The 72,089-nt window shown below is 41.5% G+C and overlaps 3 protein-coding genes across 7 annotated transcripts; all 3 read left to right on the forward strand.

The window, feature by feature from the left end:
• Window positions 1-8,492: 8,492 nt before the first annotated feature.
• Window positions 8,493-12,486, forward strand: popdc3 (popeye domain containing 3). Its single transcript, XM_053881471.1, has 3 exons — window positions 8,493-9,006; window positions 9,681-9,789; window positions 11,093-12,486. Exons 1-3 carry the CDS (start codon window positions 8,501-8,503, stop codon window positions 11,378-11,380), a joined length of 903 nt encoding a protein of 300 aa, XP_053737446.1. The 5' UTR covers window positions 8,493-8,500; the 3' UTR covers window positions 11,381-12,486.
• A 1,012-nt stretch (window positions 12,487-13,498) lies between these two features.
• On the forward strand, window positions 13,499-21,963 carry bves (blood vessel epicardial substance). The gene is made up of 8 exons (XM_053881413.1): window positions 13,499-13,646; window positions 15,104-15,333; window positions 19,062-19,186; window positions 19,318-19,505; window positions 20,133-20,241; window positions 20,322-20,489; window positions 20,567-20,708; window positions 21,371-21,963. Exons 2-8 carry the CDS (start codon window positions 15,120-15,122, stop codon window positions 21,499-21,501), a joined length of 1,077 nt encoding a protein of 358 aa, XP_053737388.1. The 5' UTR covers window positions 13,499-13,646; window positions 15,104-15,119; the 3' UTR covers window positions 21,502-21,963.
• A 2,074-nt stretch (window positions 21,964-24,037) lies between these two features.
• Window positions 24,038-57,577, forward strand: hace1 (HECT domain and ankyrin repeat containing E3 ubiquitin protein ligase 1). 5 transcript variants are annotated; one of them, XM_053880727.1, is made up of 25 exons: window positions 24,038-24,263; window positions 25,777-25,831; window positions 26,122-26,211; window positions 27,276-27,380; window positions 29,561-29,636; window positions 29,723-29,854; window positions 30,431-30,513; window positions 31,182-31,278; window positions 31,381-31,482; window positions 31,550-31,656; window positions 33,430-33,580; window positions 33,883-33,957; window positions 43,348-43,652; window positions 43,866-43,934; window positions 44,015-44,102; window positions 46,523-46,664; window positions 47,563-47,660; window positions 47,732-47,819; window positions 47,904-48,053; window positions 48,166-48,362; window positions 48,816-48,947; window positions 49,877-49,975; window positions 51,341-51,411; window positions 52,067-52,180; window positions 56,129-57,577. In XM_053880727.1, the coding sequence occupies exons 1-25, from the start codon at window positions 24,185-24,187 to the stop codon at window positions 56,229-56,231; spliced, it is 2,808 nt and encodes a 935-aa protein (XP_053736702.1). In that variant the 5' UTR covers window positions 24,038-24,184; the 3' UTR covers window positions 56,232-57,577. The 5 variants fall into 5 exon arrangements, with proteins under 5 accessions (XP_053736702.1, XP_053736703.1, XP_053736704.1 ...); XM_053880728.1 differs by having other exon boundaries at window positions 46,523-46,634; XM_053880729.1 differs by lacking the exon at window positions 33,883-33,957.
• Window positions 57,578-72,089: the final 14,512 nt, after the last annotated feature.

A 72,089-nucleotide genomic window follows, 5' to 3' on the forward strand; every position in this document is an offset into this window, starting at 1 on the left:
TCTTCGGGGTCTGTCTTCTATACACTTCTCCATCTGCCAACATTCAGCATTCTGACAAACTCCATGCATTGATTATGCAAGAATGGATGGCCATCAGTCAGGATTTGGTTCAGAAGTTGATCGACAGCATGCCAGGGAGAATTGCAGAGGTCTTGAAAAAGAAGGGTCAACACTGCAAATATTGACCTATTGCATATAATTCTCAATAAAAGCTTTTGATACTTCTGATACTTCTAATTGTACGTCATTATACCATAGAAACATCTGGCGAACACCTAAAAAGCCTGAGGGAACAGACTTTGTGAAAATGGGGGGGGGGGACTGCCAAGCGTCATCCTTCTCATGTTTAACAGACTTGGTTTAACCACTGGATGCGCTGCTGACATGAGCCCCAGCGGTGACATGACATCGCCGGCTCTCACCCAAGGGGTGTCCCTGACTCTCAATATCTGGTCGAGCAATTTCACAACGCGCTCATCTGACAAGCGCGCCGACATCAGGTGGAGTTGAGCCAGATTCCCAGATACTGGCTCTGTATGCTGGGCTGCAAAACACTCTTCGGCATGTTCTCCACCAACCCAAATAGTTTGATGTGACGCAAAGTCGTTTCTGTCTGCGTCACTGCTGCACTCACTAACGATGCCAGAAGGAGCCAGTCTTCTAGATACGTCAGCAGCCTGAACCCCCGCCTCCATAAGGGTTCCAGAGCTGCATGCTCTGTCCACCATAGCATATGTATAGTATACCACGAGTGTTAGTCTGGGAGTACCTGGTTCCCCAGGAAGTAGTCGGTGCCAGACACAGCACTCATTAGTTGCCTAATGGAAGAAGGCTCGTATGCGTCTGCACGGGTCTTAATATTCACGGGGGCCTCCATATGAGGTAAGGAAACAGTCAATAAAGACGTGCATGCATAATACAAGTTTGTGTGTGAATGTCAGGATTCGTACCTGAATTGTATTAAATCTGTGCCTATATTTTAAATGTGTGCATGTTTTTCATATTTTTTGTCAAAATTATCTACAAAAAACATTGACTTCAAATTAAAAAGTTACTTTTACCTAGATTACGAGTAGGAATCGAAATGTTATGTCTCTGCATCAAGATTATGAACACAAATCTGAAACATGATAAATAATTGTCAAAAATATGTCCCGGGGTCATACGAGGATTGCAGGTGTGATGTGTTGAGCCCAGATGTGATGATTTTCCACACAGCACAGGCTGAGGAGCAGGACGTGGTCACTCAGTTCAGGAGGCTGAACCTTCGGAAGGCTGCGGGTTCGGACAGAGTTTCTGCCATCCTGAAGCATTGTGCTGCTGAGCTGGCTCTAGTGTTCACGGACCTCTTCAATGCTTCCTTGGTGTCCTGTCATGTTCCTGCCTGCTTTAAGTCCTCCACTATCATTCCTGTTCCCAAGAAAGCCAGGATCACAGGACTGAATGACTACAGACCGGTGGCACTGACGTCTGTGGTCATGAAGTCCTTTGAGCGCCTGGTTCTCTCTCACCTGAAATCTATCATTGCTTCTCACCTGGACTCATTGCAGTTTGCCTACAGAGCCAACAGATCTGTGGACAATGCAGTGAACCAGGCCCTTCATTTCGTTCTGGAGCATCTGAACTGCCCAGGAACCTATGCCAGGATCCTGTTTGTAGACTTCAGCTCTGCCTTTAACATAATTCTTCCAGCTCTGCTTGAAGACAAGCTTCGCCAGCTCGATGTGCCTGACTCCCTCTGCAGATGGATTACAGACTTCCTGACCAGCCGGAGTCAGCGTGTGCGGCTGGGGACGACTGTCTCCGACACTCTGACCCTCAACATTGGGTCTCCTCAGGGCTGTGTTCTCTCTCCATGGCTCTTCTCTCTGTACACTAACTGCTGTACCTCCAGCCACGAGTCCGTGAAGCTGATTTTGAAGTTTGCGGATGACACCACCATCATCGGGCTCATCTCAGATGGAGATGAGTCGGCCTACAGGAGGGAGGTGGAGCGACTGGTGTCCTGGTGCAGCCACAACAACCTGGAGCTCAACGCCCAGAAGACAGTGGAGATGGTCATAGACTTCAAGAGAGTAACAGTTTCTATGTCCCCTCTCATGTTGGCTGGTTTACCCATTCCTATTGTAGACTCCTTCTGCTTCTTAGGAACCTCCATCACTGAGGACCTCAAATGGGAGCTGATCGTTAGGTCCCTCATCAGGAAGGCCCAGCAGAGAATGTTCTTCCTGAGGCAGCTACGAAAACTACGACTGCCGACGAAGTTGCTGGCGGAGTTCTACACGGCCATCATCCAGTCCTTCCTCACCTCCTCTATCACTGTCTGGTACAACAGCGCCACCTCCAGGGACAAGAGCAGACTGCAGTGCATCGTACGTTCTGCTGAGAAGGTGATCGGTTGCAGCCTGCCACCTCTTCAGGACCTGTATGTCTCCAGGACCCAGAGACGTGCAGGTCGGATCAGAGCCGACCCTTCTCACCCTGGACATGGACTGTTTGTTCCTCTTCCCTCTGGCAGGAGGCTACGGTCCATCCAGACCAGAACCTCCCGTCACAGGAACAGGTCCTTCCCCTCGGCCGTCAGACTGTTGAATTTGTGAACAGCTTTGTTGTTATTTAATTTTTTTTTTACTTTATTTTATTTTATTTTGGTATTTATTTACTTTTTGACAGCACAGTATTCCAAAACACTTTCCTAGTTAGTGGGCTCCCCACTGACCATGGCAATAAATTTGATTCTGATTCTGATTCTGATTCACTGACGATGAGTTGGGGGGCTGCGATTGCAAGATGGATGGACAACAAGCGAATGAGCAAACGCAGGTGAGTAAAGGTCATGAATATCCCGAAGTATTTTGTTTCAAACATGACATAACATCGGAGTATTAGTATTTGGTCCTGCAGACTGAAATAACATTAAACACCTCACAACATGGCTGAAGAACTGAGCAAAGGTATAGATATAGAAGGAAATCATGTGTTACGTAAAAAAGTAGTTTACTGTTTTATTTTGGGACTGAACTGGATTTCATATATCCCAACAAACTACTAGAATGTCACTGTGGTTTAAGAAAGTTGGCTTCATCAAGTTTGTTCTTGTGTTCGGTTTTTGTGTGCTTTTATTATTATTTCCTGTTTTCTTGTGTGTTGTTTCTGTTTCCTGTTTTCTGTCCACCTTTACAGCTGCGCAGCTGGAACCCATCGGCTAATGAAGCTCCACTGATCTCAACACGTTGATTCCATTGTGCGTGGCCAGATGGTTACTTTGCGTCCACCGGTAAAGATCCTCAAGACTTTGTTCTACCGTGCTTTTTGATGTTTTTCGATTGTGCGTGGGTGACTTCAATTCACCTATTTTCTGTTGCAGATTTTTTCCTCTTCACTGTGTGTTTCCCTCGCTCTGCGTTTTGGTGGCAACGTCCCTAGTTTCCTCATTTGCTGTTCGTGCCCTGTTTTGTGTATTTTCTGTGCATTAAACCTTGTTAAATTTATCCTCGTACACCAGCAGCAATCTTTGCTTTTGGGTCTGTTCTCCTGAGCCACTATGATATTTATATGTTTACAAAGTAATGTGAATGTGAAGTTTGCCCTATAATAATGTATATTCAATGAAATGATTTGTGCAACAGAAGCTGATAGGTTTATGACATCCTGTAGAAAATACATGCAAGCAAGTTGACTACCTAGTTTACTTCTACAATAAATTCCAAGTAATTCAATGTGAATAAATATTAAGCTAAGCTACTGCACAATTTATAAAAATATATATATCTAATTCTGACCAATGGTACAACATCTGTAATCAGTGTAATGTGACCACCATGTGACTGGCCCCTGTATGTATGTAATAATCACCCTGCTTGTCCACCCTGTGTAAAAGAACTTGTGAGAGCAAGATTTGAAGCTGACCCTCTGACATCTCCTTAAACAGTGCATCAGTTTAAAATGTGAGGCAGTGGACGAACCTGTGGCCTCCGGCGGTTGAAGATGTCTGGCAGGACTAATCCTGACCATGGTCACGTTGTCCATCTGAAGAAGATTTAAACAGCATTTCAGGGCTGTGGACTACATGGAAGTTTCAAGTAGCACAGACACACAGAGCACAAAGATCTGATAGCTGTTTCGTAAAAAAGAAACAAAGTATCTGAGGTACAGTATATTCATTGTTTTTCTCCAGAACATTTTTATGCAGAATTACTGGATGATGTTTTTACATAAATATGCTGAATAAACGAAACTACAATAACAAATATCAGCAATGCAGGCATTTTTACAGTCACACCAACAAAAATGATTGCCCATGTCACATGGCAGTTTCAAAAATGTTATTAAACTCCTTGCTTGTGGTCAAGTGGGCAACTGGAAATGTGATGCACAACTACACGCACTCACTTTGAGGAAACAGATCCAGAGGTCTGTGCCACAACCATGAAAAAAAACTTGATAAATCAAAATCTTTCCTCTCACTGGGCAGTCGTGGTTTATGGGCTTGACCTGTAATCCACTGCATGACCTTCCCAACGGTCAATGGCACACCACCTTCACCTTGTTCCAAAATAATATTTTACACATACTACAATCCTCAACCTCTTGAAGGAAGTCCTGAAAATGGTTCATCACATTGGCCTCTGCTGTGTACTTGACAGACCTCTTGGGACTATATTCAGGTACACACCTCTCCAGGAGGAAGGCTGCATCCACCTGCATACAAAAAGCGAAGATCAGTAGAGCAACAATGCTAATAGCTATTCCCTCACAAAGGTGAATGTCTGGTACTAGTACCTTATCATCTTCCCTTGGAACAAAGAGGGGCTGACACAGGTTGGTGTACTGCTGCCTGACTTTCAGCAAGTCATACAGTTGTAGACCCTTTCTCAACTGATCAAGCATGAGGATGACTCGCATTGTGCAATACAACAGTCCTAAAAACACGTCTCATTACTCATTTAATCAACAATATACTTAAAAATCTACCTGATGATTATGACAAAGTTATCCACTGTACCCACAGTTGATTATTTCATCCACCAGCTCTCATCTGTGGCCTGATTTATCTGCGATAGCAAACATATTTACATACATACCAAAAATATAAATAATATCTGTGCAATATCTAAATAATTATAAATAATGTGATACATTATTTATGCATAGTACAACTTTGCTATTCGCTAATACTGACTTTTAATTGAGTATATAGTACTTCTCCTTCGAGGGTGTAACACATTGTTAGTAAGGTGAAGACTTCAAACAACAATTTATGAAATTATGTTTTGAGAACCTGTACATTGGGAGGAGTCTCACCATTGTCCTCCATCATTTAATTATGTGAAACCACTAAAATGTGGACGTTGCCACATGATTACAATAACATTGCATAAGATTCACGTCCACTCTGACTGCACTAGTACCAGCAGCTTGGTGCTCTTCCGCCATGGTAGGAATACAGTCCTCAATACAACTTACCTAGTTGCGAAGGATGGTATGTACTAATGTCAGTAATTTAAGTGTAGCAGATTAAACTAAAGGTCTTTAGGGAAAACATTTGACATGCATCTTCAGAAGAACTGTATTGCTGTCTATTCACCTTGCAGTTCTGGATATGGATTGGAAGGGCCTGAAGTGGAAATATCTTCTCACAAGCTCTCCAGCTCCTCACCATTTGACAGCCAACACCGGCATGTGACAGTTGTGGAGAGTGTGGTGGACTTTGGTTCACGATTGTAGTTTTAAACTTATTTTTAATAAATAGTTTTAAACGTATTTTTATTTTTAATATTTTTTTAAATCATTTTTGACAATGACATTGGTCGACTCTTAGTCACTGGATTGGTGTTTATTTTATTAGATGTTCATTTATTTATCGTGAGATGCAGAATTGTCATCGTGGAGATTGTGTTTGGCGGTATATCGTGTATGATAAATTATCGCCCGTCCCTAGTTTGCATGGTTCAAAATAAAAGAATACTGTGTAATATTTACTAAACCATACGTCAATTCCCTAGCATATGGATGACTTGTTTGGAAAGCAGTCAGTATGAATGAGAAAAACTGCTTCCTGTTATAATAGGCAAGGGCGTTCTCACACTGTGGCTATAACATGGGAACGTGACACGCATCCACTGCGCACACAGTGATGGCAAATCCTGCCTTCTCAAACCCTTGCATTGATGCATGCAGTGCATCCGCTCTATGCCATGTAATTACCCCCTTCATATGTGTGGTGACCAGTGTACAGAAGAAGTGAAGATGGCCACGTCATCAAACCCAGAAGCTGCTATGTTGGAGATACTCACTGCTCAACACAAAACGGTACTGAAGGCGATTCTGCAGCATTTTCTGGAAAAATGATTTGATGTTGATTTTTTGGGCTGTAGAAATCGTTCCGATCGTGAAAAACATTTGGAATTTCATCGACTTTCAAAGGTATTAACAAATCAAGGAGAAACAATGCCAGTAGTTGTTGGAAGAGAGGAGGTGCTTGTGGTTAGCAAAGGTGAACCAGGACCTTTGTGGGAAAACTGTGGATATTATAGAGTAAAAAAGAATAAAAAGTATAGCCTAAATGACTATTCATTTGCATTATGTTGCTATGGAAGAGAATACACAGAACTTTGATCTGAACATATTTATTGATGCCAACCCTCACAATTTTCAGAACATTCCCTTAAAAAGCTATCTCACATACACAAAAATACAAACTAAAATAGCACACAATCTCAAAATGAAACATGAAAATATTTGAATGCGTCACATTGACATATAAGATGCAAATGTCATCGATGACTTGGTCTAACAGTTCCCTGACCCATCCGCACACCATCTGGTTATCCGCTTTCGAACTCCGGCAACATTTCAGGTCCTCAGCGTTGTATGGACTAGACAGTCGATGGCAGACTGTCCAGGTCGTCGTTCACCCACGACGACTGGGCCAACTCGTACGGGTAAAGCTCAACTTTTCCAAGTGTCGCGCATTTTTGTGTTCATTAAGGGCGCTTTCACACTGCCGGTTCTGTCTCGAGACAAAGCTCTTTTGGCTCAGAAGTCCGAGATGTGAACACAAGCGAGTCGGGTTTTGGTCGCGGACTTGATCCCGGCTGGAGACCTGCGCTTTGTCTCTGGAAACTCTCATCGGGTGGTGAGTTTCTCGCCTAAGGCGACTCGGCGCTAGACTACATGTAGAGCGGGACCAAGCTTTTAGCTAGGGGCGTCTCAACCACTGCGGACGCCAAATTTGTTTAAATGTCTGAAAGTTCAGGAAACCATCACAGATTCACAGCTGATACAACTCTATGCTTGTCTTGCATCACTGTGCGAAAGAAGATGAACAAAACTGTTGACGAGATAGATTGTAGTGAGGGAAAAACTAATTTTATAATAATATAATATTTTTAATTGAACTCAGGCCACCCGAGACAGAACCCGCAGTGTGAAAAGCCCCTTAGTCCCTCTCTGTATGTCCCGGCACACCCAACTCATTTCGACGAGCCTTTCTGTTTTTTTTTGGGGGGGGGGCTTTTTTCCATCACCCATTCACAGTCTGTGGGGGTGTTTACAAAGAGTATCTCCAACATGGCGGCTTCCGGGTTGGATGATGCGGTGATGACGTGCCCTGAAAACCCTCTATAGATTGATTTGGACATGTCAAACCGATCTGCCACACCTCGAGTCACAACAGCTTACAGGTAGCACACGAGGATTATTTACTAATGGAAACCCGCTCCATTACTTATTTGCGGGTTTCCATTACACATTGTCAGTCACTACGGCAACCACATCCGGACACAAAATAACTCTCACTCTATAACTATTATTATTATTGTTATTATATTATTATTACTATTATTGTCATATATTTAAAAATATAGAAATATGATAATAACAATAATCTATTTAAAATAAATAATTAATTGTTCTAACATCCCCTTGAACAAATATATACATCTTCCTGCACACGGTTAAAAAAGTCTAAACCATCCATTAGGCCATTATTTAATTCTATTTTAATTATTCTTCTAACAGCTTGAAGACATTTTAAAATCAACTTGTTAATGCACTTGGGAAAGTCCGTTACCAGATATGTTTGCAATCAGTCAGATATTGGATAAGAGGGTGCAAATTGTGGCTTTTCATTTTTTTTTCGATTCGTCAATTAATGGAAACAATTGACAGATGAATCGATTCTTAAAAGTTTCAGACCGGGTGCGCTACCTTTACCTTACATATGACGCTTCTGTCGGGATTTTTCCGTAGATCATGAAGCGTAATGTTTTCTCTACTCGTCTCTATGTTTCCACTTGCCACAGGTTGAATCACGTGAGATTTCACGTTTGAAATGGAGAGCGGCTCTCTCTGACAGCTCTAGTCCGACTACAGGGCTCACATGGGGGCGTTTTATTTTGGAGCTGCAACTATTTCTGCTTCCATCTGATCAGGTGTCAGATGACAACTGCGAGTCGACGAGGCCGTTTAGATGGTGTGAGCTGTGTTCCCAGTCGACATGGAGCCTCCTGACTTTGAAAGCCTGAACTTCACGCTGCCGCAGGCGGGGCTCGGTTACCCGCTCTGCAATGCTTGGACGGACGGCTCCGAGGGCTCCGTCTTCCACCTCGGTCACATCTTCCTCTTCCTCGGCTTCATGGGGGGCAGCGGCATCTACGGACTCCTCCACTTGTTCACCTGCTTGACCCTGGGTTTCTTCTGCTGCTGCCTGTGGGCATGGTCGGACCCGTGCAGCACCGACTCGTTCCTGTGGAGTTTGGCCCTATTCGCTGCCAGCTTGGCTCAGGTCCTGCACGTCGCTTACCGCCTCCGCGGCATCTCCTTTGACAGAGACTTCCAGGAGCTCTACACCTGCGTGTTTAAGAAGCTCGGGGTTTCCCTGACACAGTTTAAGAAGATCGTCACCTGCTGTGACGGACAAGTCCACAGTCTGGAGGAGGAGCACTGCTTCGCCGTCGAGGGGAAAACTGCCATCGAGAAGCTGTCGGTGCTGCTGTCTGGCAGGTGACGCTGTGTTTGGCCCCAATGTTTCACCTGTCATATTGCTTTTCTGGCCACTTTCAAAACTTGGGATGTTGGATGAGCAGAATCCGAGAGATGAAGGCGGGGTGTGTTCGTGTGTTCAGCGGCTCATTCCTTCAGTAAATCAAAACACGAGCTGGTGATATGTTCCACGGGGTCGAGATGAGCTCCGAAGGAGACGAAAGTGATCGGTCGAATTTGAGTGAAAGGCAAAATTGCATCGCCTCGCCGAATTAGCAATTGTTTGAAATGCGACTGCAACATTGAGGGACTGTATTAAATTGTATTAAACTCTGTAATGTTCCATTAGTATTGCTGCCATTGTGTTCATCAATGTATTCAGTATATGATCCCTCAGGAAATTACCGACCAAAAAAAATCCTCCTTTAGTGACGTGTATCCTCTTTTTTACTGAATTAAAAAACATAATTGAAAGTTAAATGAATGATGCAAACAAATAGTCTGATAGTAGAAAAAAAGAAGGTAAGTTAACGCAGCCAAATGTAGATCAGGGTTTTCGCACTGCTCAGTTATGATGGCTCGCAAATAGGAGACGTGTGCCCGGAGGCCGACGAGAGGCTGTATGTGTCCCAGATGTGTGTATATGTAATTAGATATCAGTAGTGTTAATCATCCGTCTATCTATTTCTTTACAGAGTCCGTGTGACTGTAAATGGAGAGTTTCTCCACTATATCTATCCTTTCCAGTTCCTGGATTCTCCAGAGTGGGATTCTCTGCGGCCATCTGAGGAGGGTGTTTTCCAGGTCACATTCGACACACACACACACACACACACACACACACACACACACACACACACACACACACACACACACACACACACACACACACACACACTATACTTGATTAAAAAAAAAAGCCAACACCCCAAAATATGCTCCTCTTTAAAAATGATTGACGAATTGGGGAGTATTAACTGCATGAAACATGGAGAAATAAAACTTCCACATGGTTAGTTTGAAAGCCCAATTTACCCTTACAGGGTGTAGACAGCGTCTGAGTGAGAGCACACCACAAGCAATTGTCTTCAAATTTGAACAGTATGGATATAAATGATGTTCATCTTTGTGGAACAATCTGTGTCAGGATTTGAAACAGGCACGTCCCCACATATATTCTACTGGTGAGTGGGAGTTATTTCAATCGTAGTTTCATTTAGCTTGTAGTTTCATCATCAAGATTAGGTGAGATAGTGTCATACATCTCATGCTTTGACAGTGAGCTCACTATTTTGAATTTTACCTTTCATCAAGATCTGTGTGGCTCAATATAAACTATACTAATAATTTAGTAAGTTACAGTCCAACCTCTGACAAATGGTGATTCATCAGCTAGTGACCGAACTGGAGCAGCGCAATACAAGACAAAATGATTTTGACTTTCCGACCCATGTATCACACGTTTCCTCTTTATTTGATCCTTTATTTGTTGTCTCTGATGTCAAGTAACGGACGGATCTGACCATTGTCATGGCAACACTTCAGTGCAAAGTGTCAACTTTTCAGTGTTGAACTTTTCAGACGAGTGTTTGACCAAACTATCTGGATACTTCTGTTTGTGACAAGAATTCATTTGTTGAGGGATTGTCCTTTTCAATGCATCTGGAATGCATGTTCTGTTTGAAGGACTGAATTAATGAAAAGCTTTGCAGTTCTTTCTTTTTTTTATTGTTATTTGTTATCTATATATATTTTTAATCAAAAATATTCAATCATCAAAACATTTTCTTTCTTTGAAAAAATGTATATTACTTGCAGTAGCCGGTGTGGAGGCTGTTCAGAAAGTAACCCAGCCGATCTGCTTCCCCTGTGGAACTGACTTACATTCATGTCAGTGTTGTGGGCAGATGTCAGGACTACTTTACATCCTCTTCTTGTCCAATCATTAGAGACAACAGACCGACAGATTTTTGCAGAATACATTTAATCATAAAAAATACACTTTTTTGTTTTGCATAGAGTTGTTGACTTGTTTGGATTATTGTTTTTTTTTTTCATTTTGACTTGGAACTCTGATACAAGATGGTTATGGTTTGTGTATCTTCAGGTCACCCTGTGTGCTGACAACCCTTGCAGATACATTGCATGGAGGAGGAAGAAACTCTACCTGCTCTTTGCCAAACACCGCTACATCGCCAGGATCTTCGCCCTGATTGTGCGCAATGACATAGCAGAGAAGTTGTACTCTCTTAATGACAAGGCCTTTGGCAGCTGCAGTCGGCGATATGATCTCCGCTTACCCAGTTACTGTCACATGCCGGCCCCTGAATTAGAAAAAACAGATATCTTCCTGCAAGTGCCGGCTCAGGGAGGTGGAGAACCCATGACTAGATGAGGACTACCTTGGCGAGCCCAGTTTCTTCTTCACATGATTATGACAAAAACATTCTGAGTTTGTGTCTGTCTCTCTTGATAAGATGTATTTTGCGGTCTTAAGCTTCATGACCTTTCATAGTTGCCAGGAACAGTTAAAAGGTGGTAAAGTGTTTTGGGATTGGTTTTGTTTTTGTTGCTGTCTACGTTAATTATGTTATGTATATATAAAGTTAGAATGTAATGAAACGTCAACATCAACGTAACAACATAATAGTGTGTGCACTGTGTTCAGTGACAAATATATAGGCAAAAAAGTGACTAATAAGAGTAGATTTAATTAGATTTAATTTCATGTAATTTGCCAGATGAATTAAATTAAGATATGAAATAATTCAATAAATAAGGATATGAAAGATGCTGCCTTATTTAATTGGCATTAAAGTTGTATAAAAGCTTTCTGTAATTCATGATCTATAAGCAGGTTCTGTAATATAGTTAATTAACATCTATAAGGCCAAAGTCTGCCTGATTCTATTAGTCAAGGTCTGCTACAAAATTACTGCTTAGTACCACCTTATTATACAGTTTAGGTTGCATCACATCAACCAACTGTGTTTTTTAGTTCTGTCACTCGGGAGAGACTCGGAGTAGAGCTGCCACTTCACCACATTGAGAGGAGTCAGTTGAGGTGGTTCGGGCATCTCATGAGGACGCTCCCCTTGGAGGTGTTTCAGGCATGGCCAACTGGGATGAGACCAAGGGATCAACCCAGGACCAAGTGGATCTCTTCACTGGCCTGGAAGCGTCTCAACATTCCCCAGTCAGAGCTGGTGTCTGGGACCGTGTCCTTTGAAGCTGCTGACCCTAGGCCATAGCAACGGATAAGCGGTTGAGGTTGGCTGAATGGCTATAAAATGTGGTGTAATTGAAGTCCCAAGAATAATTGGCATTGTTTTATTCAAGATAATGATGTAGTTTGATGCGCTTTGCAAAGTAATGTGAAACATTTATATGTAGAGTTGTTCATTTTTTACTTTGTATGAGTCACTTCGTTGAAGCTGGTCAAGACTGTTAGCCAACTGTGTCAAAAGGATTTCAAGGAACTGATAAATGTGTTGTAAAGAATAAAATAATGAATGGTCTTTTAAGGTCTGGAACATTTTCCTGTTTCGTTCCTGGTCCAAAACCCTAGCAGGTATACAATGGCATAGATCGCCAACTGCATTTGATATTCACTGTTCAACCAAGGGTGTTTACAGCAATAGCATATATAAACTGAAATATTGCTGTTCAATCATTAAACAAACATAACCCCTGTAAGAAACTATGATTTTTTTGTTTTTGTTTTTCATGTTCTTGGTTTTGTGATTTCAAATCAAGTTACAGGGTGACTTCAACAATCATAATTGGTGATGCCTTTAGACCAAAAGTCCAGCTATTGCTATTGCTCATGGTATGTACCGCTCACCTGTCCTGCTATGAGTTAATACACCGCACTACATATTCCACAGCTTAAGCACTTGTACCCCTTCCTTCTTAGCACCTATGACACTTGTCTAGAATATTTAGGTCGAATTTATTCAGCATTTGCGATTACTTACTATTTTTTGAGTTTTGAAAAAATGCCATTTTTTGGCATTTTGAGTCAGGACCAATTAAAAAAAAAAAAACACCAAAATTCGGCTTTTGTATTTTAACCAATTTCTTTGCTTTCCTTGATGTTCTGATGGTCCGAGGATGCCAGACAAAATAATTCCAAGTCATTTTTTTGAGTTTAGAAAAAATTGCATTTTTAAACTCTCATTTGCCAATTGTATTGCATAAGACCAGTATTGACTGATGACTTGGGTCTATTGAAATTTGGTTCTGCAACTCTGAATTTATTTAATATTTTATATAGAAATGTGACATATTTCTGAGAGTATCAATTGCTTAAATGGAGCTTCATGCAATAGTTTGTCATAAAACTTCATATGTGCAGGTATTTATAAAATCTATTTTGAACGTAATTCTGGATTTCTTGTGGTTGAAGAATCACAATTCATTTATGGAACCCATTCGCAAATAATTTGACAGTTTGTGACTTGTAGCTGTGTCTCCCCCTGCCGGACAATATGGTCAGTCCATCGGCTCTGGACTTCCTTCAGCCATTCGTCTGTCATCTGAGAGGAATGTGCGGCCGGACTGCGAGCTGCCCCCAGTCTCGGTGTGAGAAGGCTCCGATCTCCGTTCACACACCTCAATTTTGCGGTTCCACTGGACCAGGTCTGATCTCGTCTCTCGTCGTAAGTGAACCCGTCTTTTTACTTGGTTGACAAAGTAAGGAAGACAAAGACTTGACAGAACCCCAATGAGTCCCTCCTGGTCTATTTTTAAGCGGGGACCAAAAGCCGCTGCACATCAGCCAAGTCGCACCGCCGACAGCTGACTGTGGGAGCCTGTAGTTATTTATAGTGGTGCGTGAGAAAATGTCTGTTATACAAGTTGTTGTTTACCAGATGGATTCTTCTCTGATTTCACCCACGTTTACTCCGAGTTTATCTGCATGGTGACTATTGGGTTTTCAGTACTTACAATTTAAAAGCGATTTTGGGCTGGAAGTGCGTAATTGTTTCTTTTGCATCTTTGTCAACTTTTAAAGCATAAAATAAAAGAAACGCTTATAGGGTTATATCTTTGGTGTAATGACATGGTCAGATAAAACATTGCAGTCATGAAGTATCAATCTGAACCTGCGATGATCGAAGCTCTGTATCATGAGGTTAGTGAAGTCGAAGTGGTTAGTGCTGTAGGGGAAGTCCTATGGGGCTAGAACAGGGACAGCTTACATTGGCATTGGAAAAAAAAAAAAAAAAAAAGAAAAACCCAAAAACATAAATCACTTCTAGGGACGCGTAATATGTAGAGCTCAGCCACATACGGCATTATTTTGAGTAGAAGGCACTTGATCAGAGTGTTGAAAGTGCAGAGACTTGCAGACAGTGACTGACAACATTGACAGTTACAAAGCTATGAGAGACACCGTGGTTACAGGAGGATTTCGACAAAGTGTTTTGCCCGAGAGGCAGTTACGCATGCGCTGACATTTACACTTGTATCTTGAGATAAAAATGATCTCGAGATAACTGTTATCTTGGCATAAAAAATGGTTAAAAAAAAAGTCATGCATGCCACATCCAAAAAAATAAACACATGCACGTCACGTCCAGTGCTCCGTACTAAATAGAATATTAGCTGAAACGTTTTTGAACTGAGACTGAAAACTAAAATGGTATTACAATTAAATATAATAATATATTTCTATGTTTTTTCATTTTTTTCAACCAATATTCTTTTTTTCAATGCACATATTCTCATTTCCATCTAATATATATATTTTTTCAATGCCAATGTAAGCTGTCCCTGTTCTAGCCCCATAAAGTCCCTGCCTGCTATCAATCGTTAATTACTGTTGTCTTCCTTCCTCAGTTGACTTGTTTCCCTGCTTTTTATGTGGATTTGCTTTCCTTTTCCATGCATCTTTGTAGGTTTAATGGTGGACTGCCAAAAGTTTTTAGATTTTTGTTGAGTCAGCAAAGAGGTTAATGACATAAACAATTTTGATTTGGTGCAGACTAATTTGTAGAAGAGGTAGTTAACATCAAAAGTCCTTCTACCCCACCTTCCTGTTACCGTATGTTGCCAGTTGTGTCATTTTCCCTTTTAACATGGAATCTAATCATTCCTTGTTTTCCTTTTGTAGGTGACTGTGCTGCACAATGGCCTCCATGCTTTCACCAGCTCCACCGCCATCTTTCCCCACTGCCACCCCTACCTTCCCGCTGATGGGGGCCAATGACTCCACATGCCAGGAGTGGGAGCAGGCACACCATCTCCTCTTTCATTTAGGAAATGCATCTCTGCTGCTGGGCTTGGTGCTGCCCACCACCTTGGGTCTGCACATGATCTTGCTACGCCTTCTTCTGATGACAGGTCAGTGCACAGCGCCACCTACTGAAAAGCATTCCTGCCATGATAAGACAGGCCTTATTTATATAATGCCTTGAGTGGTCATAAGTGTTTCTCTTGAGCCATTAAAGAAGAGGTTTGAAAAAAGCGTGGTGAATGGAAAAAAAGCAGTTTGAGCTTTTTCATGTTGAAGAGAGTGGGGGAAGGAAGCAGCTAGACATGTGGGAGATCTGCTGGTACTTTTAAGAGGCCCATTTCTTTAAACAAGAGGAGTCCCAGAGCCTTGTATATTTAAACAGAGGAAAAGATACAGAGACGTCAGTATGACTAGTTCCAGAAGTGTGCAAGTCAGGCTGACAGCCATCATAATAGCTTAAGAAGTGATATGTGATAATATCTAAACTTCATAAAATAAGGGTAATAAAACGTTACCCCCTGGGGGCCGAAGTTTTTTGTCAATGACATATTATGTTTGGATGTCACTATTTCATTTCAAATGGTGATCGGTAAAAAGCGTACTGTGAATCCTCAAATCATTATGAGCCTAACTTTGGGATGGAAGTAGATTCACTCAACTAATTCGCATGTTATGGCGTCACCTGGCGACAGTTATGGTGAACTACACAGCTTTTGCAATGTTTGTGATCCACTGCTGGTACTTTTCCTCTTTTCCTTCATGCCTCCACCAGTATCCGCATTGTACTTTTGTTCGTTCACCTGTCACAGTGTCCGTTTTTTCTTTTTGACATTGCTACCATCGTCACTGTAAGTGCTGTTTGTCCATGTTTGTCCAAGTGTCTGCTCCAGTATGTGCTGCTTGTGGACCGTCAGTACAAACACACTCGCCGTCACAACATTAAGCAGAAGCAGCATCACTTTCTGTCACTAATCTCCATCACTTTCAATATTCCTCTTCCCAATCTGAGTTTGTGAATTCACGGGCCACGTGTTTTCCCCACTTGCTCTGCTACCCTTAGGTAGTGCAACTATGATCCACTTAATATTTAAGCCACGTCACTGTTCATGATCTGGTGGATATCCTGATACTAAGATTGGTTGCCCAGTATGATCAAATGTCTTTGGTGTCAGGCTGGGTGATTTGATCGAGGGGCAGCATGTAAATAGAGAACAGAACTTTGCTGAATGACATGGGTAAATTTAGCTGAGTATGATGACGATGAATGAAACCAACTAAGAGTCCCACCTTAGCGTGGACAGTAAAATCTAATGATCAATGGTGTCAACATGCATGTTACACCATGCACCAGGACTTTTTCCAACAGTACTTGCCGACGACCTCCCCACAGTTTACAGCTTGTATTACAGCTTGTGTGATTGTTAGTGTGTGCAGTGAATGTCGGCATTTCAGTTGAGTGGAAAGGTTCAGGGAAAATGGCTGTGATGTTGGCTCAGCTCCTGAATGACTCAAAAGAGATCATGAACTGGAGCACAGTTGTTGTTCAGACTCTTGTTCAGTCTTGGCCAAAAACATGTAGTTGTCAATACATCTGATGAAGTAGACAACAACGATAACATGAGAAAGGACGAGTGGCCAGACAAGAAGTTTGCTCTTCTGTTCTTTCTAATTTCTTCCTTACCTTCTGATCGACAGATAGATCTATATTAGGCGTGGCATTCGTTAAAAAAATATAGTTAATTTGAGAATTTATGATTAATTAATCTAAATTAATTGCAGTTTAATGGTATAAGAATATTTGCCACATTTGCCAAATTTTCAATTTGAATGAATGTGGTATATTACTGAATCAAATGATGGACCCATACATACATTTAAACAACAAAATATTGTTTATTTTGCATCAATTTTACATTACCACAATAAATCATGATGGTGGCTATATTCATGTTTTTATATCACCTTATTTAAACTAAAGCTCTTTTAATGTCTTGAAAATATTTATATAAGAATTTCAATTTTATAAAAATATCAAATACATTCAGAGTAGTGGAAAGTGTGGCCATTGTACAGCAAAAAACATTCCTCCATGTTTGTTGTTGTTGTTATCATCCTAGCTGCGACGTGTCTTGCATCAGTGTGATCGGTGCACCTGGGACTCCTGCACTTACAAAGGTTCTATGTTGTCTGGAGAGCAAACTGTTAAATTAAATTTAATTGATTTTTTTGTTGTAATTAATAAATCGTAATAATGATAATGTAATTAATTAAGCATAATGAAGTCCCACCACTGTTCTATATATATTGGAGTGAAAGATGCCCATCATGTTGCATGTAATTTTATAAGCTATTTGAAACCCATCTACTTGAGTCTTGACAAAATGTAGTAATGTAAAGTTGTTATGAATCATGACTCTGCCTGACTGGACGAGAGGACTCTATATAAGTGGCACGCACATGCTAGCAATGGCAAAGAATAAAGTTAATAATAAAGTTACTCAGCACATCACCATGTGAAACCTAATAATGTCCATTATTTGCTTCTTCTGTATGTATCGCATAAGCAACAGTTTCATTCCATGTGTCCACCTTCACCCTGGGAAAATGAAACCTCAAACTGTAATCATGTAATCTTACCCACCTATGAATTGATCATTCGAACTCAATCGAACATTTGAACTCTTTTTATAGTGTATTTTCTTTGCTTTCAGTGATTGAAATTTACCTGACCAATATTTTCAAGCACAACCCTTGGTATTGACAAAGAACCTTCTCTAAAGATAGGTTCCATTTTATCAACTAAAATCTGCCCACAGATGAGGATTGAGACAGGGAAGGTTTATCCAGATTTTCCAGATTTTGTAAATGTATGTCTTTGCTGATTTGTATAACCAGGAATTGAACAGTTGATTTATCAGGAGCATTGTTGCTTTGATGAGGCTTCACGAAGCAGTGTCCTCATTTTCATTGATCAGGCGGTGGCACTCTCACTTTATGTTATTATGTGAGGTTTTATGAATTGGTGCCGTATGTATCATAATGTACCGTTAGAAAGACTACTTTTGCTTCCTTCTTATCAGACCTGTCTTCTTCACATCACATGCATCATTATGCATTTATAAGACTTCATGGAAGATGTTATGTATGTTCATACTCGTGTATGGTAGCTTCTGGCGAGGTAAAGTGAAGAGTTAGTGTAGTTGAGGAATTAATCTATAGTAGTTATATAAATGCAACGTAAGCATTATGAAAGACTGTACACTCTTGTTTTGCATTACTTTAAAGCTGTGCACCAACTGTCGTCATCAGAATCATTCCAACTTCAGAATCCAGCTGTGGCAGAGGTCTTGCTCTGACTAACAAGCAAGAGTTGGCTTGACTGCTGCGTCGTTGTCCAATTGCATCCCTCTGTCATTACTAACTTGTTACAGGTTTGCCAGTGCTTCAGTTAGTGATTAAAAATCTGTCCACGTTCGGCAAATGGAATGAGGGAGAAGTTTGTTGCTCAGAACAATGAGCGTCTGTTTAGCGCTAAAAATGAGAGATAGAAAAATGATTGATTGATGCATGACCTTTACTGATCGGCAAGGGGTACGCAAGACCATACTTCAACTCGACTGCAATTTTGTCCTTATGTTGCATTGTTATTCAAAGAAACGTATTGCAGTATGAATTGTGGGCTAGGATCCCCCTAACAGATAAAGACTGTAGACAGACAAGATAAAACGCTGGTGGATCAAGCTTCATACATCTGGCTAGAGCAGGGAATGTCTGTCACTTCAACTTCCTACAGCAGTCTGTATCATCATCATCTGCTCTCTTGACCTCCTGACAGGATGCACCCTCTTCATCACTTGGGCCACCTTGTATAGGTGCAACCTGGACGTCATGGTCTGGAACGTGGTCTTCCTGTTAGTCAACTTCATGCATTGGTTCTACCTCCTGTACAAGCGGCGCCCTGTGAGTTTTGTGTCTATCTAAAAAATGATTTGATATAGCTGGATATAAATATAGGCTTGTGTTTGTAATAGTCTTTAGGGGAGTAGAACAGTGGTTGAAGCTTGTGATCGTGTTTCACTGTTTTATTGCAGATAAAGATTGACAGGGAGCTGCGGTCAGTCTACAAGCGCATGTTCGAGCCACTACATGTGCACGAGGCTTTGTTTCAGAGACTGACTGGACAGTTTTGCACTATCCAGACAATGAAAAAGGGACAAGCCTACGCTGCTGAAGACAAGACTTCTGTGGATGAACGTCTGAGCATTCTCCTCAAAGGAAAGTATGTAGTAGTTTCAAATATTCAGCAGCCTGCTGGACAATTACTCCGCTATGTTACATCTTTTAGAATATTTTTGTTGTCTGGCTTTTTTACTGCTGGTAGTGCTACAGGAAACCTAGACCAAAAACCCAACCTTATCAGTCATACACGGCTAGATAACAAGTCATGTGTAACAGCACGCTTAGCTCTGAATGGATTTTAATTCATCTTCATGTTTGCATGAAAAGAAAAGTTATTTTTTCTCATTGGGAAAGAAGCAATGAACTTCTAAGTGATCTTTAGAATCTTATCTTGGTGACATTAATGGTTAAGGATTCACTGCGAATTTGTCTGATGTTATTGCTCCTTTGTCAGTTTCTCTTAAATTAAATGCCATGGCCACATTCTCCAAAGCAGTGTTCAAGCACGTCAGCCAGCAGTTTGAATATCAATGATTCAAATGGTCAATCTATAGGTGAAACCCACATACTTTCTTTGTGACAAGGCATACACTATATTTGTACATTTAAATTGCATTCAATTATTTCTTGGGCTGTAGAAACAGGATAATAACCCTCTGCTTTCAGCTTTTATGAGAGTCACTACCAATGAATCTGAAATATCAACTTTATTTTTCTTGTGGAAAAGGATGAAGGTGTCATACAGAGGCCATTTTCTTCACAACATCTATTCCAACTCATTCATTGACTCCCCAGAGTTCAGGTCTACCATGATGCACAGAGGGGAGAAGTTCCAGGTAATGTCCAGGTGGGGTTCATTTCAAATAAAAATAATACTGATAATCATTTGTCCATGTTTGCTTTGGTTGACATTTAGGTGAGCATCATAGCTGAGGAGAACTGTAAGTACCTATGTTGGTCTCGAGAAAGGCTGACCTTCTTCCTGGAGTCAGACACATTCCTCAATGAGGTGTTTCGCTACCTGATTGGCAAAGACATCACCAACAAACTCTATGCCCTCAATGACCCCACACTGAGTGACAAGGTCTGTTCACTTGCACATTCTAGTGGCATGGCTTGACAATTTAAAGGTGATTCACTGAGTTCTTTGGCATTTCCCAGGCGGTGAAGAAAATGGACCGACAGCCCAGCATGTGTTCTCAGCTGTCTATGATGCAGATGAGGAACAGCATGGCCAGCACGAGTGACACAGATGATGTTCTGAACCAGATCCTGAGAGGAGGTTCAGGTGGCTCATCATTGCGTGAGTTACATGACCATTCAACAAAGGAGTTGGTCCCCAAAAACAATTTAAATAGCCTGTATTTATATGTATTTTATAAGTGCTGAAAGAGATGAGGGCACCCATAGTAGGCTGGGGCATGGTGCCGGGTGTCATGTGCTTCATTCAAGATTTGTCGTTGGAGTCAGGGTAGTGAATCCAATCAGTTAGTTTCTTTCTTTGTTTTGCTGGTGTAGAGTTTTTCACATCCAATGAAAAGAGTTGATCGGTAAGGTATTCCTGCTCAGGAGGTCCTGTCTGACATGTTTTTAATCCTCACTGGCCCACAGAAGGATTTGGTCCTTGTCCTGATCCTGGCAAAAAGGTTTTATTGCAAACCAAATATCCCAAGTGACAGAGAATGAAAGGAGCAACCCTCGATCTTGACTGCTCCTCTGATCCCTAGTATCCCTCCTTGTCTAATGTTCTTTACACTGAGACTGTTCCTGTGAGTCGGTTCATTTTATGCTGTTTCACTGAGTGGTCTCCTGAATAAGACAACTGAGATGACTTGACAGCAGGTGGTTCCCACTGGCAGCACTGTAAGACCCACATTATTTAATTAATCATGGATTCTGATGCAATGAAGGAGGTACTTTGTGTACAGCTGGCCTTAAATGTAATAGGCCTGATTTGCCTTTCAGAAAAATCTCCTGGCACCAAGGCGTCCTCAAAGATGAATCCAATCAAGGAAGGATTGGAAGATGATGTTTTTGTGGATTCTTCACCGCCCAAGTCCCACCGTCTGTCCAGCACTTCAACAGAAGAAGTCTAGCACTCTTTTTTGTTGCTCTTTGACACGAATGGAAGGATGAAATGACATGACCCAGACATTTTGGTAGCTTAGGCCTGAGATAGATAGACCCAGTAATAGTATTCGTTATGATGTTTGTGCTTTCACTCACCCAGACAGCCGTGTTGACACAGATAGGTTTTGTGGTAAGAGTCAAAGCCAGGGTCCTAATTTTGTGTGCAAGCTTTCCATACCAAAGCTTTTCATGCTTCACGCCTAATTCCATACACCAGCACTCATCCCCATTACCGAACAAATCAAGGGCACATTTTATCAATATATTTTGATTTATCAACACTAAAGATATGACACAGTCAGTGTACAGATATTCCTTCTAAAATAACTACACACAGCCATTAAACTGCCTTTAGCTAAAGTGTGCACACCCCTTGGTTAAAGATTTCAGTGGCGAACAGCAAACAATGCAACACTGGTACCAGATGTTGTAGATTGATGTGTGTGAGTTGAATGTTTCATATTTCTATTTAAAATAAATAAATACAATAAAATATGAAGAATGTTCATATGTTTAATTCCATGCTTCCTTCCTTGTTACCATGTTGGAAATAATATCAACATCTTACAATTAGATGAATATAACATTTCTGAAGTACAGAAAAAACTAAACAAACTGTATACGAAACTGAAAAATAATCACCACAAACAAAAGAGATTCAACAAAAGATAAAGATTGGAAAATTACAGAAAAACAATAGTGTACAATAAAAGAAGGCAAATGAAATAAGATTGAAAATAAAATAAGACAGCCCAGACACAGTGTAATGCAAAATACACTCAACAAAAATATAACGCAACACTTTTGTTTTTGCTCCCCTTTGGCATGAGATACACAATATTACCATTTCTCTCCAACATTGTTCGCAAATCTGTCTAAATGTGTGATAGTGAGCACTTCTGCTTTGCTGAGATAGTCCATCCTACCTCACAGATGCGCCACATCAAGATGCTGATCTGACATCATTCGTGCACAGGTGGGCCTTAGACTGGCCACAATAAAAGCCCACTCTGAAATGTGCAGTTTTGTCTCACAGCAAAATGCCACAGATGTCGCAAGCATTGAGGGAGTGTGCTACTGGCTTGCTGACAGCAGGAATGTCAACCAGATTTGTTGCTCGTGCATTGAATGTTCATTTCTCCACCATAAGCCGTCTCCAAAGGCGTTTCAGAGAATATGGCAGTACATCCAACCGGCCTCACAACTGCAGACCATGTGTAACCAAACCAGTCCAGGACCTCCACATCCAGCAGGTTCACCTCCAAGATCGTCTCAGACCAGCCACTCAGACAGCTGGTGAAACAATTGGTTTGCATAACCAAAGAATTTCTGCACAAACTGTCGGAAGCCATCTCAGGGAAGCTCAAATGCATGCTCGTCTTCCTCATCGGGGTCTCAACCTGACTCCAGACCGTCGCCGTAACAGACTTGAGTGGGCAAATGCTCACATTTGATGGCGTCTGGCATGTTGGAGAGGTGCTCTTCACGGATGAATCTCGATTTACATCGTTCAGGGCAGATGGCAGACAGCGTATGTGGCGTCGTGTGGGTGAGCGCTTTGTTGATGTCATAGTGGATCGAGCGGCCCATGGTGGTGGTGGCATTATGGTATGGGCAGGCATCTGTTACGGACGAAGAACACAGGTGCATTTTATTGACGTCATTTTGAATGCACAGAGATACCGTGATGAGATCCTTGGGGCCTATTGTTGTGTCATACATCCATGAACATCACCTCATGTTTCAGATAGATAATGCACGGCCCCTTGTTGCAAGGATCTGTACACAATTCTTGGAAGCTGAAAATGTTCAAGTTCTTGCATGGTCAGCATACTCACCGGACATTATACCCATTTAGCATGGTTGGGATGTGCTTGACCAGCGTATACGACAGTGTGTACCAGTTCCCACTAGTATCCAGCAACTTCGCACAGCCATTGAAGAGGAGTGGACCAACATTCCACAGGCCACAAATGGTAATATTGTGTATCTGGAAGGAACTTTTGATCTTTAAGTCCATCTCATGTCAAATGGGAGCAAAAACAACATTGTTGCATTTATATTTTTGTTGAGTGTACAACAATGCAGTTTGAGGTCACTCACGGAGCAATATTTTAGCACAATCCCGTCAGGATTGCCATGTCAGAAGGACAGCAAGGATAGATAAAATAGTGCAGCGGCACATCTTTATTCAGCAGGTAAATATTCAAAGAAAAAAACAAACAAACACCTGAAAATTGGTCAAAAATTTCACAGAAAAATGCAATCGCTTGCAAGGTATTATGCACAGAGACCTTTCTAAATAGTTATTTTTTCTTTCTAAACGGAATTTTCAGTAACAAATTTAAATGTTGAAATTTTGTTTTAAACGATAATTTGATATTTTCTGTCATTCAGTCTGGATAATATCAATCCACTGAACGAATAATTTTACGCAATTTAACAAAGAAAAAAATGGACTACCCAGGATTCTCCCCGCTCTTTCTGACGTCATCAAAACAGGAAGCTGCTGGGCGGCGATTGAATATAAGCATAAGCAGGGAAATGTGATTGTACTCTGAGTCCGAATCTTCTGTCATTGCTCATGGACGAAACCAATTACCCGCACAAATAGCGAGCCCTCGGTTCCTGTCGGTCCAGTGGCCCCCTATGATGGAACGGGCCATGGAGCAGCTCAACCGTCTGACCCGTTCTCTCCGCCGAGCAAGAACCGTGGAATTACCCGAAGGTAGCACAAGTCACGGCTTGGACTGTAAAAGTCAATGATTTTACTATGCTGACATTCATATCCGGGAGGAGCTCGCCTGTTGCAATCTGTCACTCAGATTTACACACGCAATGCGACCTAGAAAAACACGGATTTCAGTTGTCAACAAATACCAATGTTCAGACTTCTCACCGAACCAGCTGCCTTATATGGTCAACCAATGGTCCTGAAATGTTTCATTCGTGACAGTTGTTTACAATTGCAAGGCCGCCCATCTAGTGTTCAAATAGTGGTTTATCCTACGCTGTGCTGGTCCTCTTGTACCATTAGCTGTGACGCCAGAATCCAGTGATCCAGTCTGTCAAGGGCCACAGTTATCGTTTACTTGGTCTTTCTGTGTTGCTTTGTGTTGTCAATTGGTTTGTACTACAGCTGTTGTTTTGTTGTCTTTGTTTGATAGACTTGATCATTGTTTTTGTTGGATTGTGTGTCATTTTTGTCCTCATCATTTTTACCCCTCCTCCAGACGGTCATGGGAGGCTTCTTGAAGTTGGATTGTGATCACTTCCACTTGGCCCCACCTTATCTGTAGTTGTGAATTAATTATTCACCAATATATAGAGCCCGTGTTATTAAATGGAATGTATATGGGGAAGTACGGAGGGCAAAAAAATGAGGACACAAAATAAGTGAAAAGTGCACACTAAATATAATTAGAGAGAACAAAGTACTAATGTGAGGGAAGATAGTACTAATTTGTGGGCACGAAATACTAGTTCAAGGGGCCAAAATACAAACTCGAGGGAAAGAGTGGGAACGCTGCTGTTTCAGGCCCTCGGGACCGTCTTTTGGTTCTGATTCCAAAGCTTAACTGAAATAGATGAAAACATACCTCAGTGGCATCGTGATCAAACTCCACATGGAAGTGTGGAGTTTGATCACAGGACTTCGTGGTAGTACCGTGGTTAAAGCACATCCCCATGATGCACCATGTTGCCGTCTGTGTCAAGTGTATGTCTTTTGCATTTATTTTATCTGTGAAATCAAAGTAAATAACAAGGACATTTGCCGTTCCCAAGCCATCAACACAAGTTTTAACCACACCGGATAGATCAGAGAAAACAATTGTTGACAGGAGTGAGCCTGTATCGGAACTCCCACAATGCTATCTCGCCGTCTTGTGGCTCATGAAAGTACTGGCAAGCCTCTAATCTTGGCAACAAACAAACAGAATTTATGTCACAACACTACATAGATCATCATGCCTCTCAATTATCTATACCTTAATGATGGCGCGAGAGAAGGTCCGCTACATTTGTGCTTGTTTCATGGCCACAGTTTAGTATTTTCTTCCCGCAAGTTAGTATTTTGTGCCCATGAAATAGTGCTTCATTTACATCATTCTTTTACTGAGCAAGCTTGAATGAGGGTCACATGCATTTCTGTTTAATTCATCTGCTTGATTCATGCAAGTTCCTGTGGGCTGTATCAACTGTGTTTGGTGACTCTGCTTGTAATGCTCCTTTCCTCACAGATAACGAGACCGCTGTTTACACACTCATGCCCATGGTGATGGCTGACCAGCACAGGTAAGACAGTACACAACAGATTCTATACATTTGTACGCACTCATCTCAAGGGTTTCTCTGTTTTTCCCGGTCTTGGCACTGGTGTTCTTAAAGGTACAAAAGCCTCTGACTTATATTTATTTATTCTATGTAAAATATATACATAAAATACATTTTAATTTCAAAAACATTGTGGTGCCAAAAGACACTAAATTACATTCAATTCATATCTTTAATATTTAATGTCAACATGGTTGCGCTAACAGCAATTCAGAACAAGTAGGATGATGAATTATTGCTCATGCTCGCAGGTCGGTGTCCGAGTTGCTTCTTAATTCCAAGTTTGATGTGAACTACGCCTTTGGACGTGTGAAAAGGAGTCTATTGCACATCGCTGCAAAGTAAGATGGTATTTTTTTGTTTTTTTATTACCTCTGCTTATAATTTAATAATTTGCCTCTGTTTATAATGTAGATTGTCTTCAGTTCGTCTTCTTGACAGTTTTTTGTTTGATTCTAAGGCAAGGCCGCTGAAGTCAGTGTGATATTAAGTACGGTTGGGTATCACCATCATGTTGCTATTGCAATATTTTGCCCATGATGATGATAATACACTGTGCATGTGAAAATGAATACATGTACTGTACAGTGTATACATGTACTATATAATGATTCTGCGATTGGTCAATATAGTGCAAGAAAATGTATTCATGATGCGTCGCGTATCTGTCCCTTTAGTAATTCATAATTGGTTAGGAGCACTGAAACCATCCGGCAGGAAATACCAAGAACCGTCATTCACTTTCAGATGAATAACAACAAAGTAAAACTTAATATATACTGCACAGAAGCTGTTCTTTACTCCCATGGACCACATTTCCAGGCAGAGAATATCAGAACAGCGCTGTTTTGGTCCCTCATGACCATCTTTTGGATCTGATTCCTTGGACGCTGGCCACTCTAGAACGCCGTGATTCATGGCGTGCATGCCGGCCTCATGTCATGTGACTTTGCCGTTCCCAGTCGCTCCATTAGATCGCTTTGCGTCACTGCATGTTATGTGTAATCAGCACAGGATCATGACGAATAGCCAGAGCACTCCATCAGACCTGAACATCTCAACTTAAAGGGGACTGCTATATTGGCTAATACTGGCATGAGAAAAGGTGTGCTCGATTTGCACGTACTTCTTTTGTGTTTTGTGTCTATGAATTAGTATGTCATTACCCTAAATTATAGAATCAGTATTTTGTGTGCACATTTTACTTATTTCGTGGCCACGATTACATTTTTTTCTCCATGTCAGGTCTGGGGCTCCGTGTAAATTTGAGTACTTGAGTCGAAAAGTGTGTCCACCCTTGCTTTTGATAGAGTGAATCTGTGTTTTGGCCGTCCTGCAAAACATGAATTGGTGTAAAAGGTTCCTTTTGTGTGCTAATTCTTGCCCTTGTGTATGTCATCCTCAGTTGTGGATCGGTGGAGTGCTTGGTTCTGCTGTTGAAAAAAGGGGCCAACCCAAACTACCAGGATATTTCTGGTTGCACCCCATTACACCTTGCTGCTAGAAATGGGTAGAAATATTGCTCACTTCTCTGTCTCATTATCTTGCTATGTTTTCAATGCCATAATGCGCTATTCATGTTGCTTTCATGTCAGTAATGTAGTCCAGACTGTTGCAGCAAGCCTTTGCATGCCTGAAGTTAGCATCTTCATCATCTTACATTGTTATTATATGGCGATGCTCAACTACTTGATAACCTTAACAATCAATGCAAGCAATGTTAATGAATGAAATCATGCTTAGATTAAAAGTTTTGCATGCCATTTAAGTGTTTGAACACTTGGTATGTTATTATTATTATTATTATTCTGTTACAGCTTCAATGTGACAATGACAACAGTAAACAGGAAATTATGTATGAAGAACAAGATTCATTTTGTGACCACTAAGAAAAACAGGATGTGATATAGACGCTTACTTAGCTTTGATGGGGCCTTGTTGCGCAATTTGTTTTCTTCAGAGTCAAATATCACATGTTAATGGCTCTGCGTCATTTTTTTATTTGTATCTAGTTAAAGTGAAGAAAACAGTGAAACGCTCTTTATACAGTACGTCCTTTATACGAGGCCTACAAAAATGTGCGGTACTCCGTGCCCGCAGCTGTGTACCCTTTTCATGTGATCACAATTATTAGTCACCAAAGCATTTAGAGCAGATTTAAACTGACTTGTTTGTTAATAGAAATAATTTAACTCGTGTGTTATCTTGGTGGGATGTTAGTTGCTGAATTTGGAAACAATGTGAAGTCACTCTTACCCCGACTGCTGATTTGAGGACCTGCATTGCTTTGGGCCATGTCTGGGAAACAATGCAGCCAACTGAAATGTTGGCTTCATTGCATTTCAGTAAACGTGACTGCTTCATAGGAAACGCTGGTCAATGTTAGCCACGGTTAAAATGTTGCTCCATTAAGTCCACGGCTTTGGTGACGTCAGGTCTAATGAGGTAATGAGACTGTGCGCACTCCCCTACATTTCAGATGGGCTGCAACTATTTTGATAGTCCACTACTCACAGACTACTTCAGTCGACCGGTTGGCAAACAGAATAGACCTGTATAGTGTCAAATTACATTTCAGTATATTTCAGTATTTGTTACTTTAAATCAGTGCTTCTCAATTATTTTCTGAAAGAAAAGAAGAAACTTTGCCTCTTTGCCTGAAATTGAAAAAAAAAAAAATCATGAGTGAATGTGCCATTAGATTTCACTCTTCACTCAAAAAAGAATGTTCCCGAGGTCACATGTGACCCCCAGGGGACCCGCCCCACTATTCCAGACGGACTGCTTTAAATTCATTGTGAATTGTATGTTTCTTTTGATGTGTCCTCCATTAATGAAATGGTCCCATAGTTTTGGAATGGTTGCGTAGCCTACTGTGGAGGGTGCGATGACATTGCAACTAGTCGACTCATGGACCCATCTGTGACTAATTTAATAGTCGACTATGGTAGACTATGTCGACTAGTTTTTGCTGCCCAACATTTCAGTATCTGTAAAGACGTTTCAGCTCGCTTATAACTACAGTCTTACTGTATGCAGATTCCTTTGAGCATTAAACATATCCAGCCATCACATGATTCCAAGCACAGTTTTATGTTAAGCATCATGTGGTACTGGTAAACAGATATACCATACCATATTTAATGTATTGAACACAAACATGTCATTATCAGGGTTTTTGCTTTTTTCATATTGCATTCATTTACACTATTCTTCTTTTGCTTTCTGGAGCCACAATGTACAATAATGTCACTGTTTGTTACTTCATTACACGATTGTGTTCTCAAAGGTTAGTTGCTATTTTGAAAACCTTTGTATGCCACTATGATTATGTTCATTTTTATGTCACCACTAAAGGATAAGTAATGTGTATAAGTAAGACACCCAATTGCAAATGTCTCAGCCAGATCCATGCCCTGGGCAATTGAAACAGTTTGAGTGAAGTGGCGCATGTGTTGTTCTTCTCTGCCATCTTAATCAATAATCATTTAATGCCTTTAACAGCACTCTGAATATTTGTTATGCCACCCACAAACTTCAGTGGCATGATAAGCAAGATAAGGAGATGCAGGTATCCATCGGTCAAATCGAGTGAAATAAGAATGAAATGCCTTCCAAGAGTTAAATTACTACTTTAAAATATGTTTCTGTGGTTCGTGCAATTTATTATTGATCATCTGTTTATTTTAGACAGAAGAAGTGTATGGGAAAACTACTGGAATATAATGCTGATGTCAACATCTGCAACAATGAGGGACTAACCGCTGTGAGTGGTCTCAAAATATCTTTTTCTGTGTGCATCTTTTTATCAACATTCATGTACATGGCCATTCTAATGAAACATTTCTGCAGATCCATTGGTTGGCTGTGAATGGGAGAACGGAGCTTCTTCATGATCTGGTCCAACATGTGTCTGATGTGGATGTGGAGGATGCCATGGGACAGACCGCGCTACATGTAGCCTGTCAGAATGGGCACAAAACTGTAAGTTCAAAGAGCCCTGTGGTCAAATGTTACTTGATGAGAAGTAAGAGTGAGGAGCTGAAAAAACCGAATGAGTGTTCTCTCTCAAACTGAAGGGCAAGCTGTCTGAATTGGTGTCCCGCCACGTGTGGGTAGCAAGTCTGTCTATTTAACCGCGTGATCAGGGCCCTAACCTTAAAATAAAACCATATAGTCTCACTGCACTTTCAGCTGTTGCATCATTAGTCATCAGCTCCAGTGGAAAGATGCAGTTAAAGCAGGATTTGGAAAAACCACCCCTGCATTACACCTGGTCACAGAGACCGCGTGGTGTGACTGTCATTTGCTTTTTTCATTGATGTTGTTACTTCATGCAATTTTTAACTTAATCATCACTGTACAAAAATGATTGATTTGGAAGGTTGTCTTCAACTAAGGACAGAATTTTGAATGGCTTGAGTGCCATCTTCCTTAAATAACTGCTTTTAATAATATTAATATAATATGGACTGTATCCCACCCCTCCTAGTCAGCTGATTTTTTTGACTTGTTATTGACTTTTTCTTAAAAACTTTCGTATTTTCCATGTCGCCTCAGACTGTGTTATGTCTTCTGGATAGTGGAGCAGACATCAACCGGCCTAATGTATCCGGAGCCACGCCTCTATATTTTGCCTGCAGGTGACTGAAATACATGTTCTTCAATGTTTCTGTAAAAATGGCTCTGAATGTAATTTGAGAAGGCTGTTTTGAGCCACCTTATTCCTTTTCGTTTGACAGCAAAGTCCAGCTGAAACATCTCTGCTCAATAGTCCACAATTTCTATTTTCACTCATGTGTTGGGTACATTCATTCACTTTGTCATGGGAGTATGGACCTGATGCAGTAAATATATTTGTCTCAGTACACAGACAATATGACACTAGTCACCATTAGGTGTTCCCTTTAGTGTATGTAACAAACACGATTTTGTGAAAATCCAAAATAAAATAGTAAGTATAGCATATGCCAAGCAGCCGTTTTATTTTTTCAATCAAATTTTATTTTTTCTCTCAATGTAAACAGCAGCTGTTTTTATCCAAAGGAGTTTATTATTATGATTATGATACGATTCAAACCGAAACTGAATACAGAACACAGAAGCATCATTTGCTTGACTGTGAGGGTTTGAGCTTAAATGCAGTCAACACCAAGACATTGAAAGTGCAGACCTTTGGACAGGCCTCACTTAAATCTCTAGCACGACAACACAACTGCCGTGTGAACTAGCCGTCTCAGTAGACTTTATTTTGCAACTTTTGATTGAATTTATGATGATCCCGACCTGAAGTGTGATGTCCTACACACAGCCACGGACAAAGAGATACTGCACAGATCCTGCTGTCTCGAGGGGCCAAATACCTTCCTGATAAGAATGGAGTGACTCCGCTGGATCTCTGCGTGCAGGTGAATATCATATTAAACCATCTTAGTCCTTTCAGTCTTCACTCTAATTCACCCCAATGGTGTCATTTTTCTTCAACCTCATTGTCTGCCTGTCATGTTTAGGGAGGATATGGAGAAACCTGTGAGATCCTCATCCAGCACCACGTCAGGCTCTTTCAGATGCTCATTCAAATGACACAGAATGATGACATTAAAGAAAACATGGTTTGTGCAGTCGCACATTGAGCCCTCCATTTTTGAACTGTGTAGACACAGTATGCTTTGTGTGCAGCTAAGGCAGGTCCTGGAGCATGTGTCGCAGCAAAGTGATTTTCATTATCAGAGAACCCTGACCAGCCTTGCTGAGGTTGCCACCACCAACGGACACAAGCTGCTCAGGTATTGATTCAAATAGTTAGTGGCTCGACCTTGGTGGAAATGGTATAAGGACTGCAAGATGCAAGGTGTCCTCATCACGTCCTAATCACTGTAAAAGCACCTAGGCCTGCAGACTCTTTTGACAAATATTTGTGAAAGAATGGGCCTCTCTCAGGAGCTCAGTGAATTCGAGCGTGGAACTGTCATAGGTCACCTGTGCAACAAATCCAGTTGTGAAATTTTCTTGCTCCTAATTATTCCACAGTCAACTGTCAGCTTTACTATAAGAAAATGGAAGAGTTTGGCAACAACAGTAACTCAACACGTAATGGAAGGCCATGTAAACTGACGGAGAGGTGTCAGCAGATGCTGAGGCGCATAGTGCAAAGAGGTTGCCGGCTCTCTGCACAGTCAATTGCTACAGAGCGCTAAACTTCATGTGGCCTTCAGATTAGCCCAAATAACAATTTGCAGAAAGCTTTCATAAAGCCATGGATGACAGTGTCTGGTGTGGATGAACTTGACTGGCCTGCACAGTGTCCTGACCTGAACCCGACAGAACACCTTGGAGATGAATTAGAGTGGAGAGCCCGGCCTTCTCCACCAACATCAGTGTGTGTCACTTAACCAATGCGCCTTTGGAAGAATGGTCAAAAATTAACTTTTCCTCCTCTCGTTAAATAACAAATCACGACAACATAAAACAGTTTTCCACCCACAACACGTGCAGTTCATCACCCACGCCTCAACCCATTTGGAATAAGAGTACAACCTGAACTGACAGTGAAACTGAGAGTATCGATCAGAAAACACAGACACATAGTTATTCCATTGCACCATGGAAATTGACTTCTATGGCACCAAATAGACGGATACACCTAAACTTATCGACAGTTTCAGGACATCTGATGAAGTTTTCCAAACGCCAAGCCCGGATCTGAAAATGATCATAACACATCCTCAACTATATCGACAGCAACATGAACTCATACTACATCTTTGGAAGAAATGCAGAACAAGCTGATTCTGCAATATGTTTAAGATTCAAACAAAAGAATTGGTACAGACGATGGATTTTTTAAAGACACTGAACATTCTATCATTGTCATCATCCTGAAAAAAAAACATGAAATTAAGACACAAAGGAAAAACATTTAATCTAATCTGCTGGGTCTCGTGTCTGATGGGAATCGTTGATAATGAGCTGACAGATAGAGCAGCTTCCGTGGTGCAAAAAGGTTGGTGACTCACGCATTTGGCTATTAGATGGAGGTGTAAAAGAGCTGTTTTGAAACAGACCAACCTTTAAAACAAGACGTGATTAAGTAGTGTCCACAAGCTTTGTACTCAACACTCACTCACCGCTATCTCCCAGGGGGGCAACCACCTTTTCATGCCAGCCTTTGTGGAAAAACACACAACGGATTGCCCTATTTTCAATGCCACAAGACAGCACTAACTACTCCACTTTCTTTCATGCATAAATGCTTTATAATTGCCTTTTGAACAGAAATGGATGTCTTTTCATATATACCTCCTTTACAATGAATTTAAATTATATCATCATCAATCATGATATTCAATCCTTTCACACAAAACTTCTCAAACAAGTTGAGGAAGTGATTGCCATCAGGGTATAATGGGTGGAGACGGTTTTAGACAACCTGGAGGGACCAGGAACCTGGAGCTTTGATATTATCTTGTGATACTGTTTCCACTGTGATCTACTGTATAAAAGGCATTGAATAGTTTCTCTGAGATTGACAATAACCTCTTAATGTTTTCTCTCATCAGTTTGTCCAGCAATTATGAAGCTCAAATGAAGAGTCTGCTGAGAATTGTCCGCATTTTTTGTCATGTATTTCGCTTGGGACCATCCTCCCCCAACAATGGGAATGACATGGGCTACAACGGGAACAAAACTCCACGCAGTCAAGTCTTTAAGGTTAGTTGGTGCACTCATTGAATGCCTCGTGCTATCTTATATTGCCACCACATGCTTTATATACAGCTGATAAATGAGAGAGAGAGAGAGAGTCGTGAGGTTTTTCCCTTTAAGTGCTCCAATTACTAACAAGGACTTTTGTACTTGCACTCAAAACAGGAGAATGAAGTTTTTATTGTTATCTGTGAGGTGTGTGTGAAAACACACTTTCAAGCCTATGTATGAAGTCTTCCTGAACACAACACGCTACTAGTCCATTTACTTTTGAATGTGGTCTAAAAATAATCCTCTATTGGTTGCAGATGCGAGTGAGAGAGATGGACGCAGCGATGTCACTCAAAGCAGAGTGTTCCTGGATAGACTCTGCTGTCTTAGACGTGAGATTTGACAGTATTTCCTTCCGGGTGGAATGCTAAAATCAGTATTATTTCCAATTATCATGTTAACTGGTCTTTTTGGTTTCACTTTCTTTCCTCTTGGCTGGTTTTGTAATGATGTCCAAGAACTAATTCTTACCGCAGTATCTTTTCTGAGCTTTTACAAAACCAGGATGAGGCAATATGGACCTGTATATAAAATTGTTAACAAGCTTTGGTTAAAACAGACTTGCGAAGAGCATGCCCTATGGTCAACGTGAGACCTGTGTCCTATAACAGGGCTTCTTAACCTTTTTGATCTTGTGGCCCACCTTTTCCAGGACAAATGGGCCCGGGGTCCATTCAAGTAATAGAACTGATTTATAACTCTTGATTTCATTTGTGATCAATAACCATATTTAATTTACTTACACATAAACAAACCAAAACTTTGTGAAATGACATGAAACCATGTGATCATCGCAAGATATTTGTCATTAAAAAGTCCAGCCAGCAGCAGAACCAGGTGCAAGTCATATTCATCAAATTTTTAATTTAATTTAATTTAATTTACTAAAGAAAAAAACACCCTTAATGCAAACTGTTGAGAAAATTGGAAAAACTGAATAAAATTCTGAATAAAATAAATACAATAAAATCTTGTCTTAATATCATAAAATGATAATAATAATATATATTACTTAAACTCCAAAGAAGATATAAGTGCAGTGTAAATAAAACTATAGCCATTTCAAAACTGCTTTAACAGGTGCTTTCATGAACTGTTGGGGTGGCACCACTATCTTATTATTCTTTTCAAGAAAATCTCCATAGCAGGTAACTGTCACAGATTTGCAGGTGTCAAGACAATTCAGTGACACACTACTGCCACCATAAGTGGCTTATGTATTAAAACTGAGCGTCTCGCGGCCCACTTGGTCCAAAGGTGTAAAACAAAAAAAAACATTTATTGGCCCTCTGGGAGGTGCTCGCGGCCCAGCCATGGGCCCCAGCCCTATGATTAAGAATCACTGGCTTATAACGCTCTTGACCATTATGTGATCACTACCAAACATGCTTCAGCCCAAAGCTTTTCCACTGTGATGCCACAGGTGTGTGTCTCAGTCTGTCGCACACTAGCGCCCCCTCTCTCTGCATAAAGACTCCGCTCTTTTGATCTGAACATGCCCTAATATACAGTAATATGCAAGAGAGAAACACATATTGTGAATCCTAACTGGAACTTTGGTAGTGGTTTTTGGTATTGGTGGTAGTATTTAGAACACAAAAATGAAAATCGAACGAAAGTCACATTTTATATGAGTGCAGATAAACCTTCATCTAATGCTAGAAACACCAACCATTATTGTTATTTTCATTATTATTATTATTATTATTACACTGTTATTTACATTATTTTGACGTCAAGCTATGGCAATACAACAGAAATGAACTGTGACTAAAAAACAAATACATAAATAAGAACATGAAAAAATGCAACTCACCATAACAGCGATTCAGTGGGAGCACTGAGCTTGTTTCTCTGCAAGAAGATCCCATCTAGGGGTGATAAGAGGCAATGACACTCATGGTGTGCTCCTTATGTTCACGCTGCACAGATGAGTCACAGATCCGTTCCCTTGCAGTTCTGGTAGGTTAGTAGTGCTCAAATGCCTGCAAAGTGTCTGACTGAGTTCATTGAGCAGACTAAATACACTATGTTGTCAGTTAGGTGACCCAGTGAGCACGGTGCCACACATTCCTTGTCACTGAGATGAGCGGCTTGCGGTGAGGCTTTTTTTATGTGAAATCTCTGCAATGGCTTTTGTAACTCAAACATTCTCTCATTTGGTGCCTGAGCTCTGGATCGCCGTTTTATTTACAGTAGTTGAGGAAGGAGTTGAGGAGAGAGAGACATGAGCGTGTTTGCTGTTGTTAAGGCGCAAACTAGATAGCCGCCCAGTCGCAGCAGCTGCTGTGTCCGTGCACACACTGATTGGTAGTGATGGGTAAATGAGGCGTCATAAAGCGTTTCGACACAATGCCACACTGTGTTGATAATGTGTCACTGAATACTGACACCTGCTGGACATTCAAAATCCCTGCAGGCAACCTACTTGACCGAGTGAATTGACACTGATTTGATGACCTACTGTATATAATAATATCATTTAAGTCTTTGCATTCACAATGTATTATTCCACATCTTTAAATAATATGAACATTTATCATAATGTGAAAAACATAAAATGATGTGAATGAGGAGGCTTGTGGAAAAATCCAGAAATTAAGTTTTTCCAATGTTATAAAATTTTCCTAATTAAATTATACCTTGAAATTAATTTGAATTAGAATGGAAAAAGACTAGTCGAAAATCTGAGACAAACTGGGTAAAGATTGAAAGAAATACATTGTTGTTTCCATTATGGTCGCAGACTTTGCGGTTAGAGCTGCTCCATAATCCACAAAGACATTCACAAGGAACCATGACATTAGATCCTTATAAACACAGTCTGGTGCATTTTTTTGCAGAGTGGACGTAGTCACGTGATTGTCTTAAAGCGGTACGCGCACTGACGCGGGATTGCTCTGTGAGCCCGGCACGCGCGCTGGTGCATCAGTGTTGCGGGAACCATCACTACTGATTGGCTTCAATATCCGTGGAATTTGAATCATAGTGTGATGTTTTAATCCTCTCACAATTGTCCTTCACTGTGTTCTCAATGCACCTGTTGGCATTTCTTAACAGAAGAGGCATCTGTAACGTCTTGAAGTCCAGCCTCTCCTCAAATTTCATTCTTGCAGCAGGCATGATCAGGTCTTCACCATCACTGAATGGGTTTAGAAGGGCTATTTGTTGACTTCAGGCAACAGCTTGGCCTCGACAGCCTGGGATTTGTCAGAGCAGGCACTTGACTGCGTGACACTCCCTGAGGTTACAAAAACCTATTTTAACAGGTTATGCCTTTCAGTCACTGCCACGGTTCGTGGGTATCATTCAGACGACAGTTACGCTCCTGGCTCTGCCAACTCTCACTGAGGAGGTCACTTTCATGTCCTGATAACCACCACATCAGTGTTCTGGAGCTGATGGTCGTGTTGTGTACTCTGAACATTAAGTACGTCAGGTGGATGGGGAACATTTTGATAATATTGGACAACACCGCAAGAACAGCATACATCAATCAGCAGGATGCATTATAGTCACAGGCCATGCACCAGCTACGATAATAATAATGGTCCGGTTTGTATCGTCGGTTGCCTGACCCCTTGACATTTGGGACCTGTCAGTTAACCGTTTATTGAGGGGAATATTCTATTACGCTGAATGGAGACTGGCGTCTGCAAAGTGGTGAAGGAAATTTTTTCAGACGGTGGACAACAGTGGACTTCTTCTACTGCTACTACTACTGTACTCGAAACACAGCTTAGCTGTTATATCCCATTCAAGGGGTCTTGGTTTATGCAGGGATCTTGGAGGATGCACACTTTGGGTAGCTCTTTAACTCCTTCATGGGCTTTGATATCAGTTCTTAATGCTCTCACAGGTGCTCCATTTGAGCTTCTGTAGAGAATTTTAGATGACCTGTGAAGGAGTGGAAAATGACTTGGCAGCACTTTCTGTACACTGCTCATACCCACGTTTCTCTGAAGCCGTTTGGAGAGTGTTGCTTCTCCTAAATCCTTTTCTAAGAACATAAGGCCTACTCTCCCCTAGTTTGTTATTTTCTTCCCTCCTCCATTTCAGTCCAAGGAGAATGAGATTCATACAATATGCCCAGTTCGTGCTCGTGCTACATGTGTGGAGCGCACCAGGCATATGCAACAGTTAAAATTGGTTGTTACGGTTTCCCGAACTCTGTCTGAGGAACCTGTCTTTAAATGACGTTTATCTGGATGTATGGCTGAAAGCGTCTACCTTGCTCACTCTAGTGTGGGTCAGGTGCCACCAGAGGGCAGGAGGCTTGCTGTACTCTCTTGCAGTGCTGAGCACGTCATGTAGAAAAAGGGTTGGGTTTCTTTTGCTCTTTACAATCAACAGTGTCAATTTCGCCCCCTAACCCCAACTCCTCCTTTGGAATGTCACATGAGAGGGAATACATTTTACTCCATTGTCACACCTAAGCCTCCACATACAATGTGGAAGGCTGATTTTGGCCACCACGTGACGTACATTTCAGCCAAAGGTTTGTGATTGTATTTGTATTTTCCAAGGTCTGTCCTTGCTATGCAGCCTCAATTGACACCTGCCAAGGATTTTCTTAGTGCTTCAAGGATGTTTATGGTAGTGATAGTATATAATATGTCAGCAGTGTGAGCATTCATGTGTGTACTCTGACACCTGTTGAGATAAACTTATTTTGCATATCATTGCTGGTGTTGTGCCTGAAACACTATATCCTCATTTTCTTTGAGGTCAAAGGCTTCTCTTCAGGCTCCTCATTGGGATTTTTTCCCATTTGCATAGAAGACTCCCAAACATTTTTATTTATTTGTTTTGACAAATCACCTTTTTGACTCCAATAATGGACACAACAGAAACTGCATGAAACATTTGTTTTTTTTGTCAATTACAAATGCCTCATGGACTGGTTCCGTACCGTTGCCTGACGGCTTGGGTATGTTTGTTCAAGTTGGTCCTGACTTCTGTCTGGGCTTTGAAACCAGAGACACCCCTGTATTTAAGGGTTTATGGTTTTCTGCATGTGCATGTTGTTTGCATGTTCTCGCACATGGGCTTTCTCCGGGTTCTCCGGTTTCCTCCCACAGCCCAAAGACATGTTCACTAGGTTAATTGGACATTCTAAAATTGCCCCTAGCTCAAGCACTCCCCGCAACCCTGAACAGGACTCAGTGGTGGTTAATGATGCATGATGAAAAAAAAGGTTCATATCCAAATGCCTGACCCTTCAAAATGCCCCTCATATTTCAAACATTCACACATCCAAAAGTCACACATCCACTTCTAATTTAAGTTATTTAATTTGTTACTGTATGAAGGGCTGCAACATATCACCAGTGTAATTCACAGGTCACTAAGGCAGGGTTCAACATAACTCGTGACCTGCTGGCCTGGGCCCTGTGAATGTACATGCAGGGAAAGTTTTTGTCGAGTTACTGGCCTGGCCGAGATGCTCCATGATGCTCTGAAATGCTTGGCTAACATGCACGCAGGGGAATCTAAGCAAATCATGGGAGGAGGAAAGATAAGTTTGGAAAATTGTTCACGTTTGATTTCCACATCTCCCATCTCGAAGCTGCTGCAGCAGCTGTGAGTGATGGCTGACAGGAGAGTTCACTCTGAACTGGTCTCAGACTCAACTCTGGGCACCTGTTTCACAAAGAGGGACTGAGTGGTCCTTCCATCTCAGTCAGTCATCTTGCAACCTGAGCCCAGTACAGAGTCTGAAAGTTAGTGATACTTGTGAGGAGCAACACAACATAACTTTGCAGAAACAATTCAAAATAACAAACAAAACAGTCTTTTGTATAATTGTGTGGCACCACATCGGTGACCCCAGGCGGTGTAATTTGGGTGGTTGTTTTGGTCAGCACCATTGTACCCAATGATGGAAAATGTGTCATCAAAAATGAAAAAAACAAAAATGAAGAATGAGCTTTTTTTTAAGCGTCATACTGCTAAAAAAGTTAGTTGTAGTTGTTGTTGTTGTAGTAGTTAATTGTACTGGCAACCCAATTGTTTTTGAATTCTAATACCTTATGTACTCCATACAAAAACAAACTAACAAAACAACAAAAACAAAACAACCAAAACCGCTCAAATATATGTGTCCATGTTGCCCAACCTGAGAGAGCTTTCTTTCTTTTTGTTGTTTTGCAATTATTTATTTATTTTGTCTTCTTTTCTTTTGCATATCTTTCCCCATCCCATTCTAATCTTTCTTCAACTCTGGTTTATGCTTAATTTGATTGTCTTTGTGGACATGACATGAAATATGCAAGTGATGCTTTGAGTACACTGCTTTGTATGTCACTGTGAGCGTGTGTAAGTGGTTGTTTGATCAGTGTCTATTGGTTTTTTAACCAGTAACCGATACTAACAAAGCAGCTCTCTCTGGGCTGCTACTTTTGAGAGAGAGAGAAAAAAAAAAACTATGGAGGGGCTAGGGTGGGAATACAAGTTGACTGCGAAGTAGAGAATGTTCAGATGAACAGGTAATGCTTTATTTCTGCTGAGACTTTTGTTACTGAACACAGCATTAACACTTTAAATTTGATGACATTGCATGTCAACAACAGTTGCTTTTATCAGCGTGTGACGGGAAAATCTTCAAACTTTTTACCAACGGTATATATCCATGTGAGGATTTTCGAAATGTCCAGACCAAACTGTTGCCTTTCTGATAGGCATGCCTTAATGAATTTTAGTCCTTGACTGAGAAAATGTGAGAAAAATATGAGACTTTTAGTATTGTTAGAGTAGGAACTACCCAAAATTCTAGCAGGAATCGGTCTGGAGCTGCTGTAGAGACCTGCAAGTGTTGAACATAGTTTTGTGACCAGAGATTGGTGACAATCTGATTCTGGCACGTTGAGATGAAGTGACCAGTTTACTGTTCACGAAAAGATACTTGATTGATAGGGGCTTTCTGTTTCATCCAGTCTTCAAATCTCACATACTAATATAGTAGTTTTGCTTCTGCTGCCAGCCTTGCGAATCATGGCTTCTTCCTTTTGAAAGCTTCATGGATGGCTTCTTCCCGTGGCTTTCGTTAACTCCATAGTACAAACCTTGCATTAAGTGGGCATGACTCTGGAAATCCTTGTTTGGACTCCTGATTCTCACCCTTCAGGAAGAAGGCCTCTGGTTGCCAACCAGCAGTTTTGGTTTCTTGCTCCATGATGTTTGTGGCTATTCTCTTGCTGTCTAGTGCCACTGCCAAGCAAGTCAGGACTTGTTTGTGGCTCTGATTGTGAAGCTCAACATTTTCGACTTATTGTTCCGCAGCTCACTCCATAAGAGGGTGACATCAAATATAGAGATTGGCACACATAAGATGAGGCAGTTATCTGAACTGAAAGCTGCCCTGGGATGGCAGTGTTTTTATTCTTTCTGAGGTCACTAATGGTACCTGTTCCACTTGGTCTCAGTCTCTGAGCTCTCTGTTACGCCAATGGACATGGCTTTTAATAGGTTTATCTAGTATTGTTGTCAATGGCTCATTATTGATATAGAATCTTGTCTGACTTAAGCTGGTGCCAGATGACATTGTGTGTTCGAGGCGTCCTGAAAACCCATCATCCCTGCCGCTTCAATGAGGTGTTTAGAATTGTTCTTCAGAAGGAAGGCCGAGAATCTTAGGGCCCCAGTACTGAAGAGAATTTTATCTGCTGCATTCAGTGAGTTCATTTTTCGCAATTGGTGTATGGTTGAGGAGTTTTTCTCCTTTGGTTTTAAGATCCCACCTGTCCTTCACCATGCCATGTGTTCCTGCAGAGCCTGTACAGGACACTGTTGCGTCCTGGGTCTGCTGCTTTTCTCACTCCTTTTAACATTGTCTCACATCCCTCAATGTCCAGGGTCTCCTGTTCAACTGCTATTCTGTTAGATGGATTGATGGTGTGTCATTTGGGTTGATGGTTGGTATATACCGCTGGTTGTCTGAGTGGATCTTTCTGAGATGGTCAGTGATTTCTTTCATCTACACTTTATGAATGCTGGTTTTCTCCTCAACCAAGACGTCTTTGCCTAACGGATGCAGAAGCCATTGTGGTGTCAGCATTGGTGAGCTGCGGTATTGTTTCATGCCAGGAAGACCTCTGAGGGTGTTGCTAGATGATTACAAAAAAGGTCAGAAAGAGTAATATTTCTGTTGATCTAGTGCAGTGATGCTCAACCATTTGATCGCAATGTCTTGGTAGACCTTAGAGTTGATCGCAAGAAGTCGCCTAGACACCAGTCGTTATATTTGTTGCAGTTCTATGTTATAGCTGTAAAACACATTCTTCAGCAATACTCACTCTGCTTACCGGGTAGTCCTCATAAGTCACTCACAGAGGAAACTTACTACACACTTGCCAGACAAAAAGACAAATAGTTCCTTGTTTGACTCGTGACGCCAAAGTCCCTGACTGTATCGCATGTAATGCTTGCCTGACGTTTCATATACCACCTTTATAATAATGATAATAAAAATCATAATAATGATCCTCATCTTCATTTGTATACTGTTGCACCTTTTAAAACGCTGTTCACAAAGTGCTTCACAGACAAACAAGGGTTTAGATAAAAACATGCTTAGAATTAGGGGTCGCACAATTATTGGCATGGTCCTTTATCAGTGCTGCTATTCGTCATTTTGGCAACAATCGCTATCGTCATTCTAAAGTGTCCAAAGGATGTAGGGATTATTTGGCTGTCCCAGGTGATCCACAGTGTGGATTTGTGGTCAACAGCAAAATTAAAATGGAGCTTTCACTTTTGACAGCTGCTTGGAGGAGGTCATTAGCCACTTTTAGAAGAGCTGTCTTTGTACTATGTCCTGATCTAAATCCAAGATTGGGTTTCTTTAAGACAGGTTGGGTCATTGCATGTTGAAAAACCGAATGTACCTTCAGGGAGTGACTGAGTATCGATTTAGGTGTACACTGATCTCCATTTTTTTTTGCCAGATACCAAGTCCCAACAGTCCAAATGGGGGGAAAATTAACGTTTTTTTCCCCTTTTTTTTCCTCAACTAAATCAGTAATGTCAAAGGAATGAGAAATCTATAGAAAACATTGCAACTTCTAAAACAAATGAATAACAAACAATAAAAGTATTTCGCAAAATGCTTAATATTAAATGCTAAATATTTTATTACTTATACAATGAACGATGGACAGATCAAACCCACAATGTAAACTTCACTCATCACTCGTTAAATGCAGGAGTGTTGCCTTATAACCTGACTCACCGCCCTTTTCATCGATGACATGTAGAGTGGATGAGTATCAGGGGTCCAGGTGCGCTATTAGCTGCTGATAGCGCACCTCCAGTCTTCGACAACTGAACTGACCTGCTTGTTCTTCTTTGCTGTATCAGTGACAGAACTTTATTTTTATACAGTGATAGCATTACAAGAAAGCGAAAGGGCCATTTAAGACAAAAGATGGATAAGAACGTGTTTGTCGAGGCATAAAGTATACAAAAACCGAAACTTGGCTGCATAACTGTATGTATGTATGTACTATGTATGTAATTTATTTTTAAATGATCTTAATTGAACACTTGAAATCTCTGTAAACCTTTGTTGTCGTGATTTAATCATGGAGCACCGGGGGTTGTATATCTGTTGGCACACTTTTGTGTTCCATTGGAATAAATCCATAACAGAATAGCCCCAGAACCGACAAACATTCAACACTATATAATATAATATAATAATTAAACCAACTTTTTGTTTGCAGCCGCTTGAATTGCTTTGGCACTCACTGGATGAGTGGCTGGTGCTGATATCCACGGAGTTGGACAGGAACACGAAGAACCCCTCTTCATCGTCCTCCAGCAGTGAAATCGCCTCACTCCTTCTCAAACAGATTGAGGTTGAGAATGATGGCTCACCCAAGAAGCTCCCCTCTGCACTTGACCATCAGGTTGTCATGGACAATGAGGTGTGTGCAGATGGAGAGGATGTCATTTCCATGACTGCCAACCGCCTCAGTGCTGTGATACAGGCCTTCTACATGTGCTGCTCCTGCCAGATGCCACAGGGGTATGTATGACGTTGTGTTTGCTTAAACTGACATGTAACATAATATTAATAAGTGTGGCACAATCAAGCATTGCATTACAACAATGATGGCAGGAAGTGTGAGCATGAAGTGCATGATATGTCACATAAGTATAACACATTAACTCTTTTCCAGTTATTACTAGGTCACTGTAGTCAGTCAGTGAACCTCCACTCATTTTCTCCTGACTCTAGAATGACATCGCCACGTTTCATTGAGTTTGTCTGCAAGCACGACGGGGTGCTCAAGTGTTTTGTCACCAGGTAAGTCCTTCATCCATGAGGGTTTTTAAACATCTTCCTCGTTTTCCAGACAATTGTTCATGTGTTTCTGTCTTTCTTAGAAATCCAAAAATCATCTTCAATCATTTCCACTTCCTGCTGGAGTGTCCTGAGTTGATGTCACGGTTTATGCATATCATAAAGGGGCAGGTGAGGAGTGTATTTGTTGATTGTGCTTGTTGGTAGTGGTGCGCTGATGAAGCTTCATGAAACAGGGTCCTTATTTTCACTGCAAAGAGATGCCACTCTCGGTTTTAAAATGGTGTGAGGTTTCATTGAAATGGTTGTTCAAATCCAAATATTTTAGAGCAATATTATTGTTGTTATTTCAATTTCACATTTTATGATCACTGAAAACAAGTTGACAAATTTTGTACAATTCTTCAAATGTTGACTTGTATCGACATTGCTCTTTCCAACACCATACACAGTGTTGAACTGTTGACAGATAGTAATTAACAGACATGGGACAAATTGAGATACATGAGGCTAAAGCTTGTCAACATGGTTGGAAAACCTGCCGTCTGAGAAAACGTTCTTCAGTTTCAGAATGTCCACAACTCCTACCACCAGATTCAATTCATGTAGTGTGAATGAAGTGGCCAGTACACCATCAGTCCAAAGTATGTCAGTTTAAACTAAAATTCAATATTTTAACTGGATGTTTAAAGATTCGCAATTCTAGTATATATAGAGCAAGGCCATTGACCAGGTACAGCTTTGACCCTACCAGGGGCACGGACAAATAGACCCCTGCTGGTGCATGAGAAAAGCCGCCTTCTCATGTTGCGCAGAGTGGCAGTCAAAAAACTTCCCTCTGCAACATCGGTCAGGTGAACATGGTGTTAGAGTTACTTCCCCGCCCCTGTATGTGTATGTGTGTGTGTGTGTGTGTATATATATATATATATATATATATATATATATATATATATATATATGTATGTATGTATGTATGTATGTATGTATGTATGTATGTATGTATGTATGTATGTATGTATGTATGTATGTATATATGTATATGTATGTATGTATATATATATGTATGTGTATATATATATATATATATATTGCTATTGCTGTGTACATTAGTCTCAGTGTGGGTGGTAGAAGTTCCCTCTTCTTCTGTTCTCTTCGGGAGTTTTTGTAAAGACCCAGTAGCAGTCCATTTCTGGCTCTAATAAAGTAAATAAATTGTCTTCATTGATCGCTATCATTTAATTGCTAGTTGGAGATGTCATCAAAGTAAATAAAAAAATCTTGAGAATATTGGAGATACATTGTGTCAGGCGGATTATTCTTACATTATTGAAGGTTATGAAGTCATCTACAATGCGGCACGCAGCCAAGTACTGCAGCATCAGTCTAATACAGTGGTACCTCGGTTCTCGACCACAATCCGTTCCAGACGGCCGTTCGAGAAGCGATTTGTTAGAAATCTGAATCGATTTTTCCCATTACAATTAATGGAAAAAGAAATAATGCGTTCCAAGCCTTAAAATAGGCTTTTGTAGGAGTGAATGTAGAGTGTCTGCTGCAGGTGCGCTGTTCGTCTATGTGTGTGGCCGCTGCATGTGGGAGGGGTTGCAGAGTGAGTGACGTCTCTTGAGAAGTGAAGAGGTGCCCGGTGCGTGTCCAGCTCTGAATGTGCGCTTCTGTGCAGTTTGGCTGTGACAAAGTAATAAACCAAGTAACTGTCCGAGTACTCTGTCCGAGAACCGCCTCATCCCTGTCCGATTTCCAGCCGACATAAAACCCTGGAGTGCGTGCCTTGGAGATGTAGAGAGCGCCTCCCCTGTGACACTCGACCACAGTGCAGTGTGGAGACAGGAAAGGTTTTACACCTCAATATGAAGATAAAACAGTCAGTAAATGTCGCTAACGGGACACGTCTGCATACAGAGGCTGCGTTATACACAAAAACAACAGATAGTCCGCGCATGTTATGTTTTTTCCGGCTTTTTTCGGGGGCGTTCGAGTTCTGGATTTTCGTTCCAAATCCGAAGCAAAAAATCTCAAATTTTTTTTTCGAACTCCGATTTGTTCCGGTACCACTGTATTTTCCTTTGAGTGTCTGTGGATTTACCTTTATTAACTTTTTCCATTTCAATATCACAATTTAATCATTTACAATATTAATATAATTTTTGGTCTGTTCATTGCAATTCATGGATGAAAGGTGAAACCAGGAATCACATACTGTTTTCTTATGCTTTCCAATTTATATTTGAGCTGCTGCATTTGAGCCTGTGGATTATTGTTCTCCTGAGAGCAAGTCCTTTCTTTAATTATAGACTTAACTTCATGAAGCTGATTTCATGTCTTGACTCCACTTGCAGCGTGCTCCACTTCCCCGGGAGGAAAATCCTTTCTCTCATTCCCCAGTCATCCGTCACTCTACCTTCATGCTTGAAGAACAAATGCATACATTATGCAAATGATGCACACCCTCATCTCAGTATTTCTGATCAAAACAGAATAGTGAAGGCTTTTGTGGATAGCAGTTGAGGATGAGGTAATCCATTGACAGTAAAAAGAGAGACAAAGACACTTGTGTTTTCTTACCACAGCCTTTCAAAGATCGCTGTGAGTGGTTCTACGAGCATTTGCTTGCTGGTCAGCCGGACTCTGGTATGGTTCACCGCCCGGTCAACGAGAACGACATCCTGCTCATACACAGAGGTACACAATTGTGTTCAGGAAAGACCTTGGGTAAGAAATGGTGTCCATGCTTTCAGAGCCCACAAGATGGAACTCTCTCCTGTAAATTCTTTAGATTCGAACTGCGATTTCAATGTGGAGAAGAGTCCAACTCCTTTCAACCAGATATTCTGAAGCCTATGTGTTAAGTCTACCTGTGTGTAGTAAGTGCGTCTTAGCCTCACCCAACAGCCTTGACTCATATGCCTACTCATATACGGTCAGCAACAATGATTTTATCTGACTGAATCCTCAGATTTATCTGCAACTAAATGAATGCAAATGAATGTTGGTCATTTCATGAAGTGTACCTCAGTAGGAAAGACACAGAACAAATTACTGTTGTGTGATTGTTCTTGCTTTTACACACACCCACCCACACACGTTTGTCTTTCTATCTTGGTGAGGACCGTCATTGACATAACCCTATCCCCAACATCTCCCCCTAAACTTAACCATCTAAAACAAATGGCTTAACTTAACCTACACTCTTAACAAAACTATAACCCAATTATAATAACCAAGCTATTTTGTAGTTTTGACAAAGTGAGGACCGGCCAAAAAACATCCTCACTCTGTTGATTAAAAACTCATACAGGTTATCACAAAGCTATTAGTAGTGGAGTTTGCTACTTGTCATTTTTACTGCCACCACTCCAAATGTTTGATATCATAGAATAATGGAAATTAGGATGTTGGCCCTTCCTAGGATGTGGCCTGGGGTTGCTTTAGATTTATGAAGCACCAGTTGTTGGGCACTTTCCCTCCCAAAAGGAAGGCCTTTGTGAGAAGCAATCATGTTTGTAATCTTGTATTCCATTGGAGAAGAACAAACTTCTCGTGTCCTGAGAATAAGCCTGTTATAGCTTTGTCATGTCCCATCCTGATTTCCTGTTTTCCCTTTGGCCAGAATCAATATTTCGGAGTAGCTGTGAGATGGTGTCCAAATCAACTAACGAGAAACTCAAGCAAGGCATTGCTGTCCGCTTCCATGGAGAAGAAGGCATGGTGGGTCTCGATGTGTTTCGCGAAAACTTTGTTAATGTCACATATGCAGGATTTATGGATATGTGTTACAGGGTCAGGGAGTTGTTCGAGAGTGGTTTGACATTCTGTCCAATGAAATCATCAACCCAGACTACGCTCTGTTCACTCAGTCGGCTGATGGTACTGCAGCTTGATCCAACGTAGAGCGGGCCAAAGAGTCCCTCTGTGCGGTTTAGTAGTATTTGTGTGCATGTCCATCCACAGGTACCACCTTCCAGCCCAACAGCAACTCCTCTGTGAACCCAGACCATCTAAATTACTTTCGTTTTGCTGGTCATATCCTTGGTCTGGCGCTGTACCATCGACAGCTGGTCAACATTTATTTCACCCGCTCCTTCTACAAGCACATACTAGGTAGGATGTCATTTCCGAAAGAATTCAGCAGGTTGGAATAACTATGTCCACTTATGTGCACCCAACAATGTTTAATAACTTTCTGTATCTGCTCTGCATCCATGCACGACAGGCATCCCCGTGAACTACCAGGATGTGTCCTCTATTGATCCTGACTATGCCAAAAACTTACAGTGGATCTTGGACAATGACATCAGTGACTTGGGTTTGGAACTTACTTTTTCAGTAGAGACTGATGTGTTTGGTGCCATGGAGGAAGTGCCACTCAAACCGGGAGGCACTAGCATTCTGGTCACCCAGGACAACAAAGTAAGACTATTGTTACTATTATTATTGTTATCATTATTATTATTATTTGTAGTGGTAGTAGAACTAATAACAGTTGTTAATAATAATAATAAATGCATTACTTATTCCAAGAAAGTAGTCTTGTAACCCCATGAAATGGTTAACATTTTCTCAAAAATCATTGATGGTACAATCTTCTCAGTAACTCTTGTTGTGTGTAATTGAAACTCCTGGGGCCCTGTGTGGCTACAGATGTTGTCCACCTTGAGTAGGCTCAGCCATCACTGCTCTGTGAGCCCATTGATCTCTGCCCGTGCTCTGCTGAGTCCTTTCCTAATTAGAAAGTGTACAATTGGCTCTGGCCTCTAGATGGCACTCTCTACTAACGTGAGAAGCAGACAGGTGATTTTTTTTTTTTCATGCCTGTGGGATTTTTTTTCTCTTATTGTCCTCGCTGGATGTGTGTTTGTGCAGGCTGAATATGTCCAGCTGGTCACTGAGCTGAGGATGACTCGTGCCATCCAACCGCAGATCAATGCTTTCCTGCAGGGCTTCCATACCTTCATCCCACCGTCTCTTATTCAGCTTTTTGACGAGTATGAACTGGTGAGACAATTCACCTACCGATAAATCATCCGTCCTTTGTCACTCTCTACTTGTTCCCCTCTGCTTGTCTGCATCTGATGTAGGGATTGATTTAGCGTGCCTGGCAAGGGGAGCCAGGGTCACCTTGAGACACCGCCTTCCTAATCAACTCCATCAAATGTGTTCTTTTTTTTCGTCTTTCCTGTGTGTGTTGTGTCCTCTGTCCTCCCGCATCGATCAGCAGTGAGGTGTGGTGGTTGTGCATACTTCGGTCATGCAGTCATTTCCATTGCATTGACTGGTGAACAGATGCCTCTCAGATGATTGAACCTCCTTCAGCCGTTTTGCTGTACAACTCTGCTATTGTCTGACTCAGAAACTGAATGTTAATTTTAAAGGTTTATTTCAATTGGCTGTGCATTTCTGTGGGATTCAATTTTGGAAATGTCGTGATCATGTATAAAAACTTTTGACAATGTTTCTCAAGTGATAGAAGTTGAGGATTTAACTTGATCAAGTTATTGAGAATCAGGAGCCCTTAACCATAACCCCAACCTCACCATGTAATATCAATAGAAATAAAATAAGAAAAGACTACTGAACTCCTGCACCTTTTAATACTGAATAAAACTTGTTAAAAGTTGTCGCACATGATTATGAACATCCATAACATCTTCTTTGAAGCCTTATGAATGCATTAAGATACTTTTGGATACAGATAATGCATTATAGGTGGGACCTTTAAGTAAAGTGTAACTAAAATGTCTTGCGTAAAATGCGTAATGGATCAAGGTGTCCATCAATGTTCTAATGTAACATATATTGTAAGTTATGTGTTTTTAACCATACAATATTTTAAATGTCAAAATTGTTATCTTTGTATGGATGCTTGATGAAGAATTAAGATAATGAAGTACCCACATGTCATGTGATTGTACGGATGCTTGCAGGAGCTGCTGCTTTCTGGGATGCCAGAGATCGATGTTCAAGACTGGTGGAAAAACACAGAATACACCAGTGGTTATGACTCCCAAGAACAAGTGGTTCAGGTGGGTCTCTTTTCAGTCTTGAAGCAGTTTTCTGTTGCAGTATACGCTCATCCATTGATATCTAGGCAACAACTTAAGATACAGTTGTCTCCTAATTTTTAAACATTTTAATATCAAATGTAATAGTGGTATTTAATCTCACATCAACATTACTTTTCACAGTAACTTGTTTGATGTCTTTGGGTTGAAAGGGCACCTATTCTACGTTTCTATCTTTTCTGACTCATACATATGTTTTAAAGTCTTCAATCTACATGTTGCAGTAAGTCCCACAGCATGATGGCACTGCTGGAGTCATTGCTTTTGGTTCTTTGCCATCTGAAATCTTGGTTGCAAGACTGAATCAAAATGAGACATCACACGTGTTTGTTTTTAGACGTCTATCTTTGTGAGAGTTTTTAACCGACTGACTGAGGACAGTTTTCAGAAATGAGGCCATGAGACCTGGTCCTCACTTTTCTAAACTTCATATTGAGGGGTAAAACTTAACATAACTAAGTCATGATAATTGGGTTTCAGTTTGGTTACGTTTTCTGGTCAAGGATATGGGTTTGTTTTGGATGGTTGGGTTTAGGGTGAGAGGCTGGGGAAAGCATTGTGGCAATGAGTGTCTTGACTGTGATTGATGTGCATGTGTGAGCGAGTGGGCGAGAGAGACTTGAAAAGAACTCTCTTCTTTAACTGAATGTGGGTGCCCATTATGTCGATCACAATCTATTGGTAAATCGCACGAAACAAAAAAATCCTGTAACTTTTTTGCGGCTAAAATAACTGATTTGTCTAATGTATGGAATTTTTCGAGCAAACAAGCTTTTTATCCCACCAGGATCGTGAGCCTCATCAAGAACGAGAAGGAAAATAATGAACAAGAACAATGAGTTCTCAATATATTTATATATTTACAAATGGTAATTTATAAGTAGCTTGCATGCTGAAAAGGTGTGGGCACACATGATTTAATACTCATGTGATATGAGAAAATCTGCTTAAGTGAGGTTGTTGTTGAGTGAATGCAGGTTGTGCCATGAGCCTTTGAAGTGATTTAAGATTCAACAAATTATCGTCTGGTAATGTTTACGTGTGACTGATTCCTACTACTACTCAACATAATAATAAAATCTTTAATATTCAAATTTTAAAAAAATGCACAAGACAAGTGTTTTAGGAGCTGTTTTCCAGATGTCTATGGATGAGAGTGCGCTGCAGCAGAAAACTGCTTCTTGGCTGGCCGCACAAGCGATTTACGTTGAATTGAGCTGCATCAATGCAAATATCTTATGCAGGCAGTTCTGTTGCAGAAAGAATTCAACTCTCTGTGTCGTTCTTTTTTAAGAAGCACTTGAAACTTGATTGTTAATCTTGCAGTGGTTCTGGGAAGTGGTGAGAAGTCTGACCCAGGAAGAACGAATCCTGATGCTTCAGTTCGTCACTGGAAGGTTTGTCTCTCCATGTTAGTAGCACTGAAAAGTCTAGTCTAGTCTAGTTTTCTGTATAGTTAGTAATTAATCGTGTAGTATGACTGTGCAGGTTTGGACTTGATTTAGGTTTTACTGCAAAATATTTAATCACAGTAAACAACTCTTACTCCGCTGAGACCAGAGCTCCTGCCTCACCTGAATCAGTGGAGACGGCGCTGGACAGTTGGCTGGTGTTATACTCAAGGGCGAAAACAGACCATTTGAGCACTAATGTAAATAAAACATCTGTAATTTCATTAGGTGATGTGATGATGCTGATTTTGGCAACATAAAGCTTGTTTTCCTGCATAGTTCCTACTTTACTCATCACCCCCAGTGATTGGTTGACTGGCTGCAGGGCAACATGGGAACTGTTCTGGGTCAGGTCACTGTGACTGAGTTTATTGTTGAGTGTCATGGCACCTCACAAACTGAGCCCTGGATCCATTTACAGATGGACTCATTAGTTGTTTTGAAAGTGTTGAGATAGACAGTTTGGTCTCCTGTCTCCGCAAACTATCAACTCTGCTTTGGTGATCACAGCTGTAATTTGCCACAACCTTTGTGTGAACGCTAGTGCATCAGCTTACTGTCATTGACTGACGGTGAATCCTTTCTTCCCTCTGTTTGACAGCTCCAGGGTTCCACATGGGGGCTTTGCTTACCTGATGGGTGGCAGTGGTTTGCAGAAGTTCACCATTGCTGCAGTACCATACACATCAAACATGCTGCCCACCTCCAGTACCTGGTAACCAGCCCAGTCTTCCTTTCTCACTGCAGACGTCACAGCACTACTCTACTCTGGTCACTCCGAAGTTCAACTAGTGATGAGCCACGGTGCAATGCATCAACTTATGGATTGAATGTTTTTTTTTGGTCACCAAGTTAAATATAACATGGTCTAGAAACACTTTAGCTCATTAAATAAAACTCATTTAAATCATAGGAAAACAACGTAAAGTGCAAAATATGTTATATATCTTTATAAATCTTCCACTCAGCCTCGGCTTCTGTCTCTGGGCACCTGGCACTACATTTTCCACTTCAGTCATAGTTCCTATTAGTGATGATCTGTTGCACGGCTAATGATGACAGAAATGCCCTTGTATTTCAAGTCATCTTATTCAATATTTATTAATGACTAATTATTCTTCACGGTCTGCATAGTGCCATAGAACTGAGGTAACTGTGCCTTTTGGCGTCCCAATATTACTCAACAGCACTTCAGGTTTAAAACCCCTCATTTGTGGTAAAATGTGATTTGTTTTCAAGGGAGTATTTTTTGTCTGTGGTACTGAGCTTCACTGTCAGAAGTGATGGACAGAATGTTTAAGTACATAATTAGAACTTTGAGCGTTCCGTCTTCTCGAGGTCAAAGTATGTTGTATGTAGCAAGGAGGTGATACTTGCCTGGTATGAGAACTGTTACCCTTCCATAAGATCACTTACCTGTTTTCATTACACCTGACATTGTCACCGCTGCTCGTGTCATTCACGATAGGCTAAGTGATATTGAAAAGACAGTTACAGCAAGCTGCAAGTTGAATTAAAAAGTCCTTCCCTGTTTTCAAATTGTCCCCTGAAGCCATGGAGCCCCTGAAGCTCCATTGATTTTTCAATTTTTTTGTCATCGTAGTGAGAGCAGAGCTGACAGGAGCAGGATAAATGACAATTTAATACTCATATAACCATTGCAATCACTTGGCAGTGTTTTCATTTATTAAAAAATGAACATCTGTATTTTTATTGTTCCTTTTTATTTATGCCGTTGAGAATTTAATTAATCCACTGCAAACACAGATTAACAAGGGGGAAAAAAAATCCCTTCACTATCAACTTCAGCTGCCTTGCACTGTGTTAAGGTTGGCATACGGTCCATAATTTACCTTCTTTTGCTCCATTTTTGAGGACTTCCCAAACAAATCTGTAACATTAGCTCAGCTTGTTTCATAACAGTAATTATTTGTTGTGTGTTTACATTTTGGAGATCAGTTACTTGGTACCGCATTTGGGTTGGTGCTTCATGAGTATAAATAAGGATTTGAAGTGTGACGTCGTGCTAGCTGTCAGCTTTGTAGCACAGTCTTCGTGGGTCAAACAAGAAGACGATCATCCTGCAGTGAAGGTGTGTAGTCAGGTTAGGTTTATCAGTTTCATCAGTTTCCTATGCAAGTGCAACACATTCTCCCCCCCATGGCTTCATGTGGTGATGGTGGGACAGTGAAGGCTGCCTTTGGTGTCAGCATAGGATATATGTAATTATAATTTTATATAAAATTATTATAATAATGATGATATATAAAACAATAAAAAATACGGGAAAGTTGTCTTCAACTGAGCCAAATCTTTAAGCCGTACTGTGGAATGAAAGCTGTCATTCATCTATGTTGGTGTCTTAGCATGTGGTAGAAAAACAGCATTTGACAACTGCAATTACCTTTTCAAATTATGAATTCCAACCTGAGCCCTGTGGTGCGGGGTGGGTGGCACTGTCACCCTCTCTTCAAATTCAAAATACACACAGACTTGGCTATTCAGGGAAAGCACATTGAGCAAAACCCCGCACATTTATCCCAGAATTGGCTTTCTTATGTATGTTCCTGTCATCTACAAAGAATTGTGAATTTGTTTGAAAATACAACTGTCATTTTGTGCATTCATTTTTTTTTTTGGAAGGGTCACCTAAACAGGCATTCTAACTGGAATTTTCTGTCATCTGGCACTGTAGGTTTTGGTCTTATTACCTGAGTGTCTGATGTAAGGGTCACAAAGAGACTGAAGTGACTGCATGGCTGACCAAAACTAGACTCTTGCCCTCCTCCTAATCTGATATTGCAGCTGTACGAACCCATTTAGTTATGATGTGTTTCACTTTACTTTCCACCAACTTCATTAAAGTGGGCAGGTCGGTCTGGCTAGTTTATCAATGGCAAACTGGGGGTCCAATGTGGGTCTGTGTATTAAAGTTATTGTGCATCAGTTATATAATGTTTATGTCATATATAGTGAGATTGGCCCTATGACCTATGCTACCTGCTCAACATCACTCATTTTGCAATGGTGCGGCAAGTGATGGGAATATGGCTGGTCAATTAATCGAATTTTATCGGGATCACGATTATGTCGTCCTCCGAACGCCTGTCTCGCCAGCTTCTCTCATTCTGTCCCGATGCACCCAAATGCCGCATCATGCCTCGTCCCTGTGAAAATGACCCGTTGGGAGGCTGCTCTGTAAGGCACATTGAACCCGCCACCCAGACTAGCGCCTCAGAGCGAGTCTCTCCCTGTCAGAGAGAGAGCTCGAGCCCCTGTTGACATGACATGCAGGACGCTAACATTAGCCACTGTTAGCTACAGACTGGGTCGTCCGTACAACAGCGGCATGGTAGTCAGCATCAGAACCTTCGAGAAGCAGACGCTCATCCAGCATTCTCAGTCACAACAGCAGTGATAGCTGCAGGTTGTAGATGTTTGGAAAATCAATTATAATTTGGAAGTGGATAAATGCATAAGAACAATGGCTCGCGCTCAGCCTGATACAGGGGTGATAAAATCAATCGCTCCTTGTCTTTCGTGATGCTGCAAAGACGCAGGAAGGGCACTCAGAAGTTTTAGAATCAAAGGAGTGACTTCTTCTCTCGTGATCCCATGAGAAATGACTAAAAGAGCTTGGACCGTGAAATCACATCTTACAACATCAGAACCACAGAAAAATCTATGCGTCCCAGTCAAGTGCCTGCTCAACTCTAAATATTTTCTCGTCTCCACTGTTCCCTAAACCCAGACCATGCAGAGTGGAGTTTCTAGAGAGAAACATTTAACTTACAAGATGAGGGTGTGATAAAGTAATCATTTCTATTTTACGCATGTTTTATTGTAGTTTATTGTTCAGTAAAGTTTAAAAGGTCAATGACACAAAGACCTTAAATCGTTGAATGATCGTGATTATGATATGAATCAGAATAATTGCGATAATAACTTTTATTTATTTAATTAATTTTTTTATGAATTAATTTTACTTTAAATTCTCCTTTTAAGCTCCATGTCTATATTCAAATGATGATGATTTTCAAACTGAATTCCCTTTGTCATGCACTAATTTGATTGGAATTGAAGACTTTTAAATAGTCATTCTAGAGTTTGTTTTTTTATGGCGTATAGCTATGCTTTCTCTGCACTTCTGTCATGTTAAAATGATCTATCAGGATCTGGGAGTGCGATTCACTCCAATTCAAAGCCTGCGTTTCTATCGTCATCAGATCAATGGTCACAACGTGCCCCTTCCTTGTTTCTCAGTTGGCTACATCATGTTTTCTGTCACCATTTAGGTTGTGAGTGGGTGGTGTTTTCTTGAGAGCATGTTTAACATTTGAACTTGTGAGGCCTGCCCCCTTTTTGAGAGTCAGCTTTTGGGACAAATTCACTCTGAACACACTAAGGTGTGACCACGGGATTATTTTATAGGACCAGTCTAAAAAGGGGTCGATAATCCGACTTTGGTCAGGAGGAGGTCAAATCTGGACCAAAACTGCTTCAGTGTGGTTATGTCTGTAGGCTGCGCGAGGCGAACTCGCTCACACAACCAGATGTGAAACACCCAGCACGAGCTAGGTCCACATCACATCAGCATGCAGACTGAAGTCATGGAATGTACTTCTCACCAAACCTGAGAATTCTCTCTCTTATCTCTTTGCAGCATCAACATGCTGAAACTTCCAGAATATCCCAGCCAGGAAGTCCTGAAAGACCGTCTCCTGGTGGCGTTGCACTGTGGAAGCTACGGCTACACTATGGCCTGACCTGGTTCTGGGTAGTGAGGACCAGATGTCACCTGCTTGTGTTTAATGAACCAAAGGGAAATCCAGACCATCGGTGGGAGTGTAGCTCCCACATGATGCCATTGCTTCATTTTTTTTCGTATACGTATCCCTGAGGACATTTTTTAACAAGAATTTTCATACTCGTGTTATTTTTACAACACAAGGGAAGCTATCTGAGATGTTTGCATTTGTATATTACGAGTTCATTTTCGATCTTGTTAATCCAAAATCGGTCCATTCAGTCTGTGCCTACCAAAGGTAACTCTTGCAAACATGTCATGAAGTCACGAAAAGTTCTCAGGAGAAACCCACTGTATTAGGCAAGACCTGAGTTTCTAAAGTGAATACTGTCTTTGAATGCTGGCATAGAATCCCAGGAACCTGGTAGACATCGCCTAGTCAACCCTCTGTAACCACAGGATACAGGATTTGGATCTGTGCCAAGTTCACTGCCAAGTTTTGTAACCCGATCTTTGTCCTGGAGAACAACACACGTCAGTGTATTGGCAAACATGTTGAGACTCCCTGTTAACAGATCTTGTTTAGTGTATTTATTGCAACTCTGCTTGCTGTCCGTGTTAAATGGTTTTTAAGGGAGTTATTTAATTTGTGTCACATCAAGGGTTCAATGAGACACATGCTTCGGAACACTCACATCATAAATAAAGACACACCCTGTTGGTGCGGATGTGGCGTGTGGCTGCTGGAATCACATTTGTTGAGCTCTGGAGCATCGAGGTGGCTTGTGTTTGGTACTCCAGAAAATGGGCCAAAGAGATGATGCGCGTCTCTTTGCAGAACATCCAGAAAAGTCTCAGAGCAATCCAGGCTGAGAGTTAGTGTTCTTCGAGTTGCACAAGTGAGGCAGTAGTAGGATCGCTCTGAACAGTCACTGATGCTGTAACTGTTTCTACCACATTATGTTTAAAAAGTGTCATGTTAGAGCAGACAATCCTTACCTTGCATTGTTGACTTGGACATACAACTCTTGAGAATGCTTTATCTTTTGCTACTCTGCCTTTGATTTTGTGAATCGGTTGTTGTGACCCATATGACTTGAACCTGTGTTGTTAGTTTGCCTTGGTGTTTTTAGCAGAGACGTTACCTGAATCTTATTAAACAGTCCAGTGATTCTCGAACAAAAAAAAAAAAAGTTGCCCACTTCGCGCACGAACACTGGCTTAAGTGACACCTGTAGATCAAGTGTGACATGGTGTCATGCGATTGACTGAACTATTATATACATCTTTTGTGCCACATCATGCAATAAATGTCACAAACCTGATATGTAATGAATAGTGAGTCTCATTCTTTTAACAAATAAATTTAAGGCAATTTTTCATGTGTCTGTTCTTTCATCATCAATTGTGATCCTCCGCCTGGTCACGCACAAAACATTCTCTGCTTTCTAAGCCAATGAGAGAATTTTTTTTTTTTTAATTGAAATCGATTTCATTGAATTTTGATTCTTCATCCACCCAACAGCACACATCAATACTCACTACACTCATAAGAGTCCACAAGGCCCCGGTGATACACGCCATTTTATCCACATCTTTAGTTTTAGGTTGTTGTTCTTTATATATCTCCATATTTTGTTTCGCCATGACAATGCTACAATGCATAAAATCTAACCAGAACAGTAATGTTAGATATGTATTGATATTTTTCTTTGATGTAATGGAGGTTTGCACCACAGCATTATAGAGTAGCATCCTTGTTAACTCATGAAACAGTAATAACTTTAAGCCATATGTCACCTAACAGGCACCTTGATTAATAGTGATCTGAACTTGAGCTTTTAAACAATGAAATATATCTAAAGAGATTTTTGCAAATTTCATCATGTCCGTGAACAGCAACATAATACACAAGAATCAGATCACAACCCAAAATATATGAAAGAAATAGTCTACTCTCTAGTCCTATTGCTATTGCAAGCCCATATTAGTGAAAAAAATAAACACACGTAGCTGCCCAATTAGTGAGCATAAAATATGTAGGAGTAAATGGAAAAAAAAAACACATTTTGTCCTGTACGACTTTATCAATTGTCACATGTGTGTCATGTATGGATCAAAATGGGAAGATACAGTGTGTGTGTCCGTGCTGTTTTCACTCTGCTATTCCAGACAGATGGTCATGCTTGTGGACAAGAAACTTCATGACTCTGTCCAATCTCCAATCACTAAATGAGGTCTAGAAGTTTATTTTGAAGAAAAAAAATCATTAACTATTCCTTGGGCAACTACATGGACTACTGAACTACTGTACAATTTAATCGAAGGTGTCAATAATAACAATCCTCATCTGCGCACCTTATTGTTTTCTTAAATTGCCCCTGGCTCATGAACAACTACGAATGATTGAAATGGAAAATTATTCCTTAAATGATGCAAACAGCCCATTCTTCAACCCAAAATTGTTGACTGGTTCAACTGTTTATTACTCCCTCAACAGCAATGTTTTGTTTAACCAATTGTCAAACATACAATGTCTTTGTCTTCAACCTCATAATTGTCAATAAATTTTACAACAACAAAGTGCATTCAGAATAAGTGCAACTGCTGAAAGAGATGACAGTACCTTTACTGAAGGTCGAGAACATGCTATTTTTTTTTGTGAATTATGCATTGAGATGAGATCGTTGATTCTCAGAATTAAAGTCTAATGTCTTATGGCTTAAGATTAATATTGTCCATCTTATAAGCAGAACCAAATAAACTGCACTGGCGTGGACCAGGCCGTCAAAAGAATTCTGCTTGAGTTCTATGACAAAGGAATAACCAGCATTGGCTCCTCCTTATTTCTGAGGCAGCAGCAGCAACTGGACAGAAAGTGTCATAACAGAAATGTTTTCAATCATTTATGGTCTTCTTCTGATCCCCAGCATACCACATGACGACTGTTTCTCATATTTTCCAAATACGTGCAGGTTGAGTTTCTTTGATACACAACAATTAACTGAATTTTAATAATGAATAATGGAACACCAGGCAACAAGGGTAAAGTCTTCAAAAACCATGATAATACATGTCCCTGAACTTACTTCCTGAATTATACCTTCAGTTGTTGACAACTCTGGTCATCCTTCATACTTGACCAGGTGGTTAAATAGTCTTCGACTCATTTCTACAGAGATATACAGAACTCCAGGTCAGTCATACCTCTGTGAAATCAAACTGTGCTCTTACAGTGCTTTCGCTGGAGTCTACCATCCACATAAGTTACTCAGGTAGTGCCGCTGATCCAAGTTGAGCTGTGGCAACAAGGTTTGTTGTGTCTGTCAGCATATTGTACAAGGCATGGAGACACTACCATGAAGAACGCAAGCAGATCAGGAGATGTGGAGGAGGCAGTAGAACGGCAACAACCCATCAGCAGGACCACTCGCTCTGCCTTTGTACCAGGAGGAGGAAGAGCACTGCCAGAGCCCTACAAAATTACCTCCAGCAGGCCACACAAATGGTCAGAAACAGACTCCATGAGGATAGTATGAGGGCCCGACATCCACAGGTAGGGGTTGTTTTTACATGCCAACACCGTGCAGGACGTTTGGCATTTGCTGGGGAACACCAAGATTGGCAAAATTCATCACTTGTGCCCTGTGCTCTTCACAGATGCAAGCAAATTCACACTGAGCACATGTGACAGACGTGACACAGTCTGGCAAAGCCGGGAAGCCTGCAACAACCTCCAGCATCAGCAGCTTGCTGCTTTAGTCGAGGACTGGTAGGAGATCATTCTGGAGACCCTCCACCGTCACATGAGGAGCATGCCCAGGTGTTGTAGAGGGGTCACCAGGCACATGGAGACCACACTCTGTACTGAGCTTCATTTTGACTTACAGTATTTTAAGCAAATTACATCGAAGTCGGATCATCCTCATATTTGAGTTCAAATCCAGACCCACGTCAGCTGATAAATTTGATCCATCGATGATTTTTGTGTGATTTTGATGTCAGCACATTCAACTATTGAAAGGACACCTTTAATATCCGTTTTAATGTAACACAGACATTTAATCTAGGATGTTATTTTAGTGTTGCTTTATTTTTTAAGCAGTGTATTTACTCATTTGTGAAAAAGGAAAATACATGAAATGCTGAAAAAAAAAGCTTCCTCGCCACACTACCTGGTTCCCATGGTAACCAACCTATCTCACTAATTGACTGCACTGTGTGTCCAAGGCAGGTTTGCCATGGCAACGACTAACGTACAGCAAAGCTCTCCTGATGGAGAAGAAGAGGGTTTTTTTTTTTACAGCGACCAAGAGGAGCTGAAGGAGGTGCAGAAAGGAGGAAGATTTGTGAGAGGTAGAAAGTATACAGGGAGAAGAGAACAACACCACAGGAATCTACAGTATTGAAGGGCTTCAAGACCATCTCAGGCTTTAATGCGACCGAGACTTAGACTTGGGGAATGTAGGGTGAGCAACCTCTTGTAGCACTCACATCTCATCTGATGAAGACCCGCTGCAGTTCACCTTCCAGCCTGCCATCGATGTGATAGATGCCATTATGTACCTCCTCCACATCCTGATCTCTCCTGGAGAAGGCTGTAGGACTCGGAGGATTATGTTTTTTGATTTCTCCAATGTTTTGCACACTATCCAGCCCACTCTGCTGGGGGACAAGTTGAGTCATGCTGGTGTGGACCACCACCTCACAAGCTGGATTTTGGACAGCCTGACCAATAGATCCCAGTATGAGAGGACTGTGTGTCACGCTGCTTTGCGGCACGGGAGCGCCGCTCTGCACGGTTCTGTGTCCTTTCCTCTTCACACTCTACATGACTGACCTCACCCACAACGCCCCATCCTGTTGCAGAGTCAACAGACGTTCTCTGTTGACTCTGCGATCATTGGTCTCATCAAGAACGGAGAGTACAGGGAGCTGACTAATAAAGGCCATCTAATCTAAACTGTGTGTTGCTTGCTTCATGAGATACTGCACTGCTTCTCAGTATTCTCTGGGGTTGAAGATGACCCGAGGGAAAGTTTAGCTCAGTCTCTGGCTGGAGCCATAGCCCAAACATATACTACATGTCATGAAGTTTAGGTCACTGCAAATATGAAAAAAAAAAAACATAACAGGGAAAAATGCTGGAAATGAACGAGGTTGTAAACATGATTCTTCCCTGTCCAAAATATTCTTCTTGGAACTGTTATCGCTGTTAATACAAACACACTCGATGCTTGGATTGAACACATGAGCTGTGTGTTTAAACCACTGTCCAATCCTCATTAAAAAAAAAAAAAGTTAAAAATCTCCTTAAATGTGTCTGTTTTTGTCAAATTGGGACTCAGGAATAAGACGTTAGACACAAATAAAACAAAAAGCAGCAAAAGACAGAATCAAAGGATAAAATGAACTCAGATGAGAGTAACAGAATTTTTAACAGCAGAATCAGCTTTAATGCCATTGTCAGTGGGGATAAAAAACATCATAATAATAATAATAATAATAATAATAATAATAATAATAATAATAATAATACATAAAACACAAATTCATCATTCTGACAGCCAAGGGGGAAAAGCTGTTCCTGTTCCTCCTGCCAGAGGGAAGAGGAACAAAGAGAAGGATGAGAAGACAAACATACAAACAACCAGAAACAGAACACAACACAACACAACACTACAGAAAACAACTGTTCATTACTTCATCCAATCTAATCTAATCTAATCTAATCTTTCATCATGAATGTACAGTGTTTAGGAGATGACAGTCCTTTTAACAACGAAGCAGAGTGGAGGACGGAGGAGGAAGGGGAGCCATTTTCCAGGGCCAAGGCTGCCTCTCCTCCACTTAGTTTAACTTGAGTCACTTTTTGGCCAATTGATCATCAAGACTCAGTTCGACCTCAGGAACCAGTTTTTATCAACATGTACGCGTCATTAACTATTGATATATAAATATAATGCATGTAATGATAGTTTCGGATGTCCGTATTTTGATGCAGGTCTGACTTTAGCTGGACCTGCAGGAAACAGCACTTAGGCGTGTTGAACACCAAGTCCTCTGGAAAGTTCAGGATAGTTAGGGGCTGTAGCGCTGTGTGAATCTGATGACTGCCAGAGCTGCCAGCTACATATACCTGACACACTTTGGAATTTGAATATGTGTAGGGGGGAATCCATCTGACAGTCCCAGCAACATTAAGCTGCAGAAAAAGTCAGCAAAGTAAGGAAAGCAATTAAATAATGCACATGGCTTCAGGTGAACTCCACGCTTGAGCTCCTTTTAGTGACAGTCTAAAACTCCTGTTTTGAATGCTTGAGAGTAACTAAGGTTTTGTTTAGTCCAGGGGTGGGCAACCCAGGGTGGTCCAGGTTTTTGTACATTGTTGAACCAATGAGGTGTTTGTTCTCATCTGAAAAACCTTATGACATGCATTCCAAGGAAATCTTATTTTTCTTTACACCTTAACCCATCCTCCCAACTTACATCTTTTCATGTCTCTGCTTGTCACATCTATACACCACAATGGTTGTCTTCCTCTTCATCTCTTTCCTGGTACCTGTATTGCTAATGTCCATCATGCACCTTGTCTACGAAACAAATGATCTGGACACCATTGCCTCAGCCATGTTTATGTGAAATACATTGTATATTAGAAGATAAAAACAAGGTACCATGAATTGGTGGATATTGGTTGAAACATGTCTTTTGATGGGTTTTCACTACCTTGAGCTCTTGAATGTGGGGAACTCTCTTCTTACTCATGTTCAGAATCAGAATCAAAATCAGAATCAAATGTATTGCCATGGTCAGTGGGGAGCCCACCAACTAAGAAAGTGTTTTGGAATGAAGTGCTGACAAAAAATAAAATAAAATAAAATAAAATAAAATAAAATAAAATGAATAACAACAAGGCTGTTCACGAATTCAACAGTCTGACGGCCGAGGGAAAGAAGCTGTTCCTGTGACGGGAGGTTCTGGTCTGGATGGACCGTAGCCTCCTGCCAGAGGGAAGAGGAACAAACAGTCCTTGTCCAGGGTGAGAAGGGTCGGCTCTGATCTGACCTGCACATCTCTGGGTCCTAGAGGCATACAGGTCCTGAAGAGGTGGCAGGCTGTAACCGATCACCTTCTCAGAAGAACGTACGATGCGCTGCACTTATCCCTGCAGGTGGCGCTGTTGTACCAGACAGTGATAGAGGAGGTGAGGATGGACTGGATGATGGCCGTATAGAACTCCACCAGCAACTTCGTCGGCAGTCGTAGTTTCCGTAGCTACCTCAGGAAGAACATTCTCTGCTGGGCCTTCCTGATGAGGGACCTGATGGTTGGCTCCCATTTGAGGTCCTCAGTGATGGTGGTTCCTCTGAAGCAGAGGGAATCTACAATAGGAATAGGTGAACCAGCCAACATGAGAGGGGACAGAGGAGCTGTTACTCTCCTGAAGTCTATGACCATCTCCACTGTCTTCTGGGCGTTGAGCTCCAGGTTGTTGTGGCTGCACCAGGACACCAGCCGCTCCACCTCCTTCCTGTAGGCCGACTCATCTCCATCTGAGATGAGCCCGATGATGGTGGTGTCATCCGCAAACTTGATCAGCTTCACGGACTCGTGGCTGGAGGTGCAGCAGTTAGTGTACAGAGAGAAGAGCCATGGAGAGAGAACACAGCCCTGAGGAGACCTGATGTCGAGGGTCCGAGTGTCAGAGACAGTCGTCCCCAGCCGCACACGCTGACTCCGGCTGGTCAGGAAGTCTGTAATCCATCTACAGAGGGAGTCAGGCACGTCGAGCTGGCGAAGCTTGTCTTCAAGCAGAGCTGGAAGAATCGTGTTAAAGGCTTGCAATCTGTTTTTATTGTCCATTTTCTCATGGCGAGAACACGGTAAGAACCGTATACTCGTCCACATTCCGAAACAAAGAGCCACCCCTGGTGTAGCCCAACTGATAAGTGCGCCACACTTGGGCAAACCAAAGAATTACACCCAAAACAACCAAACCCGACAATTGTGATCGTGGCTCTAACAGCGTGACTCAGTGCCAGTGTTAATAGTTAAGAAATATAAAACATAAAAGGTTTCATTCATTCAAGACTTCAGGTGGACCCACATTACAGTGTGTGCTTCTTAAAAGGGAAATTGACTCTACAGAATCAAACTACTGCAATTTTATCTGTTGGTGCTTTTTCCTCTTGATTACTTCCCGTTTTCCCATCCAGGAAAGATTCCGTTCTGCTGCTTCCCCCTGTGGAGTTATTACCTTGGCATCCCCACGCTTTGATTACATCTGCTCTTCCTTACACTCACACAAACAGTGACACCCGTTTTCATTCCACCGACAAAATGCACTGCAACATCCATCTTGTTCCTCCATCATCTGTATTTGCTCCTGATTCATCCGCACATACACACACAGACATACACACACACGCACACCGATGGTGCTCAGACCAAATGCCGAGAGATTTGCTCACCCCAGGTATTCACTCCACACATATGTCTTCACTGTATGGAACCATTCAGAGCAATGGGGCTGAAAATGTGCTTGTGTATGTGTGTGTGCAGCTCCCAATGGGGACATGTACATGTTTCAATGGCAATGTCCTTAAAGGGGACGAGTAACACTCACCCTTGCCACTTCGACAAAATTATGACAACTCAGCGCCCAACCAAAACAACTTGTATAGTTTGTACTGCATCATTCAGGACACCGGGGAAAGCAGAAGAAAAGGGAGTGCAGAACAGGCGTGTAAATGTAGAAAGCCACAAATTGAGCGCTCCACTATAGAACACATAAATAAATAAAGCATAAATATTAGGACTATGGCACTGTGCATACTTCTGCCGTATCACATGTACTACGTAAAAACACAGCAATCAATTAAATGAGTAAAAGAACATCCAAGAGCGAAGAATGTTATTAGTTCAACGCTAAATGCATGAAGTTGAAGTCAGACCAAGAGAACTGATACTGCTGCCATGGGTTCCAAAGTGCTACACCACCACAAAGCGGTTGAATATACCACATTTATTGTAGTGGTATATTGAACCGCTGTGAACCGCTCCAAGACTCTACTCTTATAGTCTTGGAGCAATTTTGGAAGAACATTAACTACACTTTCAGTTGGTAGAGTCACATGAAAAAGCTTAGTTTTCAGTCTGTTCATTATAGGTTGTGTTCTTTGTATGTTAATTTCCCTTGGCCTCATCACAGTCTGGGAGGGGATTGTTGTCTCTGATTTGGTGCTTACTCTGGACTGGAGTCGAACCAAGTGATCGGAACCTGGAAATGTTGTGGAGGCGTAGTCCAATGGAACTCCTGTAGATCTTTAGGTGCAAATTCGGTTTAAAACAGCCAGGTGTTCCACCTAGCTCTAATGCTGTCTTGAGCAAGCACCGCTAGTCTGTGACTTGTGATCCAAGTTCATTGCAGAAAACACACAGTATCCATCAAGCGCCAACCTGACTGTCTCAGGGAAGCTGTGGAAGGCCGGCATCGTTGTTGACTCATATGTGTGCAGCAGGATTTCTGACTAGTTGATGTGCATGAACTCCCTGGTGACAGTTCCAGCTGCAGTGTTTAGGCTGGTTAGGAGGGAAAGGGTAGAAGGAGTGGCCATTGTAGGCCAGGACGTAGCAAAGATTAGTAAGGCTGAAGTGAGAAGGGCATTGAAGAGGATGAAGAGTGGAAAGGCAGTGGGTCCTGATGATATACCTGTGGAGGTGTGGAAGTGTTTAGGAGCGGTGGCAGTAGACTTTTTGACTAGAACATTTAACAAGGTCTTTGAGAGTGAGAAGATCCCTGAGGAATGGAGGAGAGGTGTGCTGGTGCCCATCTTCAAGAACAAGGGAAATGTCCAGTGTTGTGGCAGCTGTAGAGGGATAAATTTGATAAGCCATAAAATGAAGTTGTTGAGGGACAGTCCATGACCAGGGTGAGAATGGTCGGCTCTGATCTGAATGCCCTGTAGTCTGCCCTTGTACCTTGTCCCTCGCTGCTGTACCACACAGAAGAAGAAAGGGTGAGGATAGACTCAATGATGGCGGTGTAGAACAGCAACAGCATCTTAGTCGGCTGAGAACATTCTCTACTGGGCCTTCTTGATGAGGGAACCATGGAAATGGGTGACTCAGCCATCATGAGAGGGGATAGAGGAACTGTGACTCTTCTGAAGTCCACAATCATCTCCACTGTCTTCTGGGCATTCAGCTCCAGGTTGTTGTGGCTGCACCAGGACACCAGCCAGTCCACCTCGCTCCTGAAAGCCATCTCCACCTGAGATGAGCCCGGTGATGGTGGCGTCATCCGCAAACTTGATCATCTTAAATGTCTGGTGACTGGAAGTCCAGCAGTTTGTGTACAGGGAGAAGAGCTATTGAGAGTACACAGCCCTAAGGAGACCCGATATTGAAGGTCTGTGTGTCCAAGACAGTCATCGCCAGCCGCATGCACTGGCTCCGCTCCGACACTGCAGCTTTTTGTTGTGAATCATGGTTTGTCATTTGCTTAACTCACTATTGGTAGCAGCCATGAACACATCCCAATTTGTGGTCTCCATAAAAGTCTGCAGCTCGTCTACATATTCACTCTCCATGCTCATCAACACCTGCTTTGCAAACTTCAATCTCCGTAAGTGGGAACAAGCTGTATCATCAAGTGGTCAGAGAGTCCCAGTGCAGCTCGAGGGAGGGAGATATAAGCGTTGTGCAGCGATGTGTAACAGTGATCCAACACGCTCTGCTCTCTGGTGGGGCATTTTACCACCTGCCTGTACCTGGGAAGCTCCTCACTCAGATTCGCCTTGTTGAAGTCACCAAGGACAATAACAGGTGAGTCTGGAAAGGTTCGCTCCGCATGCAGGACCTGGTCCACCAGTATGCACAGAGCCTTGTGATCGTCGTCGCTCGGCACAATGTACACGGCAGCCAGAATGAATGAAGCAGACTCGCACAGGTAAAATGTCTTACAGTTGAATATAGGACGTTCCAGAGAGGGAGAGCAGTGCTGAAAAATCACCGTCACATCTGTACACCAGCGATTGTTGATGTAGAAACACACATCAATACATTTGAGAGTCTGTCATTACGCTTATTAACAGACAGATCCCAGAGTGATTATAGCAGTAGCCTTCTTGATACTAGTGATGTGTCGTTCTTTGAACAATCCGATCATTTGGCACACAAGGCCAACATTCAAAGAGAGTTTCGACTATGCTATATGAATTGTGTTATGCATAAATCTAACTAACTAAGGCATCAGTGGCTCTAAGGTTGTGCTGGTTGGACATTTATACCATGCAATGATGCCCAACCACATCCTCGTTCAAGCAGTAAATTGCATACAGTATGTCTGCAAACAGAAAAAAATTGCAAAATTTGGCCAAGATTGTTTAACAGCATGCCATGCTTCACACTTAGTTTTTTGTTTTTTTTTTGTAAAATGTTGGTAAAGTCAATTAAATTGACGTTTAAATCCAACCGCAATTACAATTCAATTGCAATATTGTGTGTCGCCACTAGGTGGCGGAACTAAGAACTGTACGACTCAAAAAAAGATTCATCACTACTTGATACTGCGCCAGGAGTCACTGTTTCCTGGTTGGAGCATCGCTCAGTCAGTAGTTTTTGATTTTGTCTGTGAGAGCCTTGGAGATATTTGTCTCTGCAAATTGTAATCATGACAAGCACATTACTTCAGAGGTAATTGTCACCTGCAGTAGAGTTCTCTCTGAGGGATGATGGTCGTTCATAAAGACTCACCTTGTCCCTTTAGTACCTTTGATTGGATTAAGGGTGAAAGACTCAGGGTTGTGTGAATTCATTAGCTTAGTAAGCGCTTCCACGGATAAGTCGCACTTTGACAGTCAGCAGGAATGTGCCAGCTGATTTAAATTTGCATGCATTAGGCCTGGTCACAGGCCTTCATGGCCATCCTTCAAGCATGGTGGTTATACGATGAGCTGGGGAAGCAGCTTCCACAGACATTATGATTATTACTCAAAATAAAGCGACAGTTGAGGCAAACCTCTGTTTCACTTCAGGATCTTCCACAAACCAACATGAATGAATTACTTTCTCTCCCCTTTCTTTAAATATCATGGCTCTTTGCACAGATGGGCTGTTGAGGATTCCTTAAACAGTGTACAGGGCTTGGACAAAATAATGGGAACACCTTAAAGTCATGACTTCATATCTTTCCTTTGGTAGTCTGTAGTGGGCGCTACAGGGCACTCTGGAATAGTTCATCCACACATGTAGACGCGACCATCTCACTGGTCCGCAATAATGTGGCTCAGCTCAGCATGAGTTGAAATTTGAACCCCTTGTTTTGCACAAAAGCCTATGACATTGCGTCTGCAGCAATAAACGCACTGTCAATGGAGGTGAACTCGGTTGTGGAAGTGTTGGTCACATACCGACCGGAAGGTTTACTGTAGATCTGCCACAATCACTGAACACTGAGTCATCACGGAGTTTACTTATGAATGAACTTCAGGTCAGATCCTGCTGTAATGGGCTACTTATATGCTGTGGTGTTGATGGTTATGCTGTCCTGGTTTTGGCTCATGTTGCTGACACATAGCAGTTATGCACCTTCAAATGGGTTGCTATCAATATATAGGAGGAGTATGTTTCTACATTAACGATCGCTGGTTTACGGATGTGACTATGATTTTTCAGCACTGCTCTCCCTCTCTGAAATGTCTTATAGTGAACTGTAAGACATTTTACTCCCCACGTGAGTTTACTTCATTCATTCAGGCTGCCGTGTACGGATGCTGAGCGTGGACATTAATGAGGCTCAGTGTGTGCACGCGAACCAGGTCCTGCATGTGGAGCAAACTTTTCCGGACTCTCCTGTTATTGTGTTTGGTGACTTCAACAAGGCGAATCTGAGCGATGGTGGTAAAATGTCCCACCAGAGAGCAGAGCGTGTTGGATCACTGTTACACATCGCTGCACAATGCTTGTAACGGCCTTCCTTGACCTGCACTGGGACTCTCTGACTACTTGAAACTTCATCTTGTTCCCACATTCATGCAGAGATTGAAGCTTTGCAAAGCCTGTTGTGAGGAGCATGGAGATCTGATGAGGAGCTGCAGACTTGTATGGAGACCACAGACTGGGAAATGTTCACGGCTGCTACCAATAATCAGGACGAATTTAGAGAGACTGTGACTTCATGGATCAGCTACTGTGAAGAGTGCATCGTTCCAACGCGCACCAAGGTGATTTATGCAAATGACAAACCTTGGTTCACAGCGAAACTCACCCAGAATTGACGGGACAAAGAGGCAGCTCACAAGAGTGGGCACAGAAACTGTTATAAAGAGCTGAAGTATCAGTTTCAGTGGGAGCTGAAGAAAGCAAAGGCTGTAGGACCTCAGATAAACGTAGGCAGCAGTTTTCAGCCAATGACTCGGCTGCAGTGTGGAGAGGGCTCAAGGTGGGCACAAAGTGGTCACATGCTCCCCCTACTCTGAACAACCTCGCTCTTGCGCAGGACTAGAATGACTACTGTCGTTTTGAGCAGCCATTCTCCCCAACGCCTCAGTGGACACTCCTGCCTCCCCTTCCAGACAAATTCACTGACACAACAAAGACAGACACAGTCACTGATGAGCCACCCCCTCCCCTATTTCCTCCGTCTCTTGACGTCCTGGAGCAAGCCGTGCTCACTCAGTTCAGGAAGCTGTATCTTCGGAAAGCAGTGGGTCGAACAGTTTCCCCTGCCATCCTGAGGCATTGTGCCACTGAACTGGCTCCAACGTTCATGGACATCTTCAATGCATCCTTGGAGTCCTGTCATGTTCCTGCCTGCTTTAAATCCTCCACTATTATTACTATTATTTGTGTTCCAAAGACACCAAGGATCACAGGTCTGAATGACTACAGATCGGTGGCACTGACGTCTGTGGTCATGAAGTCCTTTGAGATCCTGTTTTTATCCCACCTGAAATCCATCACTGCTCCCCTCCTTGACTCAATGCAGTTTGCGTATAGAGCCTGCAGATCTGTACTGTAGATGATGCAGTAAACCAGGTTCTTCACTTAATTCTGGAGCATCTGGACTCCCAAGGAACCTATGTCAGGATCCTGTTTGTGGACTTCAGCTCTGCTTTTAACCCGATTTTCCCAGCTCTTCTTGAAGACAAGCTTTGTCTCGGACATTCAGACCCTCAACAAGGCTGTGTTGTCTCTCCATGGCTCTTCTCCCTGTGCACAAACTGCTGCACATCCAGCCACCAGTCCGTGAAGCTGATCAAGTTTGCAGATGACACATGAGTCACCCATTTCCATTGTGTATCCCTTCTATTTGCTGGGAACCACCATCACTAGGAGACTCAAAATGGGAGCCGACCATCAGGTCTCTCATCAAGAAGGCCCAGCAGAGAATGTTATTGCAACATTATTATTATTATTATTATTATTATTATTATTATTATGTTTTATTCATTACTGCACGCTGTTCCAAAGCACTTTCCTAGTTGGTGGGATCCTCAGTGACCTTAAAAAAAAAGCTGATTCTGATTCTAAATAAATAAATTGTCATCCTCTCACCAAATTCCTTTTGTTTTCATATCATATTCATATAATTTGTTTGTAAATCTCATGCAATCGCCATGCAACTAAAACATACTATTTTGAATCTCATTTGATTTGAGTGTTGATGTGTGTCCAGGTGGTGGTCTTGCCTCCATCAGGATGCTGGACACTGGATAAAGAGCGCTGCATTGCAAGTGCCTCGGGTTGTGTGTGTTTTTTTTTTTTTTTATACATAAATCCTCCTCTCCTGCTTCTGGTCTGAAATGAGAGGTGGAGGTTCAGGTCAGGGTCATCTTTGAGCGTGTTTTTTTTCCCATTGCCTTGGAGCATTATGAAAGGTTCAGGCCATCAAAGTGCAGATTAAGTGCTCTATAATGTGTGTGTGGATTCTCCCAAAGCCGGCCAGCTATTCTCTCTGCCTCGCCGTCATGAATACACATCAGCAGCAAAGCTGGTGGTTGAGGTCACCGGTTCAAAGCAATAATCATTCTTCTGCGTTTGAACTCTTGCCACTTTTGTTTGACATCGGTTCTGATGTTGCTTCTGGTGGAGGGAGACCAACTGCAGTTTTCCTGCCGGCACGCTCTTCCCATGCTTGATCTGTGGAGCTGGGCCTCAGGGCGCTGACATCTCATATTGATATCATAGTTTACTTATTCTTCTTCAAGTCATACAGTCATGAAGTTTACACTTCAGAACAGTTTTGTTCTTTGTTTCGATTGGCAGCGTCAACGTTACAGCATACGTTCATTTGTGAAGAATATCCACTTACAGCTTTTCTAATAAAAAAAAATGTTTTCACCTCAAAGGCCACTTGACCTAAGAATTTCACTCATGCAACATTTATGAAGTAATGAAAAGAGGAATAGAGAAATAATGCTTATCAAAAGAAGATTCATTTGGACCATTCCAAACCACCAGCTTAGCTTTGGGAGATTGTTTCTGATGTGATTTCATGTTTTCAACAAACAACAACATGGCAAGACATTATTCTTCAGGGGAATAATTTCAGCAAAAATTGGAAGCGGAATTGTTCCACATCAGTGAACTGGTACCTTGCCTGGCAGCCCCTGCCATCTGTGTTGATAACTGAGCAAGATGATATGATGGTTATGAGTCTCTTGCGTGAGCAAAACTCCATAGCTGTCATGCTCACTCGACACCAAAAAATATTTTGTTTTTCATTTTGTTTTTAATATATCTCATAATCAGATACTTAAAGGGGCTGTTTTGCTTGTCGTCGGTTAGCAATATTGTCAACAAGAAAATGTGTGAAAGAACATAACGCCACCTAACATGAACATCATTCTCCAAAGTGAACCTCTAGAAA

This window comes from Synchiropus splendidus, chromosome 12, assembly GCF_027744825.2.
Source record: "Synchiropus splendidus isolate RoL2022-P1 chromosome 12, RoL_Sspl_1.0, whole genome shotgun sequence".
In the NCBI taxonomy this organism is placed as follows: Eukaryota; Metazoa; Chordata; class Actinopteri; order Syngnathiformes; family Callionymidae; genus Synchiropus; species Synchiropus splendidus.

What these genes read in the sequence shown, in the direction of transcription:
- hace1 (XM_053880727.1), top strand. Translation starts at nt 24,185, where the DNA reads ATGATGGAACGGGCCATGGAGCAGCTCAACCGTCTGACCCGTTCTCTC. An exon ending in TCCTGCCAGATGCCACAGGG is followed by an intron (nt 43,653 to 43,865) that starts GTATGTATGACG and finishes TCCTGACTCTAG; the next exon opens with AATGACATCGCCACGTTTCA. An exon ending in TGCATATCATAAAGGGGCAG is followed by an intron (nt 44,103 to 46,522) that starts GTGAGGAGTGTA and finishes TTCTTACCACAG; the next exon opens with CCTTTCAAAGATCGCTGTGA.
- bves (XM_053881413.1), top strand. Translation starts at nt 15,120, where the DNA reads ATGGCCTCCATGCTTTCACCAGCTCCACCGCCATCTTTCCCCACTGCC. An exon ending in ACGCCTTCTTCTGATGACAG is followed by an intron (nt 15,334 to 19,061) that starts GTCAGTGCACAG and finishes ACCTCCTGACAG; the next exon opens with GATGCACCCTCTTCATCACT. An exon ending in AGCATTCTCCTCAAAGGAAA is followed by an intron (nt 19,506 to 20,132) that starts GTATGTAGTAGT and finishes CTTGTGGAAAAG; the next exon opens with GATGAAGGTGTCATACAGAG.
- popdc3 (XM_053881471.1), top strand. Translation starts at nt 8,501, where the DNA reads ATGGAGCCTCCTGACTTTGAAAGCCTGAACTTCACGCTGCCGCAGGCG. An exon ending in TCGGTGCTGCTGTCTGGCAG is followed by an intron (nt 9,007 to 9,680) that starts GTGACGCTGTGT and finishes ATTTCTTTACAG; the next exon opens with AGTCCGTGTGACTGTAAATG. An exon ending in CTGAGGAGGGTGTTTTCCAG is followed by an intron (nt 9,790 to 11,092) that starts GTCACATTCGAC and finishes GTGTATCTTCAG; the next exon opens with GTCACCCTGTGTGCTGACAA.